This window comes from Tarenaya hassleriana, unplaced genomic scaffold (assembly GCF_000463585.1).
Source record: "Tarenaya hassleriana unplaced genomic scaffold, ASM46358v1 Cleome26, whole genome shotgun sequence".
Classification (NCBI taxonomy): Eukaryota; Viridiplantae; Streptophyta; class Magnoliopsida; order Brassicales; family Cleomaceae; genus Tarenaya; species Tarenaya hassleriana.
In genome coordinates, this window is record NW_010965869.1 from 1381312 (window position 1) to 1438207 (window position 56896).

Below are 56896 nucleotides of genomic sequence, written 5' to 3' on the forward strand. Positions count from 1 at the left end.
GAGCGGTTCCGTTCAGGTGGGCCCGGTGGACAGCACGCTAACACGACAGAGAGTGCAGTAAGAATCACTCACACCCCAACTGGAATAACCGCAACTTCTCAGAGTGAAAGGTCTTTTTCCTTGTCCCCTTTTCTTGGTTTTGTCTGCTAAACCACGTATGCTGAGTAAATGTATAGATGTGCGACTTACGTTCTCGGAATGAAATTCAATCTTATGTTGCTAACTTCGGATATGGTTAACTGTGTTCAGATGTGCATTGTGTAAATCTTTAGTGGTTTGAATGAATGATATGTATGCCATTTTGGACTTTTTCGTTGTAAACTGCAGGTCGCAGCACATGAACAAGGCTTCAGCAATGGCGGTGTTGCAATCTCGGCTGGATCAGCTGGAGATGTCTCGTCAGGCCGCTATGAATGCTGAACACACACAATCTCTAACCGAGATCAGCTGGGGAAATCAGATCAGAACCTATGTACTCCATGTACGGTACCAAACTGAAAATGATATACACAAGTTCTTAGTTTACTTTACCTAGTTTTGTCAAGTTGGGCTGAAATTTCTGGGTATTACAGAACTCGGCCTTGCTTGATTGCTCGCCGGATAATCCGTTTCTTGTTCTCCAACTTATCCGAACCAAACTGAGTTTCTTTGTTTTGCAGCCATACAGAATGGTGAAGGATCTCAGGACAAACTACGAGGTTTCTGATCCTGACTCAGTTCTTGAAGGAGACTTAGATGGCTTCATCTTGAGTTACTTATCTGCTTCTTTGGACGAAGACAACAACGAACAGTGAGACTTTGGATCAAAGTTTCCTTTTTGTTCAACCTGAGACACATCCGGAAACCGATTGTTTTGCCTGAGCACCAGTAAGACCAGATCGGGACACGGGCTTATGATCGTTCTGACCGTTCTGACAGATCTTGCGATGAGTACCTGAGGAATTTCGACGTAAATCTGGTCTGTGTTTTGGCCAATAATATCATAGAATAGGTTTGCAGGTTTTGTGATAACGTGTAGTTCGTTCACAGTTCATTTGACATTAATAAGATTAACAATGGGTTGTCCATGAAAATTTGTTCTTTATACTGTTACACAGTTTTCATTACAAAAGCTGCAAGTATTCTTCCTTTGTATCATTAATACATTTACAATTGTAAGACAGATCAAGCTTTGAGTTGGAACAAGTAAAGATTTAATAAAGCTGTAACAGCAAAGTACACAAGGAGTTCCCATTACAAAATCTGTAAATGTTCTTCCTTTGTTCATGTAACAACAGATACTTCTGATGAGCCTGTCACATGGATCAGACACCGATAAAAGTAAAACCATCATCCATGCGCACCTGAATGAGGCGATCTCCGAGATTCTTCGGTTATGCTCGGAGATTCGCTTTGCTTCTTCCTCGTTGTCGCTACTTCATCGGTACTTTCCGAGGAATTCGCCTCACTTATGCTTCTTTTCTTCGGCCTGGACTTCGAGCTATTATCTTTACCACTCTCCTTCTTCTCCATCTCTCTGTCTTTCCCTTTCTCTTTCTCCACCGGTTTTTCAGCACTTGCCGTAGAAAACAATGGAGGTTCTTGTCCGCTTAGACGACAAAATACCCGTTCTACCGTTTCGCTGATCTCTTTTCCTAAACCGTTGTTGTCGAGAATCAACTCCCAAACTGATTTTGACGCCTTCTCCAGCACCGGACCTCTGCCCAAAGAGCAAACGGAAACATGTTAAAAAAGATTTTGTGGAGATTTACCAGGCAGAGAATATTGAAAGTATGGAGGATTAACAATTTCCACATATATCGATGCATAAAAGTAGCTTTCACAAACCAATAGTACCGAAACTGCCCGACTCGTATCGCCTAATATCATTACATTAGCTCTTAAACAAAGCTCCATTTGCAAAGAAAGTGAAGCAAAACCCAACCGAAACCGATATCCATGTATACTCACGAATTGCTAAAAAGGCATTCGTCAAAAAGCTACAAAGCTTATAGAGGACAAAAGATATGCAACTATTTTCAGTTCAAGAAGGTGTTAATCTCAGATGGATTCTTCAAGCAGATCTTCCCGACCAAACCTGCCTTATCTGAAACTCCTAGCTCTTACATGAGTTCTAACAGTTGCCAACAACAATGAAACCGGCATAACCAGAAAATGCAGCGAGCCAAAAGAAGGATGAACGAATCTTACTCTAGCTCCTGTCGAAGTGCATCGAACAGTTCTCGTTTGGTCTGTTTCTCAGCGCCGGGCGTGTTAAGAACTTTGCTCTGCTCCGCCATCTTGATTGTTGTGTTCTTCAACTCCTCCTGGTTTAAAAAAAGCACGACCCTTTGAGTAACATAAAACGCACACAACACAATCTGATAATGTTTCTGAATAATATAATCCATCCAACCAAGGTTTCAATACACGCGTTCCCTACAAACTCTCCCAGGAATTTGCAGATTTTCCCAGTAATCTAAGGAGAAACCCAAAAATCCGATATAAATTTCTTGAACAATCCAAGTAACCACACTAAGAATCAACAAAGAAGACCAGTATTATCAGGGGATAATCGAGAAAATCGAATGAATTAGCTTCCTGGAGAATACGGGTTATGGCGAGAGAGAGAGAGAGAGAGAGAGAGTGATACATTGGCTTTGAGCTGGTTGATGATCTTCAATCGAAGGGCATCGATGGTTCCATCGTTCATCAGAGATTCGAGAACATCCTCCGGTGTAATCACTGAAGAAGACGACATTCCTCTTCTTCAACCACCGAAAACCCTAACAGCGTTTCATAAGAACCCAACGATTCCTTAAGCAAGGCAGAGGGTGAGAACCGGAAAGAAAGCTCGAAATCTGCCCTAGTACTGCTGCCTCTACAAACGAAATCGCACCGAGATCGATCGATAGAGAGAACACAGACCCGAGCTCGATTACGTGTTTGTTTGCCTGTCGGGAATCTAAAGTTCGGATCTTTAGCGACAAGTTCTATCACATAGAAACGACGCCGTACGAATGACCTTCTCTTTAATCCAGATTTATCGAGTATTACCGAAATTACCAATTAAATAACTGGTCATAATCTGTAACAAAAAAAATATGGAGTAAATAAATACCGGATAGGGCTGGACAAAAAATTCTAAAATTCGAATATGCGATCCGACCCGTGAGACAGTATCCGAATTTAAGGTATCCGAATATTATACGAGATAAGATCAGATAATATTTTAAAAATATCCGAAATTCGGCTTTCGGGTCTGGGTAATAATTTTTGAGTCTGGTAATTACGGCGGTATCCGGAATTAACAAAATTACAGTTTTACCCTTATTTAATTATATTAAAAATATAAGACAAACCCCAGATTCCCTTGGCTTATCTTCTTTCTTTCACAAGCGCCGTTGTCCAAGTCTTGCACGCAGCACGATGGAGGACTTCTTCCACAACTCACACCCGTCACCATTTCTCCGGTTCTCCTCCACCTCTTATTCGCGACACGAGTGAGAATTTCTTCCAAGATTGAGAGCGAACACTATTTAAAGCTCTCAAAGCTGGCTTTAGCACCAGAAAAGGTACAGCTAAGTTCATTCAAACTCATCTGTTGACCTCCTTTTAGTTGGTATCATTGTCACATATGAAACACAATCATGGAGTTGTTTGATGTTTCGCATGTCCTGATTGATTTTGTTTCACATGTTTCTCTCCTTTAGTCTGCAGAATCTGGAAGAAGTAGACATTGATTATACTATGACTATCGATGCCAAAACCACATATGAAATTAAAGATTTTCCGGTGTCAATTGAATTGGAATTATCTTCAAATATTTGGAAAAATAATAATATGTTTTTGTTTTGTATTTTTTTTTTTAATATTTGGACTGTTTTTACATGTAGAATTTCATTTGAATGTCCATATTTTTATTGAAATTTTGATTTTAAATTCGGGTTCGGGTACTATTCGAGTATTGTTTTGAGTTTTTTACCCAAATAACCTATTTGGTCGCATCTATTTCACCTGTACACCACCGAAAACATAACACATTTTTTTTCCTACGAAAAGACGAAATTACCCTTAATGAATTACGATATTTATCCGTTTAAAAACAACTTCGTTATTACGACTTCGTAATTAAATCTAAATATAGTTACAATTGATTCTAAAAAAAGTGGCAAAAAATCATCTATCTTATTTTTTGTTTTATTTTTAGTTGTATATCAGTTATATGTTAGTCGTAATAAAATCGCAAAAAATAAAACGAAAAGGGTATTTCAGACTTTTCCCACCGAAAAGTGGGTTAAAATTGAAAAAAAATATTATTTTTTTTGGGTGTACACTGAAATAGATGCACTGAAATAGATGCGAGACCAAGTGGTTATTTGGGTGATTTTCTCTATTGTTTTGGATATCCGATTAAATCGGTTTTGGGTTCGGATAATTTTTTAAAAAATAATCGGGTTCGGGTTTGAAGATTCTTTCCTTCTCCCTTGCCACACTCCAACGTATGATTTTATTATGCTTTGTCGCGATTTGGGTATTTAGGTTTTAGGGTCGCGAATCCAGGATTTTGATTTTGGAGAGACATACCACCATGGATATCCGGAGGAGAAGGGTCCAATTTCTGCTTTTTGCCATCGGAATCATCGCTCTCAGTATCACAGGTACTTGAATCTTCCCCGAAACTTTCGGTCTTTTCTTCGTAGTTCCTGTCTGTCCGGTGATAATTACTCGATCCTTACGTGGATCAATCATGGGTTTGTCGAAATGTGTCGTCTTTAGCGAAACTCGTTTCTGGGTAATGTTAATTTGTGTCTGGATCTTGGTTTAAGAGCTTTGTCTGTGTAGAATCATTTTTTTCCGTTAATGTTGGATTGTTTCCTTGTTTCGACTGAAATAATATGTTTTTCCCGATCTGGGTAGGAAAAGAGGAAGTAGATTTCTTTCTTTGATGATCAAATCAATTCGGAGCGTGTTTGCTGATTTGAGTATGTCTATGTCCATTTGTTCCCAGAATTGGTGCTCTTTTCCCTCCTTGGATTCGTTTTATCCAGTGCTTTGATTTCATCTGTATTCCTAGTTTGCTTTGCGCCTGCAACTGTAATTGTTTGCTTAATTGGGATACTAACATGGGATTAAGTGATGTTTTAGATTTGACAGATTCCACCAGTTCATCTCCTCAGCCTTAGAAAATTTCAAACATATAGCTGTAGTTACTGTATTCAGAAATATTATTTGAAGTCAGAATTTCAGTTCTGTACTTAAACTTGCTCATGATCTTTAATTCCTGTCTGATGTTGAAACTTATATTCTTGTTTCATAGAGATCACAACGTTCGCCAAATCTCTGTGTTTACCTTTAGTCATCCATATTCTGTTTTGTCGAACGAGCTGTTTAGGAGTCTGACCTTTTAGTGTTTATAACGCCGTCTTCGTAAACACTTGTCCCTTGTTTCAGTTGCTCATGTCAAATTGTTTAGCTCACAATGCCGGTTGCTCCTTGAACTTTCTACTTAAATTGTAGTGTTCTCTTTTCGGGATTGTCCATTGTTCATCACATTTGTACTGTTTCAAGCATTCATGTGTAATTAACTGCATAGCTGTTGCTAATTTATCAGCATGGAGGTGGTTGAAAATAGCTATACGAATGCACGAGAACAAGAAACAGCTCTGCATTTCTTTCTTACACATTTGTTGTCTGTTCAACAGCTGAAAAATGCCGGGAACTGGTTGGAGAGCAAGCTGCATCCAAGAGTGGGCAATTCACGTTCTTGAACTGCTTCGACATGAGTTCAGGGACTGTAGCCTGTGCGGTTAAGGAAGGCGTGAAACTATATTTCTATAACATAAGATCCATTCATGTTGAGAAGGCACGTAACGATGCAATCGAGAAAGCCTTGAACGAGGTGTTGGCCCGTGGCATTTCTGCACAAGAAGCTGCCAAAGAAGCTCAGAAAGCAGGTGCAAAGGCTGCAAAACTCGCTACCCGAAAGGCTAAACGGATCATAGGACCGATAGTCGCGTCCGGTTGGGATTTCTTTGAAGCGATGTACTTTGGGGGGACGATAACCGAGGGATTTCTGCGGGGCTCGGGCACGTTGGTTGGTGCATACGCAGGTGGGTTCGTGGGCGAACAGAGATTCGGGAGATTTGGATATCTTGTGGGCAGTCACGTGGGAAATTGGATCGGTGGTCGGGTTGGACTGATGGTTTATGATGTTGTGAATGGCTTACACTTCTTGCTCGAGGCTTTTCAAGCTGGAGAAACCACGGAATCCACCCTTTACGATAGATCAGAAGCTTCTGAAGAAATGGTTTACGACAACTCAGAAGCTTCCTCGGAATCCACCCCTTCCTATGAAACTCCGAGTGACGAGCTTTAGAAGCCTCGGGAACATTCTGTAATCGAGAAAAACCCTCGACTATCCTCGAGTTCTTCATCGAAACCCGTAAAAGATCTGGCAGATTTATGACAACTCAACTCAGAAGCCTCTCAAGGCCAATCTCTGAACTCAACTCAAAAGTTATTTAGCTTTAGAACGACGTTTCTAGAGAGGTGAGAGGTCATTGTTCTTGGTTTGTGGTTGTTAGGTTGTGGAGATGCTTTTGATTTAGCTGTATAGATTTATAGGATGAGCTTCTGACAAGACTCTTGTTTAAACTTGTATTGGATGCTCACAAAAGACCTAAATCTTGAAATTTGTTTTTTTTAAACCGGCCCAAATTTGACAAGGCTTAACCGATATGTACCAAACCGAATCTCGGTTTATATCTATCCTAAACCCTACAAGTTATTAAGATGGGCCCGTTTTCCGTGCTGGGCTTCTAATTATTTAAGAGTACCACTGCGTTTGTTCGGGGTACAAAAAAATAGTTACAAAACAGAGAATATTTCGTTCGATTTTTTTTTGCCATAAATAAGCAATATACTTGGACTCTACGCAAAGAATTTACATTAGGGGAAAGATATTTCGGTTTATTTGTATGCATACAAATCAAATGGAACCGAGTAATATATTAAAAGAATTTGATAATAATTTTTTTTATATAATATTTTAAAAATAAAATTGAATTGAATGTGTGCCGAAACACAAACCGACAATAAAATAATTGACAAAAAATCAAATGAAATCGCATTTTTTTTAACAAATGAACTGTTTTAATAAAAAAAATTAATTTAAATCCAATTGAGTAAAATCTAAATAAATTGAATGGTTATATTATTTAGAGAAGAAAAAATAAAATATAGAGAAGAGATAATCAAAACTCTAAACATGTGCCCTCAACTTTTAGTTTGTAAATATGCTTTTAGACAAAATTGGTACAAATAGAAGATAATATTACCGTAGATGGACGCTTAGCTTTATTACGAAATACCAAGTGGATATGAAAATCCATTTTCTTTACTTTTTATATTAAAAAATCGTTTAATTAATTTAAAACAACGTTAATTTAATCATTATGCTGCCCATCGAAGAATAAATGGATGGATATAAAATCAGACGAAAATGAAAACAAATATAAAAGATTTATCAGGCATTCGATTTAGATAATGAAGGTGACCACGTTGGATGAGCAAGAAGACTTCTGATTCGTCGATTTCTTAAATCAACATCCCAAGAAAATTCTAAAATTGTCACAAACTTTACTATTAAATTATGACATAACTGCTGCAAGAAAAACACAGAGATTATATATTGAATTTTTGAGTCGTCGTGTGTCTTCCACGCACTGTTTATAGCCACCTTTAGTTTCTTTTCTTTTTTATTTCTTAATTTCACAATTTTTGCGCGCAATTTGTAAACTTTTTCTTTTATCGTAGAATCCGAATATTTTTTTTTGTATCCGATTTTTCTTTTGTGAATAAATTTTTTTAAGTTATACATTTAAATGATTTTGAAATCAATAGGAAAATATAGCGGTTCGGTAAATAATACTTTAGTATTATTACACTAAAAAACAACTATTGACCCATATGAAAATATTTTTTTCATTTAAATTAAAAAAAATATATATATAACAATACGGTGTGTATATATATACCATATTATCATATATATATATATATATTAAAAAAGAGAAAGCCAATAGGAAGAAGAAGAAGAAGAAGAAAGAATGGAATTTCAACTATTGACCCATATGAAAATATTTTTTTATTTAAATTATAAAAAAATATATAACAATATGGTGTGTGTATATATATACCATATCGTTATATATATATATATATTAAAAAAGAGAAAGCCAATAGGAAGAAGAAGAAAGAATGGAATTTCAAATCAAGGTGGTTGGCATATGCGCAAAGAGTGTTCCACCCAAATTCGAACTCAACCTGGACAAATCACATATTATAAATAAATAAAAAAAGGAATGGAATTTCAACGTCGAGTAGTCGCGTGAGACCTCAGCTGGTTGCTAGTGAAAGTTGGCCAAATTGTCTAAGAACCTTTGCTTTCGTCACTTTCCGTATAAAGTTTTTTTTATATTTACTTTAATCCATATAAATTTGAAAAAACAAAGTAGATATAAATTAAATTGCGAGTGTTTGGGCAATAACCTTGAAAGACCTAGAGTGTGATAATACTAATATTTTTTATGATAATGATTCAGCATAAAAAAAACATTCAAGGAAAAACTTTGAAGATTAGGGGACCAAGTTTATAAAATATCTAGAATAATAATGATTAAAATGATTTTGGACATTACACACAACATTTACAAATGGCAAAGAATACGTCTAAAATATTTTTTAATTGTTAAAAAAAATGCAATGGATTTATAGTGACATGTTACTAAAAATAATCAATAACGTGAAACAAAAGAATATATAAATTTACGTGTACCAAAAGAAAACAGTATTGTGATCGCAAAAAAAGGAATATATATGTATGAAATCATTATTATACATACAGAATAAAGATTCGGAATATTTTCTCTAATTTAATTTTTTTTTCTTTTGTGTATTGAAAGAATGGTATTGAGTGGATATGCCTCAATCATTCCCACGAGAATGATGCCATTTGCAATATTCCCACAAAAGGGTTTTACCTTTTTAGAACTGTCGTGAATTATTTTTTAAAAAATATTATTGTTTTCTCTAGATATAGAAAACAGATTTTAAGGCTAATTAATGATGTTTACATCCGTGGTTTTATGTTATTGTTTAAAATAAAAAAATAAAAGAGTCATGCATATTTCATGCCATGCCGGAAAAAATATATGAAAATTCTACGACTGATGATACATGTTGGCCCAAATTCGTTGATTGGAAAATGTTGAGCCAAGATGCTACATGGAAACTTTTGTTTATTTTTTATAAATTATGAAACTAATATATATATATATATATATATATATATATATATATATATATATATATATATATGATATTTTATTAAAATTGCTTTATGCTTAGGCTTAGTTAGATACTCATATACATAATCAAATCCTTTTATCCTTTTTTTTTATATATAAAAACCCTTGATTCCTAGGTTTATTTTACAAGAATTTAGATTAGAAAATGAGATGTTCACTGTGTCTCTTCCTTTGTATTTCCAAAAATTGGACCGAGCATCGTGGAAAATAGCATATATATATATATATATATATATATATATATATATGCTATTTTCCACGATGCTCGGTCCAATTTTTGGAAATACAAAGGAAGAGACACAGTGAACATCTCATTTTCTAATCTAAATTCTTGTAAAATAAACCTAGGAATCAAGGGTTTTTATATATAAAAAAAAAGGATAAAAGGATTTGATTATGTATATGAGTATCTAACTAAGCCTAAGCATAAAGCAATTTTAATAATAGTAAAGGAATTTAATAATTTGAAGTGGAATCGAACATCTCCATTTCTCACCATTGAATGCAAAAAGACAGCAGCAATCCTTTTGGAATAGAAGGGTTGAATTCTTGATTTATTTTATTTAATAATTAATTTTTCAATAATTCAATCCGTGGGCACGCATATCTGTATGTGTATATATATGTTTTCACCATATATATATATATATATATCAAGTATAGTATTGGTAATATTATTGGTGCCCAACAAAACTCTCTCTCTCTCTCTCTATATATATATATAATTTTGCAAGTGCAATACATAGGTTGTAATCAATAATAGTGAAGTGAGATTTGAAATTATTGTAAAGAACAAGTATCAGGATATGCCCACATTGGATGTCATATTATTAATTTGGCCATCCGGTTATGCAAGAGACACTAATACACATATATTTTTTTTAATGCATGTAACATCATCATATAAATCTGACGTCCTCCATAGTCATTTAAATAGTTTCGAATAATTTTAGAAAAAAATGATTCTTTGATCACCGCGACCGAACAAAAAAAGACATATGATTCTATTTTTCTGTCATCTAATTTATTAGAAACCATATACATATATATACACGATTTCATATCTATATAATATGATTTACACATTCATTATCGATTGACAGAAATTTCGTATGAGCATATAATACATCATTGAAATATTTGAATCCAAAACATATTAGCTAATGGTGGAAGAAAGCATTTGCGAGTATGCTATCACTAAATATCTGAAATATTATTCTTTTCTTTCTTTATTAACTTTAAATATCTGAAATATCGACGTAATTCAAACTTGGGTAATTTAACCGGTGAAATGAAAATGCAAAGTGTCTATCCCGTCCCGAGTTCGAACCTTAAGTTTGGAGAGAGAACATATATTCCAAATCATCTGACTGGCTTCCGACTCGGGATTAGTCTGGATCTTGGTTCAGGATACCCGATTATCCAATATATATATATATATATATATATATATATATATGGACGTATATAAATTAAACAGAAAGTGTTTTCATATAATTAAGAAAACATATTATGGATGGCCAACTTTTTTCTCGTATGGTAATTGAGAAAAAAGTTCACTATATATGTTTTGTAACTTTAAACCCTAATTTTAAAAATACTTGTGAAGATAGTATAGTGCGGCCACACATTTCTACAGTCTCACTCTTACGACGAGTCCAAACGATATCTCTCTCTTTCAAAAGGGACAAAGTTCCATCTTGAATTAGTGAAATACGATGAAAACACTTCTGGATCGTACCAAGATTAGTATTTTAGTCTCTATAGGTATGTGTATATGTATGTGTATAAATATTTATATGCGAAAATAATAGTGGCGGACGTTACACATCTGCAAAAGGCTATACAGTCGCAATTATATATGAGGCGTTTACGTTCCAAAACATACGAATATTTTGTACAAATAAAGAAAAAAAAACATTATCATTTTTCTTTGGTTAAGAAACATTGCAACATGCCAAATGAAGACAAGAAGGCATATCAGACATCTATGATTTACCAATCATAGTTATCTACCGTATTTAAAACTTTCCAAATCATGTTTTTTAAATCATATTTAAATCATCAAATATAAAAATAATGAAATACAAAAATAAGTAACAAAATTAATTTAAAAATATATTTTATATAAAAATCGATTTCAAACACAGAAATAAAATATACAAAACCAAATTATTATAATTTTAAAAAATAAATCCAAAATAATTTAATTAAAACATAAATGAATCCTAAATGTGTACATCTACTCCCTAATAAACACTAACAAATAGGGTTATTATCTAACTAAGATATATCTTCTACTATTAACTATTATTAGGTGTGAAAACATGATAATAAATGGAATCTAATAAATTTATTTATTTAAACTGTACATGCACAGAATATATATATATATATATTACTTGTCTGTATCATGCCACAGATTATCCGCTTAATTTGCCACATATCTTTACACATATTACTTGAATTTTTTTTATTTGATTATGTAAAAAAACTGTATATATGTATATACACACACATGCCGGCTAAAATTTTTAAAATTCGTTCTCATTCGAATATTAGTATATTTGTCACCAACTTTTGATACCATTCGTACTCATGCACTGAAATTGTAATACATATATGTATATTCAAAATAAAACAAATGGACCAACATGTATGTTGACCAATTCCGTTTTTCAACGGATACCTAATGATGGTTTCATTTTTTTAATCTATATATATATATATATATAGTATGTTTCTTTTGGTGAAGGTATATATAGTAATATAGTATGTTGCACATATAGTTTTGCTGATTCATGAAAACTATTTTAAAAAATTTCCATATATATTCAAAGATACTCGACTATATATACTAAAATATTTTGCTTGTGTGTATTACCATGTACTAATACTATAACGTTTTAACGATTCTTATATACGTAATATGTACGTAATAATATTTTGTACATAATTTGTGTGTAAATAACTATAAACATTAACCTAATTAAATAAATGAAACGAACAAATAAGCTGTGATGTTTTTATGGTATACAAATTTTCATTTTTTTCAATCAATATTATCAACGTCAACAACTTTATAAAATATCTATAAAAATTTATTACCAGGATATTAAAATATAATATAAAAATTAAAAGATGTTAGTTTGATTGTATTAGAAACAAAATATATGTAACTGATATTAATTTTATTAGTTATAAATATATTTATATTAGTTTAAACAATAAATTATTTTTATTAAGAAAATAATAATAATAATAATAATAATAATAATAATAATAATAATAATAATAATCCCTATAATTCTAACCTAAATTTACCCATAATTTTCATAATCATTAATTATGTTTTTTTTTGGTTGCTAAAAGGTATGTATTCAATCCGATTTCCTTACAACTTCTTATTCTTTCCTAACATTACATTACAAAATCATGATCCAAAAAAGAAAGTGGATAAAAATGGTAAGAAGCTCTACAGAGAACATAAATCAATAATTATGATTATAAGTTTACTACGATGTTTTGATTTTTAATTTTTTTTAATGATTAAAATTTATTTAGTATTGTTATTTATTTTTGGAAAAGGATTAATATAGTTATTGGTTGACTTTGAGAAATTACAATTCTTGTATTTATGCGGTTATAAAATTAAATAATTGTTGAAATATTTGGGAACCCTTTAAACTTAGATGGGCCGTCGAGTGCGCATGAACAGAACACTGAACAGTGAGGATGGCAACATCCTGTTGTCGCGTATAGTCCCGAGTTGGATCATTCCCCATCATGATGGCCAACCAAAAGTATATATAAAATCATTATTATATAAAAAATATATATATACACATATAGGATCAATTATCCTTTTTACGACTCCCAAGAAAAGGAATAATAATGCACATATAATAATGATGATGATGATGATGTTGATGAAGCATATATATATATATATATATATATATATGATTGACCCTCTTTACGCCATCAAAGCTTTTCAATAAAAATTTTCAGAAAACAAATCAGAAAGGATGCTTTTTTTTATATAATATATGCTTTCTTGCCATTTGTTTATTTTTGAAAACCCTATTAGTTGGCCAAAACGGTCCACCTCTCAATCCTAGCGTAACGATTCACGTAATATAAAATTAAGTACACTCTCTTTCTTTCTCGTATGATATTATTACATGATAGATTCGATGTATGTAATTTTTATCTTACCTCTCCTAGTTCTGGGCAATCCTTTTTCGTAAGATTTCCATTTAATTAGTTCCGGGCTTAATTATTTTAGTCTTGTAAAAATATCATACACATTTTTTCCGTTTTGTTTTTTTTTTCGATTTAATTTAATTTCTTGTTTTTTGGTAGATATCATTTAATTTAAGATTATAGATATGTGCATCTTACAAACTACTACTACTACTATTATTATTATTATTATTATTATTATTATTATTATTGTTGTTGTTGTTGTTGTTATTATTATTATTTCTGTCTGTCAAATTTCCAGTTACTTACCACCCATAATATATATAAATACATAAAAAGAAAATTTCAAATAATATTAAACTGTCAAAGAGGAGTATGCAAATATTTATGCATTATGTTCATCTATACACCAATTCACGCATATGTACATGAGTATATGTATTTGTACAATATTTTAGGGGATGTGTATGGAATCTAAAAAAGCTAGGGCTTACTTGCTATAATGCTCACGTATCTTGAAACATAAGAAAAATTAACCGAAAAAATTATATATATTACAATGTCCTATATAATCCAACTCGTTACGTCACCTTTTACACACCCAAAATGTATCTAATTATCTATAATTAAATTATATAAAACAACTCTCTGTAATGGACCCCGTAATATTATTAGACTATTTTAATTTAGATCTGAAAAGGGAACTTGTATCTGTAGAATTAAGCAATGCAACAAAAAAAAAAAACAGTTTTTCCGCATTTTCTTGTCTCTACGATTTTTCTCTCATTTTCTCGGCTCCCAAACAGACATTTTTGGTTCCTAATTATCAGATATAATATATGTATGTGTGCATATATTATATCTGATAAAAATATATAAACTAGGACATCGATGTCTTGTATTTCAGACGATGTAGAACAGATAGATGGAATTAGGGTTTTCCAGTTATTTATATATAATTTTGTATTATCCAAAAATAAGAAATGATTGGTGAGAAAACACTATATAACCATTTTCCAAATATTTGGATCTCAACCATGTTCATGTGTTTTTTTCGTAATTATTTTATTCCGTTACGTAACTATGTAATAAAAATAGATATATGTTTCATGTATATAACGGAACTATGAGAAAAGAATCGAAAATACATTTTTTTCCCCGACGATGTGGACCCTACGAACGCCAATAAATGGCGACCCGTCGAACGAGTTCATGCCATGCCACCACAGACCACAAAAAAAAAATTCCAATCTCTCTTGCAAATAACCTCATAGTGTCGACATGGGTTGCCAAGATGATCGCTTGGTGAACAAAATCTGCGATCTCTACGACCGGATCTCGAAGCTCGAGAGCCTGAAACCCTCGGAAAATGTCGACACTTTGTTCAAGGAGCTCGTCTCCACATGCATACCACCAAACCCTAACGTCGACGTCACCAAGATGTGCGAAAAAGTCCAAGAAATCAGAGCAAATCTCATCAAGATTTGCGGTGAAGCCGAAGGGTATTTAGAAAACCATTTCTCTTCGATTTTAACGTCTTTTAACGACAACCCACTTCATCATTTGGATGTTTTTCCTTATTACACGAACTATCTGAAACTCAGCAAGCTCGAGTTCGACCTCCTTACACAACACTTGAACTGTTCTCTTCCAAAGACTGTCGCTTTCGTCGGTTCTGGCCCTCTTCCTCTCACTTCCATTGTTTTGGCGAGGTTTCACCTCAAAGACACAACCTTTCACAACTTCGATGTCGACCCATCTGCGAATTCTCTCGCCTCCCGTCTGGTTTCGTCTGATCCCGACCTCTCCCAGCGCATGTTCTTCCACACAACTGATATCATGGATGTTACAGAGAGATTGAAGGACTTCGATGTCGTGTTCTTGGCTGCTTTAGTTGGGATGGACAAAGCAGATAAAGTTAAAGTGATCGAGCATTTGCAGAAACACATGGCTCCTGGAGCTGTGCTCATGCTGAGGAGTGCTCATGGTCCGAGAGCGTTTCTGTATCCGATCGTCGAACCGCGTGATCTGAAGGGCTTTGAGGTTTTGTCGATTTACCATCCGACAGATGAAGTCATCAACTCAGTTGTTGTCTCCAGGAAGTTTGGTAGTGTTGCTGATTCAGGGAATGCTAACAACAATGACGTTCATCAGATCGAACAAGCTGGTCTCTCGTGCATGTTCATGCCCTGCAACTGTTCCAAGATCCACGCGATTATGAACAAGAAGAAGAACATGATCGAGGAGTTTAGCGCCATCGAGGAACAATTCTCCTAGAATAAGCGGGGTTTTTTCCCTGGTTGATTTCAGGCGTATATATACAACACATACGTATTATAAATGTATGCGTATGTATACGCTTTGTCTCGTTGTTTCCTGAGTTTTTATGACTCAGAATTGTGTTTCCTTTCTTTGTCTGTTCTTCTCCGATTTCCAAGGGTTCTTTTTCTTGTTATTGCAGCTTCATAAGCTGTTGTGTCTCTGGTCTGCGTCTGGTCAATACTCTACATTTGAAGTAAAAGGCATCAACTTAATGATTTTTCAGTCTATGTTTATTATGTGTGTTATCCTCTACATGTAATCGAAAACCCAGAATTCGATTTCACCGCTCTGTAAAAATCTTCAGACAACTGTTTGATTGAAAATTTTGAAACAGACAAAACCTGTTGGTTATGATGGGGGTAATATGTTCTGTTTTCTTCTCAATCTTCTCGATATCTCTCCTTTTGATCAGACATGGACAAGACCGGTGTTTTGTTCGATTCTCTACCCTGTCTTCATCTGCATTCTGCAGTCAACATATGCTTTTGATCTCTCTATCTTGTCCACTCGATTTTGCTTGTGGCTTTTCTCAGGTTAAGAGTCTCATCTACATGGGCAAAAATGGAAGAAAAAAACCCTGTAAAGCTATGGTTATTTGAATGGTTTAGGGATGATCTTGGGCATATCAATCAGATTTCATTTTCATGGGGGCGTATCTTTGTCTATGAAAGAAATAGAAAATGCCCCATGACACTGATTTGATCAAATTCCTGCTTCTGGTCATCTTGTGGTAACATATCATTGACTGACATGGAAATAAATATGATTATGACATTTTTTTTTCCAAGATGGTTATAAGATTTCCTTATCCACGAACGAAACGCAATCATCCATCCGTTACTTCTAATGGCAGAAGCAAAAGTGTAGGAGTTTATAAAGTTTCCAACTTTTTTTTTTTTATAAGTGAGTATCTTACACCGACAACCAAACTGATGTCAGAACTGAAAGCAAACCGGTGATTGGAATTACGGTCCCTTCCCTAACTTCAAATTCGAATTTGGGACGAAAGAGACGTTTTGTATTTCAATTTCACCGAATTACCAAGTTAAGGTATAAAGTTTCCAACTTGCATATATATACATCAAGAACTCTGTTTCATCGACACAAAACTTACAAGATTGACTTCATACGGGATCTTGTTAGTTCAGTTTTCTGCTGAACTGAAAAGGGCAATACTCCAGTCTGATCTTTTCGGTTACTAGTTCACACATGAACAAAACCAGAATCTCAGGAACTAAACCGGCTCTGGTTTTCAAAATTTTCCATATCAACGAAGAACATGAATTCACGGTATAAACAGAGATGATCAGAAGAAGGTTTCTTCGCTGAATCTGTCATGAACGCAGAAGAGTCATGCCATGAGTTTTTTCGAATCAATCCACAGAAGAATTTGATTGGTGTATGCCCAAATTGTTACTGTCTGAGGCGGTATCTCGATTTCAGTTTGTCAAGAACCTCTGCATACTCCATTGGCGTCGCTTCGTTGCAGAAAACTTCGTCCCATATCTTCAGAAGCTCTGTTCAGAACAAAAATAAGTAAAAGCTGTCCTATTGGGACATTTAGATCGTTTATGCATATCATGGTTCTAATAAAGGAAGCATCGTTGATGGATTTGACTAATGTCTTCCTCAGTAGATATCAGTGAATTCTATACTAAGTTTAGGGTTGATTGATAAACATGGGTCTGATAAAGCAAGCGTCATACACAGTAGACGGGCATTGATTCCACATTATGTCCAGATTTAAGATCGTTTATGCCAAACAGGAAACTGATAAAGGAAGAATCTACGATGAACGAGAGGTACCATTTTTCTCGGTTAAGGTGAGACACATGAGAAGCAAGTCGAATCTTGGAACCTTTGTTAGGTTCTCCAAGTATTTCACAGCCAAATCCATGTCTTCACTGAAACAGACAAGATCCCAAGGAGGAAAGTCAAGATTTATGCATCGTTTTTGGTAGACCCTGAATGAAATTGAGTAATTTGCTTACGTGAAAAATGAAGCCACGCATTTGATGATGTCCATCAGGACTGGAGCAGTCAAGAAGTTCTTGAAAATCTGTGGTATCAAACTCGGGTGAGTAACCTGCAGGGACATTTCAAAACCAGAGAAGATCAGTACAACTGATGTTTGGGAACTGAAAAAAATTTCTGGGCATCTCTCAAACCTTCAAGAGCTGGGCTTGCAGTGCACGATCACCGGAGAAACCCCTCCAAGAGTTTTCAAATTCGTAGGCGGAGTTTGGGGCTTTGATGTTCTTAGAAACTTCAGCCATTGCTCGAGAGGCAGCCCGAGCAGCAAGCTCTTGCACTGATGCCTTCAGCTGCTTCTTTCTAGGGATTTGGCTTCTCTATAAAAGCAGAAACCAGTGAAGTATTCCAGGATTAGAAAGTAATTCCACATCGAAAAAGGTTGTTTTCCCATCGTTCCCTTGGTTAACAGAAAACGGAACAGTAATACTCACCGATCCAGAAGTTTGAGTACTGTCTCTTTCAGAAACTTCAGCCTTGTTTCCATTGTTTTGGCTTTTATGTGTCACACTCTTGGATTCTATATTTTCTATGATACACGGTGTCTTCTTGAGAAATTCTTTATCTTTCTCCTGAAGATTTCAGATGTGTACAATAAGTTCTTGCGAACAACTAAATAGTTACACTAAAAGAAGGTTAAAGTAACAAAATGGGTCCTAAGCTACCAATCCTACACAAACATAGCGGACGTAAATATTTTCAAACTTGGCCAATGATCATTTGTTTATGCAGATAAAGGAAGGTGGACGAAGTAAAACGCTTCTGCCTGTACCTTAGATTGCACATTTTCAATGGCACTCTTACTCTTTCCAACGGTCTGTTTACCACTTGAAACAGGAGAAACAACATCCCCATTCGCTTTGGCCTCCGAGTTCTTCTTCGTCTCTAAATTGGCAGTTTTAAGCATTTCTTGTACAGAGCTTTGCATGGCTCCGGTTGCCTTTTGAAGAATCTCCTGAATAGAATAAATGATTCCAGTGTTGAGATAAGGTAAAACAAACAGCAAATACTCATTTGTTTAAAAAAAACACAAACAGAGAAAGAATGTATGAAAGACACACACTTTCTCGAGTAAACATTTGATGTCTGCAAACTGCTTCTTAAGTTCCTGATTCTGAGGCTCCAATCTTAAAGCAAACTGAGCATCTGCAATCAAACAACACCATCATATATAAAACAGATTAGGCGGACACAAAGCCTAAACATTATAAAGACAGCTGAATGAAGGTTTTCTACCGTCCATGGCTTCTTTAAGTTTGTCAAGTTCTTTTCTTGCAGTTGCCCGGCGTGAATATGCCTTAATGTACCGATCATCAAGATCCAAAGCTTCCGTGCAATCTTCCTCGGCCTCCCGGTATCTAACAGAAAGAATGAAATCAAATTCAGCGATCAGTGTTTCAGCTTACAAAAGCAACAATCATGAATAAAAAAAAGGGATTTGCCTTTTGATTTTAAGGTAGGCCATTGCCCGATTTGCATAAGCCACAGCCGTTGGTGATAAAGCAATGCTCCGGGAGTAACAATCAATCGCCTCATTAAACTTCTTCTGCTTGAAGTATTCATTTCCCTGCATCCCGAAACCAGACAAATGTCAAACACAACTTCACTTCACCAAGATATTAAGTTTCTGTTCTGTAGGTGAAACAATAAACAAGAACTGAAACTAAGTACTTGTTCTTTCTCTGAATTAGCATCTGGTGCACGCTCTTCCTCCATGAAATCACTTGACAACCCGTAGTTCTTCATAAAGTCATATTGTCCTGAACTACTCGATTTACTTGTCTGCAGAGGAGATGGCACAACTCACAATAATGCATATGATATATGCAAACAAGACAAGATGGAGAGGAGAACTCGAAAAAAAAAAAGCATTTAACAGCGGCACGAAAGCAGAAATCAAACACGAACCGAATTCGATGTATTAACAGATTGTTGTTTGAATTTCTTGTCTTTGTCCTTCATCGAAAGTTCCCAGTCCTGCAAGTCATTCAAAAATCCCTGGAAATCCTGGAAAAATCCGAACCCAAGGTTGAAAATACAGATGATTCGTACACAATCTAACAATAAATAGAATGCAGACACCAATTTAAGCTAATTATACGCAAAGCTTCAACAAGTGGCAAATTAAAAAAAAAAACAATGCATACTACAATTCTTCGTACTAAACCCCATGAAACGGAGATACCCAGATGGAAAACGACAAAAAGTGACGATTTTTTCCACAGAGCATGAAAAAATCTCGCGATGGAGGAACCAAAAGCGATCGAAGAAGCTTCCTTTTTTCTTCTGTACTTTTCTCAGTAACCAAACAGACCATAAAACTGGGAAAACAAAAAAACAAATTGCAAAGATTAACTACCAGAGCTTGATCGCGTCCGTGTTTGCTCGGCACCATTCCGAAATTTTCCGGCACTCAGCAACCTACGGGATTGAGAGACGATTCTGGAAGAAGAGTTATTGAGAAAAAATAAATGGGCTTTTTCCCTCTTTTAAGAATTGAAAACCGCTATATAGTGTATAGGGCTTGGGCTAATGATCTATGGGTCGGGTCGACACGGAAAGCAGAGGACCCGATCCGGTTCAATTTTGTTTCTTGAACAAAGGGAAATCGCTTGAGCTTTTTACAACGGAAACATCAGATCGTGGAAAATCTGCTCTTGGTTGCTTCGAGTTTTAGTCTCTGTGTGCGTCTGCAGTTGATCAATTACGTCGACACGATGACTGTAAGTGGAATCAAACCAAAAGGATTAGTCTTTTTTGTTGATTTAGGTTCTGATTTTTCTGGGTTTTGATTTTCTGACGCTGGTTTCTGTAAATTGTTTTGGTGGGCAGTTCACGATTCCGACGCAGAATGGGAATGCGGCGGCAAGCCCTGATGCTGATACGCAAAGAACCCTGTAAGTTCTCTGTCTCTCTTTGTTCCAAGTAGCGTTCCTGATTCCGCGAAATTCGGATACGGTTTGATTTTTAGGGGCTACATTGAACTTTTTCGTCAGGTACCCATATGTTACCGGGACCTCGGTGATCGCAATCAAGTACAAAGATGGGATTTTAATGGCTGCTGATATGGGAGGTACGATCTCTTCCTTGTTTGAGCTCTTAGTAATTGTTGCAGTTTACTGTATTTCGGATCATTTGCACTTGAAATTGCTTAAGCAATTGAAGCTAAGGCCTCTTTGTATTCTTATCATGCTCGTCACTCATATTTCTTCATATACAGTGAAGAAATGCAACCAGGAATTTGGATTTCCAGTGCTATGAGCTTGATTGCTCGTAATAGTAGTCCGGCTTGTTAGCGTCTGTTCTCTCTTTAGTCTTTACAGTTAGTTGGAGTTCTTTTGGATATCTGGTGCTTCTCCTTATGTTGTTGAGGGAATACAGAAACCATTGTGAAACCTAAATCGTGGTTTTCGGTCAACGTGTGGTTTCTGGCTTTGTAAGTTTGACATGAGTGCATAGGTGAATGAAGTCAAAACGCTGTAATTGAAGATAGTTTTTTTTTACAGAATGCAGAGAATATATGTTTCTGGCTATGTATCATAATGTTTGAGAATTCTTGTTGTTATGGGCTTGATTTATTTTTGTTAACGGGTTCATTTTCACGTTGCATCAAAGTGTATTCTTTAGTTTAATATGGATATGATTCCGATGTTAGTGATATTTCTTTTCCAGTAAATGATGATGATGATGCTTTAATCCAATCCCGAATGTTTCCTGAACTTACAGGTTCCTATGGTTCCACCTTACGCTACAAGAGCATTGAGCGAATGAAGTCCATTGGTAAGCATTCACTTCTTGGTGCCAGTGGCGAAATCAGCGATTTTCAGGAGATTCTGCGTTACCTTGATGAGCTCATGTACGAATCATTTTTTCGTTTTTCCATTAACCCTTTTCATGTTCTCTGTTGTTAGTCATGATTGTAAACTGCTGATGTTGTTTTCAGCTTGTATGATAATATGTGGGATGATGGTAACTCTCTGGGTCCGAAAGAGGTTCACAACTATCTGACCCGAGTCATGTATAACCGGCGAAACAAGTTCAACCCATTGTGGAACACACTTGTGCTTGGAGGAGTAAAAAACGGGGAAAAGTACCTTGGAATGGTATGCTTAAAACATTTCTATTGACAATTGATCTTGTATTTTGTGATAATTGATGATTTCAGTTCTGCAATTCCCTCTGTCTAGGTTTCCATGATTGGTGTTAGTTTTGAGGACAATCATGTTGCCACTGGGTTTGGGAACCACCTTGCAAGGCCGATTCTTCGTGATGAGTGGCATGAGGACCTCAGCTTTGAAGATGGTGTCAAGCTACTTGAGAAATGTATGCGAGTTCTTCTCTACCGTGACAGATCAGCTATCAACAAGCTTCAGGTTTGTTCTCGTTATACGTTAGATATTTTTGTGCGGCCATGAACACACATTTTCATTTCACAGCTAAGTAACCTATCTATTCCACATCATAAAATCAAACACAAAGAACTAAAGTTATGCGCAAAACTTTTTTGCAATTACTGGCTACTGAGCTTTGCTGCCGGAAAAGTTTGCTCTTTTTCATCGTCGTCTTTGAAGTATCTATGGTTTCTCTGATTAATTACTCAAAAACGCGTGCGAATCTGAATCTCTGCAGATCGCTAAGATCACGGAGGAAGGAGTCACGGTCTCGCAGCCATACTCGTTGAAGACATTCTGGGAATTCTCGTCGTTTCACAACCCTACTGTAGGAGCTGAAGGCTCCTGGTAAGAACCAAGCCACCAACTCGGACATGGTGTCCGGACATGTCATGAAAACTCAGGAAAGGCTGCTTCCACAGTTTGCACTCCCCAACCAAGTTATACGGAAGTAGTAGTAGTGATGTTGATTAGACAATACACAGATTTGATGGGTTTTTTTCTCTTTCTGAATTCTTGTTTTTAATCGGTGTAATCTGTTTCTGGATATTATTTCCCGTGTTTTGTTGGTTTATGCAGCTTCAGAAGTGACACAGTTGAAGCAAAACGAAGGGTTAACGTCCAAAATGTAAGAATCCGTGCGATACAAGTACAGTGACTCGAAATTGAATCTTTGCATTGTCCATTATCATAAATAAAAAGCATCCACTTGTAGAAAATTTTGTTAGGAAGAGGTTAGAATGAGAGTGGAAATCTGTGTATGCATGGAAATTGTTACGTTACACGTAAAAAAAAAATGAAATAATAAGAAATGGAATTAAAGGGTAATTAAGCATTTTGGTACAATTCCACAATCCACATTACTTCTCCTATATATTTTGTGATAAGAGTTCAATTTAGACGTACATATATATAACAAGAAGTATTTAATTTATCAAATACATGCTTCTTCATCCTCTATTTGGGCTCCCCTTCCGGCCGAATGAAATGCAAAATGACAAATCAAGAAGATTTATTGAATGCAACATATGTGGTGGAAGAAACAAAAAATAAAATAAAAATAAAGGGGTTTCGAAGAATGGACGGTCAAGATCGTTCTTGGCAGTTCAACATTTGGGAAGATCGGACGGTGGAGGAAGCAGCTTCTGGTCGGGAAGGTCGTCACCATCAAGGACCCCAACTCAAGTGAACGTCAAAGTGGCAATGCATAAACCACACTCCTGCATCGTATATTATTGCGTATATATCGTTAGGTTTTCTCATTCTCTCAAACTTTAGATACAGTTATTAACTTATTATATATTTATATAAAACTCAGATTTTCATATAAAAAGAAAAATATTGAACTTTGCCTGGATTGTCAGCGAAGAACCGAATAGCGACCCAACCTCCTGATGGGATACCAACAGTGTTCCTCTCGACAGGATCGATGATATTGAACTTGTTTCGATCGTTGTCCGGATCTGTAACAACCCAGTTTTTCAAAAAAAAAAAAAAAACTCGGACCGTCCGTTCCAGGTAGCACAGAACAGACGGACCGTACAAACCGGAACGTCCGTTCCAGACTCTCGGAACGGACGGACCAGACTGTCGGCAGCGACCAAGCGGCAGTTTTCGTCCGGACCGACCTGAAAACGACGTGTGCGCACTAATTTCGACCAGAAAACCCAATTTTTTTTTACCTTAAACGTGATTTGGTCCATCCTGGGCCTTAATTTAATCCCTTCTTTCCCCCTCACTTGTTCTTCACCTGCAAACCCGAAATTCTCTCTCAAGTCCGAAGGATTCACGCGCGAATTCGTTTCTACAGACACAGAGGAGCATCACCGAGCTTCCAATCCCTCACCCAACGCGTGAATTTAACCCGAGGTGAGTAAATTCGAGTTTAACTCGGAAGTCAGTTGACATGAGGTTTTGGGTATTGAGTGATTTCGTGCAAAATTGATCCTTGATTCGTGTTCTACCTGCAATTTTATGAGTTTTAGTGTAGTACCCAGAGTGAATCATGCATGTTTGAGTGATTTTGATGAACTCCGAGCACTAGAACGCCTGGTCTGAGGTCAGACCGTCCGTTCTGGGTCCACAGAAGAAAACGCGAAGTCCAGAGGTTGAAGACGAGTCCAGACCGTCCGTTCTAGACAGGCCGGAACGTCCGTTCCGCACTTGCCAGACCATCCGGTCTGGACGAGACGAAACGTCCGTTCTGAACCGACTGGACCGATCGGTCTACTGACTAGACCGATCGGTTTGAAAAAAAAAAGAGTAACGAAACCGTAAAAATTCACCATGTGGAAAATTGAAAAACTTAATAAGACGGACCTAATATTGCCCCGGCTCAAATTGTGAAAAAGTGAAAAATGTAAAATATACCGGAATTACGGGTCAGACCGGACCCCACGTAGTGTGGACCCAAAATGAATACAAGGTAAGGTTAAAAACCACGGAATGAACCGAACTGGTTTTTTCGGACGGACCGGGACCAGATAGGTCGTACCGGAGGTATAATATGGTAGTATGAATGAAGAGACTCAAAGAAAATATAAAAATAAATATAAAAGACTACGCAAGCAGAAATGCATGTATAGTAAATAAACTATATAAATGCATGTAATTGGGGTAGCTGGTATGGCACTAGCGTTAATTCGGAAGGGTTCGAATTAACGTTTAGCGCGTGATTGTAGAAACGAGCGTTTGTGAATGATTGCACGATGATTGCGAGATTGCGTCCCATCCATGGGCCATCCAATTCGGGTTGGGTGTCACCCATATGGGATATGATTGTGAATGTGGCGATGATATAGTCGCGCCAACGTCCGAACGATAGGACGGTTATGGGTACCCCGATGACTTCGTGGATAGCCGATTGTAGTCGGTATTATTGCGTGACGAATAACACACGGTTCTTGGAACCGCGCCAATAATTCTGTTAGCGACGAAGCGGACCTCGGGATATGAGTATCCCGAGGATGAGGGCATCACACATACCTGAGATTCGGGTAGATTGGGGTCTCACGAGGAGGTGGTACGGACTTACTCTGCCAGGTTCGGGCCCGAACCTGACAAGTATTTCTGCGGCGGATGGTCGGCGAGGGAGAGTTGCAGTGATGGGCTCTCTCGTTATAGTCGATGGCGTCGGTTGTAGCCGACATCTGGTGAACTCCGGTATTGAGAGGTGACATCAATGCCGGAATCGGGTGACACGCCTAGTATCGAGAGGTGACATCGATACTAGGGTGGGGTGATGTGTTCGGGCGGAGAAAATAAAAAGATACTTATGCCAGATTCCGAGTGGTTGCGGAGTAGATGGATTCCGAGGAGAGAGGTGGTTGTGCTATGCACATGGGGAGTACATTACCTACGCATGGTGCGCATAGAGACGATTTGACGGACTCTGTCCTGCGACTTGTCGTACGGACTTGATTGTGATTGCTGCATGCTTACAGTGATTTCCTGTTTTCAATTCCTGTTTATTAGAATACTAGTATATATATGTATATGTATGTGTTTTCCCTGGCACCATGAGAATGGAACTCCGGGTTACGCCCGAGTTCACTCTCTAAGCAATTAGTTTAGGACGTTGTTACGCAACGTTTCAGGTCGCGAGCAGCCGTAGCCGAGGAGCGGACATCGGAGACCTGGGCAGCTTATCGTTTGATCATGTATAATTATTTTCTATGGTACATTTACGCTTTTGGGAAACGGTTTTGTGTTATATCGGTGGTAGACTTTTACGGTTTGTAATAATTTCATCACTACCACTGTTTATGTATAATTATAACTGGAATAATGTACCTTATATGTATGTATGAGTGTTTTTCTTCCGCTAAACTCTGAAAAGAAAAGTTTTAAATTCCCGCGGATTTTTGGAAATGTTATTTTATTTTACTTGTCCATGTGACGCAACTCGTATTGCGGGATGCGGGTTTCGGGTGTCACACGATCGAAGTTACCAAACCTTTTTCCAACTATGTAGAAGTTGTATCCATGGAGATGCAACTGATGGCTCTCAGCTCCTAAAATGCTTGTGTCCTGCATCACAACCTCGATACTTGCGTTGTAAGGTACCACCAAAGCTCTAGTCCCGTTTACGACATTCGTGTTGTTCGGAGGATTTCCGGTGTAATTGAATGGTTTTAGAGGGGATTCCGGGAAATCGGTTGTGTATACTCCGTTGGAGTTGCCAAAGAAATATGACTGAAGAATGGAGATTGAGGGGACAACGAAGGAGACATTATTGATCGAGGCGGCGAATTTCTTCCCGTTTGGACCCTGACAAGTCATGTTTTTCGGACAGGGACGTGACCCGAGCCCAACAGTGAAGAAGAATCACATCTGGACAATTCTTGGAACCGTTGCGGGGAACTCGGAGTTGGCTAGACTGTGCAGCTTGTTGCTGAAGTTAGCGGCGTAAGAAGTGTCGTTTATCGGTGGAAGGATTGATTTTGCAATCAGAGGAAGGCGAGAACCATGTTTCGGGTGTTGAGAATTCTCGTATAGGAGAAGCCATGCGGTTGTGGTGTTGTCAATAGCGCCTTGGCCTGTGAAGTAAGGCCTTGTGGACATGAGGAAAGCAGCGTTCGGTGATCGGCGTTTTGTCTTGAGAATCACGTTTGTGGTCTGCCCGAGCGATATGTAGAGGACTTCGGTATCAAAAGGCTTCACGTAGCATGCATCGGCCTCAACCACCATCAATGTATGATTCGCTATGCTGAAGAAAAGATTGTTGTTCATGTCTGCATGGATTTTAAATCGAAGACTTCAACTTAGTAGTTTATAGTGATTCATTATGAACTAACACGAAGTTAAGCTAATATAAGTACAGTAGCATCTATTTTTAGAAACAGATATATATACTTGATGGAGAAGTGAATCGTGTATAAAATCTCTTTGCTTGGGTTTGAAGGAACGTGCAGAAAATAGCCGATGCTGAAAAATCTCTTTGCTTGGGTTTGAAGGAACGTGCAGAAAATAGCCGACGCTGAACCGGTGTCTCGTAAGATCGATAACCAAAATCGGGTTATTAATATTGGTGAATACTTGTACCGGAACAGTTGTAGAGAGGACCAGGGAAGTCATTGATAGTGAATGCATCAGAGACATTCGGAGCAACTCCTGTCTGAAGAGCTTGGTTGATCACTGCTTGCGTGTCTGAATTCCACCACTCTCCTAATACAATTAATAACCGAAATCGAACAATATACTCGTAGAAAAGGCGAAAATCTCGTACAATATACTCCTTTTTTAAAGTTTTGGGATGTCGGGTTGGAATTAGTATCCAATTCTCTCAACGGTGAAAGAAAATGGAGAGAGTTTTGGGGTTTATTACCGAGCATGAGCATGACCTCCTTGTAGGGTTTGGTTAAAGGGTAAGGAACATTATGCTTAGGGAGGATAATGACGGGTCCATGAATTGTAGATCTGAGCCATGAGAAATGAGCATGCCACCACAATGTCCCTCTCTGTCCAACAGTTGTGAAATTGTACACATAACTATGATCCTTCTGAATCGGACATTGTGTTATATAGACGGTCCATCTGATCCGACCATCCGCTCTTCAGTTGCCTCACCCCATGCCTGTTTTCAAACCATTGTTTCATCACATAAACATGAAAACCAGTTAATCTTTTAATGGATCCACATTATTCATCATCATACAAATTGGATTCAAACAATTATGAAAATTCCATCATTTGTTTTCCCTTTTTATGTTTTTAGGTTTATGAGTTATGGTAATATAGGTATGAAAATTTTATAAATTGGTGACTAACCGATGAGTTCCAATAAAAAACTCGGTTGATTTTGGACATAACATTTTGGTTATTTCAAATTTGAGTTTTCTTGTTTGTGTGTTAAGAAATATAGTTTTTCTTTCCTTCATCCTTAATTGAATATTTTCAAAAAATAAAAAGTCATGATAAAAAAAAATATAGAAGTACAAATGATAACAAGGCCCATAAAAGTTTGTATACATGAAAGGCCCATATAAGATTTGGGCACACGAAAGGCTCATTAAGAAATATTGCTGAATAAGACAAAGATTAAAAGGTGGGACCCATAGAGAATCTAAAGGTGAAGTGACGTGTAAGAAGAGAAAGATGTCATGTCTGAGTGAAGTGACGGAGGAGGTCGAAGTTCAGTTTCAAAATCTATCATCAATGTCATGATGACGTGTCAGACACATCGGATGGCTGATAGCGACTCCTCGTGACATATCCCGTTTATTGCGCGGGGTGCTTCTCTCCTTTTATTGCCTTTTTAATTTTCCATTTATATTTCATTTTCATATATAATATTGTCATAAAAAACTTTAAAATTTTCTTCGTAATCATCATATCTTATGTTTTTGCCATTCTAATATCTACTTTATATGGACCGATTAAATTTCATAGCGAAGGAGTATGTGATACTTCCTAATATCATATAAATTTTATTCCTAATATTCTATATAATTTCATGCCCTTGTCATAAAATCGCATCATCAAATTGAATTGTGACTGATTTTCTTAATATAATCATACCATGTTATTTCACTGTTGATTTCGAATTTAATTTATTTGAACATCAAAATTTTTTAACTAGTCGTGAACTTGTGATAAGTGCCTATTAAAAATATTGTTGCAAACATACATATAATTTATAAGTATAATAAAATCCATATACAACATGAAACCCTCTCACACGTAAGATTGGGGATCTGCTTACTCTTTTCAGTTATATATTTCATTTATACAATTATAATAAATATACACATTATTCTAATCTTCTTACTCATTCATGTGCATATCTCCGGGACCGCCTAACGTCAGGACAACGCCTTCAAGGTCGCTTCTTCTCGGGTTTGCCGCCGGCGATGATGATGAATTCAACGGCTTCGCCGCCGCCTGAGCCACCACGATTGGGCTCGTGAACGGCAATTGAGGACCAATCCCAGATCCCTAATAAATATAAAAATGTTAGACAAAATTATTCATCCGCTATGGATCACTTATGTTTTGATTTTTCTTTATTTTATAAGGGTCATCATATTTATTATAAATTAAAATATTATTCATGAGAATAACAATTATCTTACAATTAGACTACGTTCTATTTTTATGCATTGAACCAATGATCTTTGGAAATTGAATAGGAATAGCTAGAATCAGGGATTATGGTTTTGCTAAAATAAGGATCACAAGCTGGTCGTTTACAGCAAAAAGAAATTTAAATGAAATTCTTGGGTTTGCAAAGGTCAAAGGATAGTATACATTACCGGCGAGAACAGAATTCCTCGGAAAATCTTTCCGTCCACGACGGCCGTCATAAGTAAACCGGAGTCGAAGGTTCCATCGACTTTTCCGACAACATTGGCTCCAATCTAATGGCAATTTAAAAGAAAAAAAACGGAACACACCAACGATTTACATTGCAACAATCTATATGATGAATGACCGTAGAATGTGCTTATTAGTTATTACACTAATACATAATTATACAATTTATATATTATAGTATTAGCATGTTTTTTATTTGGTTTGAATTTCCGATCCAAAGCGTTTATCACCGAGTCATTTATCCCCAAAAAGATTAAGGAAACGTTACCAAATCCTTTGAAGTCTTTGAATCCGAAGCTTTACAGAACGTTGGAATGTGCTGAACGTTTTGCATCGGGCAATGCTCTTGGCTTTGACGTAATGACGTGAGATTGTTGTTGTGACTTCGGCGGAATTGCTTCCAGATATTGAAACTCGGAACCCGAACGGAGGTTTCTTGATGCCTTTGGATCGGAATGTAGTCGCGCTCACACCGCAAAGGCGCTGAATGTTTAGACAAGAGCGAAAGAGAACGACCCTCTTGATCTGATTCGATGTTGCAGACCTTTGAATTAGACATCCTCCTCCTCTTTTTATGATGCATATCTGCAAAAAAAAATGCATATACATTAAAAAAACACAATTTGTGATACATTTCAATGCACATGTAAGGATCAAAACCTGAGTTAAACCCAAAGGACTGCAGTTCTCTAATATCTTCGCCTCGGTCTCGGAGGTATCTTCTATGATCTTTGCTCCAATGGTTGGTATTGAACAGCTTACGTGTAGAGATGTTATGGGGATCGTTATGTTCATCTTTCTCGAGCTTCAGCACCAACAATTCGTTTAGAGGACGCTCGTCCTCCCCGCATCTGGTCATCGAACAAAGAAAGATTCATTATTAGAAGAATTCTTTCATAGAACTCGTGGATTAATCGAAAGAAGAAGAGATGAGTGTCATGATGTAATATAGGGTTTTAAGCATGATGTCATTACCCGCCGTAGATTGTAATGTCTGAACCGGTGGTTGAGACTGCTGCGTGAGAAAACCGGCCTTGCGGTTTCTGGCCTCCAACGTTGAGACAGGTCCAAGAACAATTCCCGGACATGTCTAGAACCCAGACATCGTTGTAGTAATGCTTGTCCCCAACACCTCCAATAATATAAACCTAACAAAAACACGTTTATTTTGGTCTTGTGATATATTTACTCGTATATCCACCGATAAATACACCTTAAAATACTTGCCTTTGATCCGATGGTTAGAGAAGCATGACCAGCTCGAGCACCCGGAGAACTTCCATCAACCAAAAGCTGAAACCAAAACCCCGATTTTCAAATCCGATCATAACTTGTGGTGCAAGAAAACTTATACACGAAAAAACCCTAAAAGTATAGAACCTTCTTTATACGTACCCTCGACCATGTGAGTGTATCCATGTCGAAAACGTCGACATCTCCATGGTACCGATCACCCGAGTCCCCTCCATAAACGATGAGCTTCTTCGCTACCGCGACAGAGCTGTGACTGTCCCTCGGGACAGGCCAATCACCTCTCACACCCTCGGGACAAGTCCATGTCATCGTCCCAAGATCAAGAACATGCAAATCGTTGAGGTAATTCCCTTCGCCTTCGCCGCTGCCACCGAAAATGACCATTTTGTCCTCCCCCACCACCGTGGCCGTGTGGCTTTCCCTCGGCGAAGGAGGGGTACCGAGGTAATTTGGCGTCGACCACTCTCTTGAGACCAAATCAAGAACGTGAAGGTCGTTCACTTTGTGCGAACCGTTCGTGCCTCCGAAGACGATCATTTTGTTTCTCACAAGAACCGCGGTATGGCTGTCGCGCGGTCCCGGACGGCGTCCTGTGGTCGCAAACGCGGTCCACGTCATTGTACGGAGGTTCAGCGTTATGACCTCGCTAAAATGTAAACCGCCGCAACATCCCTGGATCACAATTTACCAAAAAAAAAATTACCCAAAAGAGTGAAAACAAATTTTAATTAGATCTTTTAGTGAAAATTTTATTTAGGTTTAATTTGCAACTTAGTTTTCTTAAAAAAATAAAGGATATAGACTATGGGCATACGTTAATATCTTTAGACACCCAAACACATACACAACACATACAGAAATACAAATTTACAGTGTGTTTTTTTTTTATAATACGGAAGTGTTGAATCTGTATATAAATGCTCTTCGACATGAAACTATATAATATATGACGGAGGATGAAAAAAGGACCAAAATTTCACATATTAAATTACTTGAAATGATATAAATGGCAAGTCGTAAAGATCGAAGCTAGAAAGTCCTCTCTTCACTTCTCCAAAAATAACAACACCAATGATTGATTCGTAACCAAAAAAGAATTAAAAAATAAATATAAGAAACTATATAACATGCGTAACGAAAGATCAATACATCATTCAAAACAGAAAAATTAGGAACATACCCCGAAGATGTAAAGCAGGCCGTTAGAATAGCAAGCAGAATGACCCCATCTCTCTCGAGGGTTATGCCCTAAAACTTTAGGGTATACCCACGTCGCCTTCTTCTTCGTCGTCGTTTCATCTCCAAAAGAACCCATCAAATTTAATAATTGTTTTTATTCGAAATCTCTCTTCAAAATTTATATGAAAATAACCCTAGTTTGGTGTTCTTCTGTCTTTCTATGAGATGTGTCTGAATACGTTGCACAACACAAAGGAGTATTCTGCGTCAGAGAGAGAGAGGGGAGAGAGAGAGAGAGAGAGAGAGAAGGTGAAGATGGAAGCTTTAAATTCGAATCTAAATTCTCTCGCCAGACTGTGTAATCACACAAAATTTATATTATTTTTAAAATTTTTGTAATTGAATTTTTATGACATACTACTGTAAGCAAATGGTTGTCAAGGTGGACATGAAAAGACTTGAAAATTACGGATGAACAATACAATAACTATTTGATGTAGCAAATTAGTCAGATTTGTGTTAATTGATTTTTTGTTTCCTATTTATTGAATTTACATTAATTAATTCACTGCTATAATTCTACCGCCATATATAAATCGTTTTGCTTAGAGATAGCGTAATAAAAATAAATAGACAAAAAAACTGCGGTTTTTCTATGGGGTTTTTTAAACTGCATAGATTATAAAATGTAAAGAATTTATGTATCATCATTCATTGATAACGCTATTATATTTTTAATTATTATAAATTTATATTTTATAAATACTTTCATTTGATTACCTTTAATAAAATATAACAACCAGATCCAATAATATTTTTTTTTAGCTATCATCATTCATTGATAACGCTCGTCACCAATTAGAAAATTTAATATTTAATTTTATTGGTATTTTAAAATAATTATAATTCAAATAAAAAATATTTATGCACTTAAATTATTTAATAATTAACAAACTAAAATCAATCCCGATTATATATTTTTTTTCAAAATATATATTTTCAAGAGAGTTATATTTATGACAAAATCTCCTGTCATCAATCGGCGTTACCCTAACTGATACTACTGCTTACCTGCTATAAAATATTGTTTTTCGATAAATAATCATTTTATATTTATTCCAAATCCTATAAAATCATTTTTATAATCTATTACGAAAGATTTTCTGTCGACTCGTCGTGGTTTTTATCAACTGCGGTTAATAAAAGGATATAATAATTTTGAAACAAATGTATTTTTTGTAAATAGAACAAATGTATTTTAACTAAATTTTTATTTGTTAATTTTCGAGCATGAATATGAACGGTGGGATTAAGTAATCATTAATTTATCACATATATTACAAATTTACACCACAAACAAATGTAACATCAGCCCGATGTGATCTCTTCTGACCGTTGATTGAGAGAGAGAGAGAGAGTTGCTTTTTCATGTTTCTCCTACTACTTCGAGTCTTCGACATCCATCTTATCACATCTACGTAGTACGTACGTGTGTGTATATGTATATATAAAGTTATACACAAATATTGAATATATACATGTATGTATAGAAAGTTAAAGGGACATGTTTTTCACTTTATAAACAAATTTGATATTTATTTATTCTCTAAAATATTAATATGCTAACATCATGGAATCTAATTTTATATCATTTACGATTTTTTTCATCTTTAATCCCTGATTGTTGCCATTTCCTCAACCTAGGTAATTTCATGTGTAAATAAAGTTTGGTTGATTAAATTAATATGAATTACAAAAGAAGTTTACAGGCAATCACAGTCAATGAATGTTTGTTTAATCTTATCCAAACTAATAACGATGTGTTTTAAAGATATACTATAACGCCATACAAACGTTACAACATTGAAATTAGTTTATGTTCAATGGTTTGTATTTACTCGCACATTTTTTTTTTAAATAATTATCAGAAAGCCATCCAATTTGAATCTGCCAATGAAATCATTGAAAGCCAAGTCAAATCCAATTGACACATGATCTCAATTTATAAATCTAAATTACATATAAAATAACTAGACGGATCATGCTAAATATACTTTTTTTTTTGTAAATGAAACAAATGTGTTTTAACTAATACGGCGGTTCATATAATGCAAAACACTAAAAAAGATGCAAATTCCATTTAAAAATAATGATACAAAAATTGAAGGGATAAGGGAAAGAAGGGGAAACACAACTCCCAAAGTGCATCGAGAAGATACAAATTCTTGATCTTTGCATTCATCACTAACCTTGAAACTTGTTGTATCCAAAACTATCACTTTGAGTGGTCATTATATAAAAAAAATATTTTTACTTTACTTTAATTTTTCAACACATGCCTTTTCATCTGTGATAGATACAACATGATCATTTGATTTTATTATTATAATATTAAATTTATAGTATTTACACTAAGTAATCATATTTTGATTTTATTGATTATAATATTAAATTTATAGTATTTACATTAATTTATAACTTTTATTCCTTAATTATATATCTTACTAATCATTTAATTAAAATATGTTAGAAATAAAAATAATAAAATAAATATATTTTTGATAATGCTCTCTTGACAATTTTAATCATAAATCATCATCCACTCGGGAGCTTCCAAGAACCCAAGAAAAAAATATGCCACCCACCAACCTCCTAAAAATTATCAATAATTTTTTAAATTTAGAATGATTGGATAAGGGGCTTCTTTTTCGTTGTAAAAAGATTTTTTAATTTATGTGATTTGCGGTCATGCAAAAATTGTGGTTGTATTTTAAACCTAAATTCCAAATAAATATAAATTTGTTTAAACCTTATCAATAAATATATGAATTTGTAACTCATAAAAATACATGAATTTACAATTTGATGTATTGTTTTATAGATTAAAAAAATTATGTTTTTATTGATAAGATTTAAACAAATTCATGTATTTATTTGGATTTTTTCCTAAATTCAATTGACAAAAAGAAAAAAGTGGAACTGAAGTACCAAATTTGTTGAGCTAAATCCAAAAAATGAGCATAGGTCGTTTTCCATTTTTTTTATTTGATCGAATTTAATTTAAATTTCGTCTGCGATTTTTTAAATAGAAGTAGGAACGTTTGAACTAAGGCGAAATCACGACTATGAAATAACATATATAAATTTGGAAATGCTTTAGTATTATAACTTACAAATAAATATTTATTAACAAAATAGAATAGAAATGTAAATTTTATTAAAAATTTGAATTATTGATTTTGAAATTTTATATGAGCTAAAATTAAAATATAATAAATTTTATTAAAAATTTGAATTATTGATTTTGAAATTTTATATGAGCTAAAATTTTCAATTAATGCATTTGAATTTGATATACTGTAATCTATACAATTAGTATGTACTGAAATTTTATCAAAGTTTTAGAGAATTTCATCAAAATTATGTAATTCTTCCGCACACATCATTTTCACGTATTTGATTGGATTTCATAAAATCTAACAATAAAATTTCCAATTCATGCTTAATTCAGGACGTTTTTAGCAAAAACAATTAACGGAATTAGAACTCACTCTATTCGTTTGTTCCAAAGAAATTGTACGTAATAAAATAATAAAATCAGTAAATAATTTATCGAACTAAATTTATATAAATATTTTTTTGAAAGTCATCATTTCAAGATGTCATTTGTTTTAACCGTATGTCGAATGTATCCTGCTGTTTGAAATTTTTTGTTAATCACAATATCAATAATGTAATGTATTATACCAAAACAAAAATATTATTTTAATGTTGCAAAAATTATATACATAAATTAATATTGAGTTTTAGTAATTATTGATATATACGAGTATGAGTATGTGTAATATGCAAGCAGCTATGGTAAAGATTGGAATCCATGATGTCCGTAGCTTTCACTTCCATCAATCCCTAAATCAATTATAAAGAAGTAAAAGTTCAGAAAAACCATGTGGAGGGAGCTGACTCCCCCTCTCTTTGTACAGTTTTTGCAGTATTTTCCAGGAACTCATAAAAAATATAAAATAATATATATATATATATATATATATATATATTAAAGCCCTGAATGCCCACGCCATCTCCATCATTTTCATGGAGACAGGTTTCGAGAAAAAGCCACAAGAAAACAAATTTCCAAACGTTTGGTCGTCTGCCCTTGCACTGCCCTTAATCATGTGAAATTTATAAGTGAAATTTTTAAAACTAGATAACAAATTAGTTTATGACCAATGCATTTTTTATGTCTATTATTCAATAAATGTTATAAATGTCTCTTTTTTTTTTCTACAGAACTCAAAGTAGATATATATATATATATATATATATGTTGTACATATTTATACATCAGTAAATTATATGAAAAAAAATTAAATAAAAAAACTATGATATATTATGACATTTTCAATAAAAAATATATTATGAAAATTCTCGTTATTAAATGATTTGATTAGGGAAAACATAAAGGTCCCATGAGAATTGTACTATGTCTCCACTGTCATATCATAATATCATATGGAATAAAATTCCTAATTAATACAAAAACACTTTTACGAAAAGAACATTAATTAGTAGGTTTCATTTCCAACTATGCATGGTATGACCGGTGGATGAATAAATAGGCTAGGTGAAAAAATCAATCAATTTCTCTCTCTATATATATATGTGTGTGTGTATATACCCTAGAACGTATTTATTTGAATTTATTATAGTCATTTCAATTGATTGTACGTAAGATAAGAGTGAGAAATGATATGAAAGTTGGTGCTTGTTATTTTTTTTTCTTCCTTTTTCCTTTTCACTGGAGTGAGCTTGAGGGCAGTGCTGCCTGTGTCTTGTCATGTAACCACATCATATATATATATATTAACAAAAAAATATTCATTCGGAAAAGATTCTTATTTGTTAGAATTCCCAACCTCTATTATTATTATTATTTTTTATAAACTATTATTATTATAATTATTATAAAAGAATGTTTTGTATTCACAATTTTTGTCATCAAATGATTAATTGAATATTTAATAAAAAATATACCCAAATGCTTAAAAAATTAATAGACCTTATCTTTTGTTAACTAGTTTTTCAACCGATAAAACATGATGTAAAACATGTCTCTGATTTTAAACCTTAAATTTGGTAAAAAAAATATACATAATTCAAATTATATAGTTAATTTGACTGCGTAATTAATTTGGATTTCGATAAAGGATATCCGGTTACTCTAAATGATATTATTTGATTATTAACAAAGAAATTCAAGTGTTTTACTATGCATAAAAACACTTAATTCGTTGCTTATTAAAATATGATTTTCTTACGCTGCGTATAGGTGTGGGTAACGCGACAAACGCGGGAGGGATCCTTCTGACGCGGAGAAAAAGCTTTTGACTTGTCTTGTTGGTACCAAATAGTGGTATGGAAATCAAAGAAAATAAATAAGCCATATTAAATAAAAAAATATTACAGCTAGCCATAATATAATTCATTACAAAATGGTGGCCAGTTCATATGTAACAAAAATAAATCATAAAATTATCTCATTTTTTTTATATTTGGTCGCTATTTTTCAGATCTCTATTTGATTTAAAAACATTTGATTTATAAAAAAAATAAAAATATTTTTATTTTTATTTAAACATATAATTTTTTATTTTTATTGAATTATAATAAAGATATCTAATATTTATTGCAATTCTAAAAAAATTGTCAACTAATTTTTTTAGAAAAATACAATATAATTTTAAATTTTATTAACTGAGATATTCAATAATATTCTAAAATCATGTGACCCGTACTCACTGTTAGGTTTGAGTATTGTTTTCATCGTCCTCTGAAGACAGAGAACTATGTTGCGGTAAGACAAAACAGTTGAGAACACACTGAGCAGGAATTCTCTTTCCTTTTCTTTGGTTTTTTCTCCTCGAAAGATTTTGTTTTTCTTTTATAAAATATTGCAATAAATGCCCCCTTTTTTTACTTTCAGTAGGAAATTCATAATGCAATTAAATGGAGAAGAATGCAGTTTTTAATGACTAATAATTCTCATTGAATTGACAAATAAAATGAGATCACTCACCAGGTGAACAAGTAACATATCCGAAGAGCAATAAGACCCATTTGTTAAGCCCATTCTACGTGTCTACTCGTTAATACCCAAAGCCCAACACTATTACTGAATCATATGATGATGATGATGATGATGATGATGATGAGAGAAATGGAGAGAGGAAGGTTGTCCCACCAATCATAGTAATCGATAAATGTTCTAGAGTTTTTTTATGATGCGGAAGTTCACCGGACTTTCGTATGGCTTTATCTTTCAGAAAACCGGCAAAATCCATATAAATAGTCCTTGCAAATGAGGATTCGAACCTGAACTGGAAATGAGTTTTGTTCTTTTCTTTACGGATTGAACCACTCAATCTTGTATATAAATGTTTTAGAGTTAATAACTAACAGAATAATATATTAGTATTCACTCTATATGTGTGCATACAAGTGCAAAAGCTTTGGTGTTTTTCTTCTAGGGTTAATCAATTTTGATAATTATGCAGCTCTCGGATATATAAAAATGTGTTGCTAAAAAAATCTATATAAAAAAATGCTACAGAGATTTTCTATCTTTTGCATGATTTATGTGATTAGTTTTTCGAATGTTTTGGATGTATGCGGTAGATTACACTTTATTCGAGAGAGAATCGACAAATATGAGATGAATTCTTCGATTTCTATGTTAGAGAAAAAAAATTGAAATATGGAGAATCACAATGGGCGCATTTCAACTTTGATACAAGCCTCGCCATACACTTTTGCCCTGGGTTTTTTTACTCAAATGACCCAATTGGGTCGCAGCTATTTCACGCGTACACCACAAAAAACATAACACATTAATTTTTTTTAAAAAGATGAAATTACCCTTAATGAATACACGATATTTATCCGTTCGAAAACAACTTCGTTATTACGACTTCGTAATTAATTCTAAATATAGTTACAATTGATTCTAAAAAAGGTGGCAAAAAAATCATCTGTCTTTTTTTAGTTATATATCAGTTATATGTTAGTCATAATAAGATCGTAAAAAATAAAAGGAAAAGGGTATTTCGGACTTTTTCAACCGAAAAATAGGTTAAAATTGAAAAAAAAATTATTTTTTTCGGTGGTGTACGCTGAAACAGGTGCGACCCAAGTGGGTCATTTGAGTAAAAAACCCTTTTGCCTTGGCATAATCCTTCCTTGTTTATAAACTTTTTTGAATAGAGGGTACAACGACAAACCAAAAAAAAAATCGATACAATATTGAAGAATAAAAGTTGAAAAGAGCATCGGAAAATCTTCCAAAATCTAGCCTTGAAACGAAAAGGAGAAAACCGAACCCCCATTGCATGGTTGATAGACCGATGATGATGATGTCTAGTACATGGGGAGCTTGGCGGAGACAGGAAGTTGCTCCATCCAATTATCGGCGTCAATGAAAGTTTTAGGGCTTTTAAGGAAATTGATTTCATCAGGAGGAAGAGTCTTCTCCCATTTGACTCTCCCCTTCTTATTTGCTCCCGGTCCCTCACAGTTCACCTCTGCATAGGTGATCGTTTGCCTGAAATATATACAACATATATATTCCAGTCATATATACATATATATACAGATTAACATCGTAATATAATATGTTTATTAAATCATAGAGACAGACTCATCTATCCGCAACCGAGCAAAAACCAGACGAAACCCTAATATATAGATATATGTATGCGTGTGTGTGAGGGGGGACTTACTCTTGGCCAGCGTAATTCCAAGCATCCCATCCTTGGGGGACAACGATGTCGGACATTATGGTACGAGAGAAGAGAACCCGAGAGTACCGTCGGTAAGCTCTTCCGCACATTATGAACACAAACCCACTTGTGTCTTGTTCGCTCTCTCTCCCTTGTGCTGTGATGAATCCTGGTGTTCCTCCCATTAATCGCCCTGCCACGTTTATTCGGCATCTCTGCAAAAAATTTTCAATACAAATGTATATATGAATTCATCGTTTCACTAAATCTCATTAATTATGGATGCAACGTTTGTGCTTTTTGAGGCTGTCAAACCCTAATTTTGAAACGATCATTATGATGGAGTGGATGCAGTGTGATGCAAGTTACCATGTATACGGATTGGCCTCTTCCCCAAATGAAGTCGACAGCTCCTTCGATGTCGCAGCTGAAGAAATAATGGCGGCCTATTCCGTCGCACAATGTGTCCTGAACGCTTATGAAACCGCAGCTGTAGAACATCACCTTGTCCCCGTTGACTACCGCCGCCGGTGCCACCGATACCTTCTTCGCATCATTGCTCGGTAATGGCAAGTTGTATGTGTTCTACCAAAACAAAAGACACGTCTCTTTCATTATCCTGTCGAAAACGTGTTCCAAATGAAACGCATGCATATATATGTGTGTGTGTGTGTGTGTGTGTGTTATATTGGTCCCAACCCTAAACGTTAAGTTTATGCCGACGAAATTATCTGCAAACAATCTGAAAGTAGCACTGTCGATGGCGTTTCCAGCGTCGTTAAACTGAATAACGGTCGTCGATTGATGTTCTCCCTCCATAACTATCCTCTGTTTATCTTTTGTAATTTGGACCTTTTCACTGCAACAATCATACACACACATATCAATTACACCATGATGCATATACACACACACACACACATATATATATATATATATATGAATTCATCGTTTCATTAATGGGAGGAACACCAGGATTTATAATCAAATTCATACCATACCATATATATATATATATATATGGTATGAATTTGATTATAAATATAAACAAAAAACTTACTTGTAAATGCCCCTTTTTATATAAATCTTTATCCATTCATTGTTGCCCGATGGGATCGAATCGACGGCTTGTTGTACGGTTCTAAAGTCGCCATGACCCCATTGATCCACCACGATAGTCTTTACTACATTGACGTTAGGGTTGAGAGCGAAGGAACTAGGGTACACGCTCGACGGTGAAACCCTTGACCATAGAATAGAAATGAAAGAGAAGGCTAATACGCATGGTAGAGATTTCATGTTCATGTTATATAACTAAGAGAGAAGAATTATTTTTTTTATATATCTGTAATTTATAGATTTATATATCAGAGTAAAAAGATTTGATGGCTCATTGATACGGAAACTATTTATAGAGAGATGATGATTTTTTTTTTCCTTTATGGGAATCATTGTAATTGAAATCTTTGATACCAATTAATCAACGGCATTAACTAGGGATCTCATCGCGTTAATTCGGAGATGATTAAAAAAAAGAATATTAAAATAGAAGATTTAGTGCATTTTGTTAGTGAAAATGGTATAGTTGAGCTTAAAATGAAATTAATTTTTTTAACAAACAAATTGAAATTAATTTAAAAAATTTATAAAGTTTGGTTAGTAATAGTTTAAAATGGAATAGTTGAGTTTTTTTTACCAATATTTATTTGTAAAATAAAAAAGGTAAAAAAACTATACAAAGTTTTATAAAAGGTAAAATATCTCTTATACCTTAATTAATTTTTTTTAACAAACAAATTGAAAGTAATTTAAAAAATTTATAAAGTTTGGTTAGTAAGAGTTTAAAATGGTATAGTTGATTTTTTTTTACCAAACTTTATTTGCAAAATAAAAAGGTAAAAAGTTATACAAAGTTTTAAGAAAGGTAAAAATATCTCTTATAACGGAAATTATTTTTTTTAACAAACAAATTAAAAGTAATTTAAAAAAAATTATAAAGTGTGGTTAGTAAGAGTTTAAAATGATATAGTTAAGTTTTTTTTTTACCAATATTCATTTGCAAAATTAAAAGGTAAAAAGTTTTATAAATTTTTATACAAAGGTAAAATCTCTTATAGCGGGAATAAATATTTTAACAGACAAATTGAAAATAATTTTAAAAAATTATAAAGTTTGGTTAGTAAGAGGTTAAAATGATATAGTTGAGTTTTTTTTTTACCAATATTCATTTGCAAAATAAAAAGATAAAAAGTTGAAAAAAAGTTTTATAAAAAGTAAAATATCTTTTATAGTGGAAATAATTTTTTTAACAAACAAATTGAAAGTAATTTTAAAAAAATTATAAAGTATGGTTAGTAAGAATTTAATATGGTATAGTTGATTTTTTTTAGCAATATTCATTTGAAAAATAAAAAGATAAAAAGTTGTACAAAATTTTATAAAAATTAAAATATCTCTTATAACAGAAATAATTTTCTTAACAAACAAATTAAAAGTAATTTAAAAAATTTATAAAGGATGGTTAATAAGAGATTAAAATGGTATAGTTGAGTTTTTTTTATCAATATTTATTTACAAAATTAAAAGATAAAAAGTTGTAGAAAGTTTGATAAAAGGTAAAATTTCTCTCATACCATAATTAATTTTTTTTAACAAACAAATTTAAAGTAATTTAAAAAATTTATAAATTGTGATTAGTAAAAGGTTAAAATGGTATAATTGAACTTTTTTTTATCAATTAAAGATAGAGAGGTGATTTTAATGTATTTCTTATTCTGTATTGTGATAATAAGCAACGTATAATTATATAGTCTGTACATTTATATAGTCTATACAAAGAAATCAAAGAGTCCTAATAGAAAATACTATTAAATGTCGTATTTAATTGCTATTAATAGAAGCCAGTAAGAAAGAATCAAAGCAACGACTAATTTATAACGGTAGACACAATTGATGGTAAAGGTTAATTGTCTTTGGAAAGATAGTTCGTTGAATTCAATACCAATATTTAGGGATAGGCATTCGGTTCAGATATTTCAGTTATTAACCGAATCGACCGATATATATCTGAATCGAACCGAACCAAACGAACCGAATAAAATTAAATAACCATTTGGTTATGTTTTTTTAAAACATGAAATAACCGTAAACCGAATAAAACAAACCCGAATTAACCGTACCAAATAAATCGAATATAACTGTTTATGCATATATGTATCACTAATTGATATACAATATATGTTAAATCTAATTAGAAAAAATAGTATAATGATATTGTTTTATAAATATGGTATATAACAAATTGAGATATATAATTTTTTTAATTTAATTATTGTTTTATTATTTTCAATTTATTTCATTCTTATTTTTTTATTTTTAAATTTTGTGCTATATGGACATTTGAAAATGAGAAAATTTATTTAAAATTTTTTATTTTTTTGTTTTTAAGTCAAAACAAATTATGATATAAATTTATATTTTATTGTTTCATATGTTAAAATGTTCACGATGGTATTTTATATTATATCATGTTTGAATATTATTTTTCTATTATAAACGTTTCAATTTTTTTAATAATAGAACCGAAACAAACTGAATCTTTATTTGGTTATAATTTTAAATATATAAAACCGAATTGAACCAATCAAAACCCAACCAAACCAAACCGAATAAAATTAAATAACTGTTTTGTTATGAATTTTTAAAATCCAAAATACCCGAATCTAAATTAACGTGACCAATTAACCCGAATCGAATTGTTGCCCACTCGTACCAATAATCATTTGCAAAATTCTATCATAAAATTTTTTTAGCATAACTTTTTTTAAGTTATGTTAGACTGTGTAGATATATCTTGTTGATATAAATAGCTCAATTAATTCCTTTAAGTTATCTTAGACTATGTAGTCTCATACCTACACAGCCCTCGGATCCCTTTTATTCCGATGCGTTCGATTCATCCCTGTACACCCTACCCAGAAGCTCGTCAGGAGCCGCTCCTTGTCCGTGCCTCTTGCACCGGTGATCACTCTCCACCCTCTTACAATATCCTGAGCTATTACAGGCCCACCATCTTTCACCTGATTCGTCCTCGAACCACACCGTACTGGGAGAATATCGGCTCTGACACCATTCGTAACGACTTTTGGCCGCCACGGAATGATAGAGTTGTCCCCACTAGGGCTGGGCACTTTTATCCGACACCCGCGGGTTTCCGCGTACCCTATCTCACGAGTACCCGGGATTCAACACTCGTGAGATAATGAGATAGAGATCGAGTTCCCTGAGACGAAAAACCCAAGTCTCGGGTTCGGGTTCGAGTTCAAAAAATTTGTGACGGGTCGGCAAAAAAATAAAATTACAAAAATACCCTTAATATTTAATATATTTACAACATTACCCCTAACTCTAATTTACCCTAACCCTAATTCATGAAATTTTCTCGCAGACTCTCTCTCTCTTCAGAACTACTCTCTCGCCTCTCGGTCTCGCTATCTCTCTGTCTCCGGCGGATTGGCCATTGTTTCTTCTTCTCCGTCATTCGGCTTCTCCTCCGTCTTCGTCTCCATCGTTCGACTCTCTGTCTCTCCGTCTCCGGCGGATTAGCCTTTTGATGCGACGTGTTTCTCTGGTCGAAAAGTTTGCCCCGCTGCTAGCCCGTATTTCTCTGGTAGATTTCTCGTGTTTTGGATCTGACATGAGGACTATTCTGTCGCGTTTGAGCCATTACCGATCATCTCTTCCCCGAATACAGTGAGCTTTCTACTCTGTTTCCTGTCCGAATTTCTAATTGCTCATGTTCCCATCGTTTTCTGCATATTCATTTACTTTGGGTTTTAAGATTTTGGGATTATTCTAGGAATCAAGAAGTTTATGCGTCTAAATACATTGAGGGGTGAGATGGTACATAAATGTGATATTTTTGGGATTTTCCTTAGATGCTTCGGAATTACATGATTTAGGGTTTTTTCCCCAAACTTGGTGAGATTTTGGTTCCATTGGTGGTGACGTGGTGTTATCCATCCTTATATCTGATTCAAATCTCATCATTGAATTTATTTTCTTTTTTTTGGTGGGTTCAAGAATTATGATGCCGTTGAACTTATGATGCATTTTGGATAAATTTTGATGTTGATTTTTATGCCATTGATGTATTAATTTTGCAGATTTGTCTGCTCAATTTTTTTTTAAATTTTACACGAGTTCGGGTTCGGGTATCGCGGATACCCGAACTCGTGTCTCGGGTATCCGAATTTCGGGTACCCGGACTTCGCGAGATAGAGATCGAGACATTTCAATCAAAAATCCGACGAGACCGAGATCGAGATAAAGATACCCTAAAAAGTCCGAGTACCTGCCCAGACCTAGTCCCCACACACCAACACGGGACCTTTTAGCGTGTTTTGTCCTCACTCGCACACATCGTGGAAAGTACTTCCCGTGAGATCACCCATCGTATTGTTGGTATTTTTAGAGTAAATGAATGAGATTTATTAATAATCTCTCAAGAGATTCATAGTTATATGTATTACGGATATGGTGGAGGAGTTAAATATTCGTAAATGATATAATATGGATCGGTGAAACACATATGTGTTTGGCAGTAAAGTTGTTCGGTTTGTGAGTGAGGTATACCTCAACTTGGGTGAAGTAGAACTCAGTCTTCATGACGAAAACGAAATTTTCTTTACACAAATGTAACTCGGACCGTGTTACTTTTCTGAGAAAAAATTCGTGTTGCACAGAAATTTGACACTGCCCGTATCACGTGGAACTCGATCTGAGTCAAAAGTCTATGAGAAGTACTTCGTGTTGTGTCAAGTGTAACTCGGAACATGACAATTAAATACGAACTGATGCGATTCTTCGCGTGAAAACTGCAGATTTTGCAACTTTTGGTGATGTTCTTTGGTGTTTATATATAAAGACGTCAGAATAAGTTGGGTATGAGATCAATTCGATTTTTGAGAGATTTTGAGAGCACTTTCAGAAGTTTCTTGCAAAAACTCTTCGAAAGCTTTCGTTCATCTTCTTCTTCACGTTTTCTTGTCTGTGCGTTCTTGAACGAGCAATTCTAGAACGTATTTCTCTTCATTGTATCTCAGAATCGTATTCCGGTAGTCCTTGCTCATAACGGATGGAATAACGGTTTTAGGAAAGTGTCTACACACCTTGAAGAGATATCCGGTCCCTCGGTTTCGATTTCATTCTCGTTTTTTCGTTGTATTTCCTTCAGATTTCTAACAATCTAAAACCGTTATCCACTCAAGGATGACATCTTCTGTAAGGGATTTGGCTATAAACATTCACAAACTCGACAAGTTCGAGGGCGTGGGCTTCAGGCGGTGGCAGAAGAAGATGCACTTCTTGTTGACAACGCTGAAAGTCATCTACGTCATCAGCACACCCAGACCGGAAGAGACCGAAGAAGAAACCTTGGCGCAGGCACGTATACGGAACAAATGGGACAACGATAACTATGTTTGTTGCGGTCACATTCTCAACGGTATGTCAGACGAACTCTTTGATGTATATCAACACATAGACACGACGAAAGCCCTGCGGGAATCGTTGGCGGCTAAATACGTCTCGGACGATGCCTCCAGCAAGAAATTTCTTGTAAGTAGTTTTAACTCTTATAAGATGGTTGACTCGAGATCGGTTATGGAGCAATTCCATGAACTACAGAGGATCCTAAGTCAATTTACACAACACAAACTACAGATGGATGAAGCCATAAAGGTTTCCTCCATTGTTGACAAACTTCCACCAAACTGGAAGGATGTCAAACGTTCTCTAAAGCATCGAAAAGAGGACATGGCCCTTGAGCAATTGGGAACACATCTTTGCATAGAGGAGGATCTCCGAATGCAAGATGGTAAGGGTGTTTCTCCTCCATCCACGTTAATGTGGTAGAAGAAGAGAAACGCGGGGCCAAAAGGCAAAACAAGAAACCCTCCAAAGGTAATCCCAAGAAGGAGACAAAATCAGATGCGACTTGTTGGTTTTGTAACAAACCGGGTCACTTCAAGCGGGATTGCTACTCATGGAAGAAGAGTGCAGATGGTCAAGGGAAAGACCTCGACCAACCCACTCAAGGTAAGAACGATTGTTTCTTGGCAAATTGTATTATGAGTTTTGTGGTTATGATTTATGAATTAAATCATGTTCAGGAGGGTGACCAATCTTGGTGGATCGATTCGGGTGCAACTCGACACATATGTAAGGATCGTGGACTCTTCAAGGCTTTCAAAGTTGTTGAAGACGGAAGCATTCTTTACATGGGAAACGACTCTACAACAAAAGTCCAAGGCATTGGACAAGTAGAGTTGTTACTTACATCCGGGAAGTCTCTAACACTTAGGGATGTATTGTATGTTCCGGATGTTCGAAGGAACTTAGTGTCGGGTTGTGTACTCAATCGGTTCGGGTATAAGATGGTATTTGAGGCTGAAAAGTTTATCCTTTCAAAAGGAGGAGTGTTTGTGGGGCAAGGCTACCTATGTAATGATATGTTCAAGTTCAGTATTAATAAAGTTATTACTTCTTCTTCGTTTGTTGTTGATGATTTTGATGTGTCTATGTTGTGACATGCTAGACTAGGACATGTTCATTACAAACGTGTTAACTTTATGTCGAAAATGGATTTAATTCCACCATGCACGTTGAATGATGAAAAATGTACTCCATGCATGAAAACAAAAATAACTCTTCATTCTTTTTCTAGCATAGAACGAAGTTCGGATTTTTTAGAAGTAGTACATAGTGATCTATGTGACTTGCACAGTTCACCGTCTTTAGGAAATAAGAAGTACGTAGTAACATTCATAGAAGATTCTACTCGGTTTTGCTATGTGTTCTTGTTGCATTCAAAGGATGAAGCTCTTGATAGGTTTAGAGCGTATAAATCCGAGGTTGAGTTACAACTCGGGGTTAAGCTAAAGAAGCTTAGGACCGATAGGGGAGGGGAATACTATGATCCTACGTATTTTGAATCCGTAGGAGTGATTCATGAGACTACCGCACCTTGCACACCGCAACAAAATGGTGCAGCGGAAAGGAAAAATAGGGTCTTGAAAGAAATGGTTAATTCCATGCTTTCATACTCGGGTTTAAGTGAGGGTTTTTGGGGTGAAGCCATGTTGACGGCTTGCTATATTCTGACCGAGTTCCATCTAAAAGGAACAAGGTAACCCCATATGAACTGTGGTACAAGCAGAAACCGAATCTGAATTATTTTCGGGTTTGGGGATGTCGGGCGATAGTGAAGGTCCCGGAACCAAAGCGAAAAACTCTGGGAGATAGAGGAATTGAATGTATCTTCATAGGTTATGCTTTACATAGCAAAGCCTATAGATTCCATGTCATAGAACCAAATGACTATATAGCCATGCACACGGTCATTGAGTCAAGAGATGCATTGTTCGACGAAAGTCGATTTTCTTCGGTGGATAAACCACCTAGTTCTGTACCTAGTTTGAGTGATCGCATAATCGATCAAGAGGATGGACCAAGTGAACCTCGTAGAGGTAAACGTATTAGGAAAGCAAAATCCTATGGTTCGGACTTTCAGATGTACCTGGTGGAAGGTACTAATGAGTCAATCGTAACTCAGCTGGCTTATACATATAATATCGAGGGAGATCCTAGGACGTATGATGAGGCGATGAGATCGCAAGATGTCGCGTTCTGGAAAGAAGGAATAAATGATGAGATGGATTCCATCATGAGCAACAACACTTCGGTCTTAGTAGATCTTCCTCCAGGTTGTAAACCGATTGGTTGCAAGTGGATCTTCAAGAAGAAGATGAGAGTCGATGGAACTATTGATAAGTTCAAGGCTCGGCTAGTAGCTCACATATGCACCGGTAGCTAGAATAGCTACGATAAGATTATTGATCGCTCTTGCTTCGATCAAAAATCTTGTAATTCACCAAATGGATGTCAAGACGACATTCCTAAATGGTGATCTTGAAGAGGAGGTGTATATGAAGCAACCAGAAGGTTTCGTTTTATCGGGTCAAGCACACAAAGTGTGCAAGTTAGTCAAATCATTGTACGGGTTAAAGCAAGCACCCAAACAATGACATCAAAAGTTTGATGAGGTGATATTGACTAACGGGTTTCGTCTAAATCAATCAAACAAATGCGTATATAGCAAGTTTGACGAGAATGGTCATGGGGTTATTATTTGCTTATATGTGGATGACATGCTCATATTCGGTACGGAATTAGAGCAAGTCAAGAAAACAAAAGATTTCTTGTCATCAAAGTTTTCGATGAAAGATCTAGGAGAAGCAGAATGGCTAAGGAATCTGGTATTCGAGATACCATTATGGCCTAAACTGGTATCGCCTATCACAATACATTGTGATAGCGCAACGACTTTGGCTAAGGCATATAGCCATGTGTATAACGGGAAGTCTAGACATATTGGTTTACGACATAGCTATGTGAATGATCTTATAAAAGACGGGGCCATAGTGGTGGATTTTGTACGTACAAAACAAAATTTGGTTGTTGCTCTTACCAAGAGTTTGTCGAGGGACATGTTGCACAAAATGACTATAGGGATGTGTCTTGGGCCTATTGATTAAATCACAATTAGAGGAATCTCAACTCAACGTCTAATACAACGTTAGATCTTGAGTTCAATGAGTTAAATCCTCTAATATGTGGTTGTAGATGCTTAGAAGTAAATTATCCCGAGGTAAGCATCTTGGTATGCAACGTAAATAGGTTGTTTTATACTTAATGAATTCTTTGACAAAGTGCTTAGTTGCAGAGCACGATTTGAAAGAATTCACCTATGCGAACATAAAGTGTGGTCGCTTCAAGATGTTGATGGCTCGACATCTATGTCCTTGTGAAGGGGATATGGACACATGGCCGATATAGTGTCAAGATATACAAGGAAATCTATTGATTCTGTGTGTGTGTATACATGGTAGCTCAACTAGGATTACGTAGGTTCAATCGTATCGACACCTACGGAATTCGAGTCTATTGTTGTATATTACACTAAGTGAAAGTTCAATCGTAAAGACACTTTCATTTATGCGCAGAATTGTGAAGATGAATGATTAATTGCTTGATTGTCCATTGCTTATTTTACTCTAAAAATGGTGGAGGATTGTTGGTATTTTTAGAGTAAATGAATGAGATTTATTAATAATCTCTCAAGAGATTCATAGTTATATGTATTACGGATATGGTGGAAGAGTTAAATATTCATAAATGATATAATATGGATCGGTGAAACACATATGTGTTTGGCAGTAAAGTTGTTCGATTTGTGAGTGAGGTATACCTCAATTCGGGTCAAGTAGAACTCAGTCTTCATGACGAAAACGAAGTTTTCTTTACAGAAATGTAACTCGAACCGTGTTACTTTTCTGAGAAAAAAATTCGTGTTGCACAGAAATTTGACACTGCCCGTGTTAGATGGAACTCGATCTGAGTCAAAAGTCTGTGAGAAGTACTTCGTATTGTGTCAAGTGTAACTCGGAACATGACAATTAAATACGAATGATGCGATTCTTCGCGTGAAAACTGCAGATTTTGCAACTTTTGGTGATGTTCTTTGGTGTTTATATACTAAAGACGTCAGAATAAGTTGGGTATGAGATCAATTCGATTTTTGAGAGATTTTGAGAGCACTTTCAGAAGTTTCTTGCAAAAACTCTCCGAAAGCTTTCGTTCATCTTCTTCTTCACGTTTCCTTGTCTGTGCGTTCTTGATCGAGCAATTCTAGAACGTATTTCTCTTCATTGTATCTCAGAATCGTATTCCGGTAGTCCTTGCTCATAACGGATGGAATAACAGTTTTAGGAAAGTGTCTACACGCCTTGAAGAGATATCCGGTCCCTCGGTTTCGATTTCATTCTCGTTTTTCCGTTGTATTTCCTCCAGATTTCTAACACGTAAGACTACTCCAAGACCAGCATGCTTAACCTTAGAGTTCTCTCGAGTTGGGTAACTGAAAAGGTAGATGCATCTTGTTGCTATGAGTAGCTCAATTAATTCCTTTAAGTTATCTTAGACTATGTAGTCCCATACCTACACAGCCCTCGGATCCCTCTCATTCCGGTGCGTTCCATTCATCCATGTACCCCTACCCAGAAGCTCGTCAGGAGTTGTTCCTTGTCCGTGCCTCTCGCACCGGCGATCACTCCCCGTCCTCCTACGGTATCCTGGGTTATCACATTAAGCCTCCTAACCGTTGCGGTTCGATTCATACCCCTAGAATAAATTCTTCTTGGTGCGTTCGATTCATACCCCTATCTTCCCTTCCATCTATCACCTAAACCGAGTGCTCTCGGGTGCTCTGTTTTAGTCCGATTTATGTGTTGATTTCGAAGGACTCCGAGTGTCCTTTGGCCTAGATATACTCTTGAAATCTAACCATATGAATACCTTAGTGAGTCTCCAATTCAAGTATATTTCATATATGTTGTATATTATCTTATTAAGTTTGTGTGAATTATGTAATATTGTATCTAGTTCTGGTGAATTTTCATAAAGTTATCGAAAATCATCAGAATAATATTTACATATTACTCTCACATATAATGTGATACATGATACATCCAAACCGAATACATACATACGATGTACGATAGCTAAGTTTCAAATATATCCCCAATGGTTGAAGATTGAAATAAAAATTCACTAAAATTTTATTCTTATTTAATAAAACATTCTTCACAACCATCATCTGTATGGTTTGTATTTGTTACGTATCGCTTATCCAAAAATTTCCATTTAATCCAACCTCAAAATATAGTAGATTCATTGCCAAGTTTATAAAACCAAAAATTTGAATTTATATACGAATTAAGAAAACCCATTCGTGGAAGTCTGATTTTTTTTTTGTTGTATTTTTGGGATTGTGTAAATATACTCACAGAAACAAGAGTTCGTCGACCATTCTTTCGTTTCTGCTTCCTCTGGCGTTCTCGAACTCGTTCCTTTGTTCTTCGATTTTCCTCCACAAAATACATTATCTGTCTCTTGCATTCAGGTAACTAATAGTCTAATATCCTTGATTCGGTCTGGTTTTTTTTTTCCCAAGATTGAGTTCTATTTTGGAATTTCTTTGTAGAGATCTATCTTGTTGTGCCCGCCTTCTTCCATGAGCAATCATATCGATGGCGATGTATATTGGGAAAGACATCATCGGGTTGTAGTTTCTACCAAACGATAAAGATCTCATCAATCATATTCGATGGAAAGTTAACGGAGGAGTCGACAGTTTCATAATGGAGTTGGATGTGAACGGAGTAGAACCCTGGCTTCTTCCGCACGTAACCAACCCTTCGTTTGAAGAGAGGGAATGGTACTACTTTGTAAGAAAGATGAGAGACGTCAGCAGAGAGAAACATAGCCGTATGGTCAAAGGGAAAGAAATCGACTGATACATGGAAGACCACGACCAGAGAAGAAGAAATCAGAGATGGTGGTGTCATCATCGGACATGCTCATAATTTCAAGTTCGAGAAGAAAGAGAAGGGTTGGAAAGAGAAGACGAAGACAGAATGGTTGATGAGAGAGTATCGCCTCTCATCCAATGAATCTGAAGAATGGGTCATCTGCAGAATCCAACAGAAAAAGAATCTTCCAATCACTTATCTGATTGCTCAAAATACCGACCTTCAGACTTGTTAACCATTTACGGATCTGGTGTGTAATGACATCTTAATTTCTATTTTTTTCATCTTTGATTTTATCTTTTGTTAACTGGCAATTAAGTTTCAATAAAATTTATAATCATTAATTGAGATTTTATTCTAATTTAAGCGCACCTATTTTTTTTTTTCCAATTTTTCCGAAGATTTTAGGACACACTTATATTTGAAATCAAACTCGAATAAGTAATAGTTACGCTATCCGAACGGGATGGAGTTTCATGACAAAGAAAATGATAGTTTTATATTTTGAAACAACAACAACAACGAGAGTTTCTTAATTTTCACAAATATTTACAGTATTTTTGTAATTTCGTGGAATATCTGGACCATGTAACTTGGATACTTATTCTGTGTATTGGATCTCCAGTAGTTTAGCTTTGGCGGACCACCAATTTACATAGTTCAAAAACACAAAGTTTTATTTTAAATATTTGGTGATACATGTATGTTTGTAGCCAAAATAGACACACATATAATATTAAAGAATGCGAAAATACAAAGGAAAAAAAAGCAGATAAGATTATTGGTCCAATTTCTTTGTCAAAGTTTTGAAATAACTGACTTGTAATGTAGCTAAATTAATAAAAAAAAATACTATTAAATTGTGTTTACACATTTATGTATTGTGATAATTAGAGTTGAGATTATCAATGACTCTGTGCATCAAATACTTATTCCTAGGGATGAGTATTTTGGATTTTTGTTGTTTGGTTCAGTTTATTAGGTTATAAAAAATTATGTCATTTGATTATTATATTAGGTCCGATTCAATTCGGTTCCGATCTTGTTTCGATTCGATTTCTCTGTTCGTTTCAGAGAAAATAATTATTTTTTTAAAAAAAATCGGGTTTTCGATTTTTTTAATATTTGGTTCCTATATATGATCGGTTTCTAAAAACATAACTATTCATGTTTTTTTTTTTCTAATCGAATATCTTTAACCAATGTTCAAACTGATCTTGGATTCGAAATATACGTCCTCTCTATAAATTTGATGTTCGAATTCAGAATCTCACAAAGATTTCACACAACCAGATTTTTTTTTCAAGCATCAAAGCTATCGATCGATCCTGAAATAATAAGATTTATTCTCATAATAAAATAAAAATATGTTCAATGTTTTTTTGGCTACGTTACAATACTTCGCGCCTTATAGAGAGACAATATTGACCGAATATTTTATGTATCGTAAACAGCACAAGTCAATAGGCACTCGATTTCAATATTTTTGTGATTAATGACAATACAAGTAGCAAAATCTGAAGGAAATATGGAGAAAATGAAGAAGAAATAAATGAATTGTCAGGAGTGGTTGGCTCAACTGGTAAGTGGATATGCACAAAGAGTGGCTCCACCTAGGTTCGAACCCTGGCAAATCACATATTATAAAAAAAAAAAAAATGAATGGATTTTGATAGAATCGGATTAGGGTTTGATAGAGAGAAGGATAAGTAGAAGATGATGGTGAATACACATTCGCATATTCATATTCTCATAACTGAATTGTAATCTAGACATACATAATTATACACGTAACGTATACATATACACGCACATAACTATATACATGTATATATCCACACATATAAATATATACATACATATACATATGTTTGCAAACATATACACATATATGCATATGTGTATGTATGCATATATGCGAGTGTGTATATGTATTTGTATTTATATTTTGTTATTTTTATTTATTTTTTATGATGTGGTAAAGATGTGATCTGACATTTTTTTATGGGATATTAAGAAAATGTTTATATTTTGTTGTGTAAATAAAAGTTTATATATTCATTTGTCATAATTTTTTAGGGTTTTCCTAATTATAAAGGCTAGAGTTAAATATTTTGGTGAAAGATTAAGAAGAAGCATATGCCAATGTTAAATATTTTATAGAGTATAAATATGCCAACAACAGAGGGCCCTAGTCTATTTCTCTATCGTTCCTCTTCCCGGTGACGCTTCTCCTCCCCTGCACTCTTTCTGTCGTCGCCGGTACACCGGCGCTGGAGGTTCTTTCCGGCGATTCGTGGTCATTCCTCGGCGGTGGGTTCGTCTTACTTTCCTCCGTCTGATTCAGTTTTCCATCGGTCCTCGCTTTCTCCATCAATCTCTCGTACGTTGCTCTCGAGATTAGATACGAACCCGACTTCTGCGTTTTCGCGTCGGAATGAGAGATTATTCGCGAGAATGTGTGAAAAGTGGCGCGGGATTGCTCACCGTGTTGGATTGGTTACGTTCTAGGGTTTTTAGTTGGCGACAATCTAGTGGTGGATTGGGAATTGCTGTGCTTTTGTCTTGTTATCATTAGTTCCTTTTATGTCCATTCGTTCGTTAATAATGCTGGAAAGCGTGAATAGATTAGAATTTTGCGTTGGATCGGATTTATGCAAAATAGGGCTCTCTTTCTGGGGAACGTGCAGCTGTTTTGGATTGATATAGTTACCAATCCGGCATTTGGATGTTTTCCTTGAGGTTTATGTTCAAAGAGCGAATCTTTGATTCAAATGATTGAGAAGGTTTTTTTTGTCTTTGTTTGAGAATTTTTGTCGGGTGAGCTGATTTAGTGTCTTGATTAGAGTTGATCTCGTTTTTTTCTTGTTGTTTCAATGTAGTCATGTGTCCATATATGTTGATTCTCTTTGCTTGTGAATGTGAAATAGGTTCATGCTACGTCTGGAACTATTAGTTGTTTTTAGTGTCCATGCTTGGAATCTTGCCTGTGTTTCAAACCCTTTCTGTCATGTTTTTTGGTACTCTGAGTTTCAATTTTTAGGGTATTCCAGTCGGTTTTTAATGGCTGTTTGAATTTAACATTGTCAAACAGCCTTTAGCAAATTGATGAACAAAGAACTATGAATGGCCTTCACGGAGACGATGCCCAAATGCACATTGGGGAAGCACAAGATCCGATGCATGTACAATATGAGCATCATGGTTTGCACCACATCAACAATGGAAACCGTATGGTTGAGATGCATGCTGATGGTGGCACCACTGGTCGGGTGAATGGAGGAGTGGAAACAGACATTCCTTCTCACACTGGAAATTTTTCAGACAATCGTGGTGAAGTGGTTGACCGTGGTAGTGAAAATGGAGATCAGCTGACATTGTCTTTTCAAGGCCAAGTTTATGTCTTTGACAGCGTCTCGGCTGAGAAGGTGATTTCAGTTGGTGATGTGTTAGTGTCCTTAATGGTCTGATTTTTATTATATGATATGATACTCTTCAACATCTTTGGGTGATTCACGCTTTGCCTTCATGGATTCAAGTGCACGAGAATGGCCCTTCATTTTCTTTTCAATGAACTGCAGGTCCAAGCTGTGCTTCTACTGTTAGGAGGCCGTGAATTACCGCAGGCTGTTTCTCCAGCTGTAGGGCCGACAACTCCTCAGAACAATAGGGTATTTGAAAATAAAAAAGTTTGATAAGTTTCCTCCTGCTATGCGTGGCTGACTGATTAAATGAATCAGGGTTTTTCTGGTATTCCTCAAAGGTTTAGTGTCCCCCAACGGTTGGCCTCCTTAGTCAGATTCCGAGAGAAACGAAAGGGGAGGAATTTCGATAAGAAAATCCGGTACACAGTTCGTAAAGAAGTTGCCTTGAGGTACATTTATTGTTGAAATCCAGACCTAATTTTGTGAATATCTTTTGGGATGTGCCATCTTTTTTGGTAACTAGGTTTTTTCTATTTCTTCTGTGTCCTCAGGATGCAACGTAATAAAGGTCAGTTCACATCTGCCAAATCAAACAATGACGATTCTGCATCAGCAGGATCAAACTGGGAGTCAAACCCCACCTGGGGCATTGAAGGGACCGAATCTCAGGCTCAAGAGATTTCGTAAGTTAAAAAAATATGCTTTATTTTTATTCACCAAGCGTAGTATTGATCTGAACCAACTTTAAAATCTAGGGAAAGTTGTCTCCCGCTTCCAAAACGTGTAATTTTTTTTCGGAACCTCTTCATTCAACATAGAGACGTTTCTCGTCTTGACACCTAAAACCACTCATGATGTGTCTAACAGAAGCTCTGATATGTGCCTATTGATCTTCAAAGTTATTAACAGTAAGAAGAGTAGGTACTGTCATTAATATCGTAGGACCAATGCAGATAATACCCTGTTAAATGTAAATAAACATGGTGAGGGAGAAGAAGTGCAAAGTTAGAAGTTGTAAAATATTGAAAAGAAATGTGAATTATGAGATGTTCCCTTAATGAATAAGAGACGAAGACTATATATGATGTGTGATTTCTTTTTAATATGGCCAAGGAAATCTTCTAGTAGGAAACCATGGAAGTTTTCCTAAATGTGGAAGTGTCTTGTTTCTTGAAGGGTCGTATTGATGTTGGAACTGACTGACCACATTAGAAGTTT

At 35.3% G+C, this 56896-nt stretch overlaps 9 protein-coding genes and 1 pseudogene across 13 annotated transcripts in view; 5 read left to right on the forward strand and 5 right to left on the reverse strand.

Annotated features, from left to right (window-relative positions):
• Window positions 1–1092, forward strand: part of LOC104816887 (peptide chain release factor PrfB2, chloroplastic) — a 3989-nt gene extending 2897 nt beyond the window's left edge. Inside the window, exons 6-8 of the mRNA XM_010545898.1 lie at window positions 1–110; window positions 328–481; window positions 660–1092. Of these exons, the coding sequence (XP_010544200.1) occupies window positions 1–110; window positions 328–481; window positions 660–794 (399 nt within the window). The 3' untranslated portion in view covers window positions 795–1092. The remainder of the gene's footprint in view (window positions 111–327; window positions 482–659) is intronic.
• A 78-nt stretch (window positions 1093–1170) lies between these two features.
• LOC104816888 lies at window positions 1171–2955 on the reverse strand. Its single transcript, XM_010545899.2, has 3 exons — window positions 2633–2955; window positions 2191–2306; window positions 1171–1699 (listed from the first exon to the last, which is right to left on the reverse strand). Exons 1-3 carry the CDS (start codon window positions 2738–2740, stop codon window positions 1330–1332), a joined length of 594 nt encoding a protein of 197 aa, XP_010544201.1. The 5' UTR covers window positions 2741–2955; the 3' UTR covers window positions 1171–1329.
• A 406-nt stretch (window positions 2956–3361) lies between these two features.
• On the forward strand, window positions 3362–6690 carry LOC104816889. Of its 2 annotated transcripts, none has more exons than XM_010545901.1 (3): window positions 3362–3554; window positions 4543–4640; window positions 5685–6690. In XM_010545901.1, exons 2-3 carry the CDS (start codon window positions 4571–4573, stop codon window positions 6356–6358), a joined length of 744 nt encoding a protein of 247 aa, XP_010544203.1. In that variant the 5' UTR covers window positions 3362–3554; window positions 4543–4570; the 3' UTR covers window positions 6359–6690. The 2 variants fall into 2 exon arrangements, with proteins under 2 accessions (XP_010544203.1, XP_010544202.1); XM_010545900.2 differs by having other exon boundaries at window positions 3363–3554; window positions 4522–4640.
• An 8070-nt stretch (window positions 6691–14760) lies between these two features.
• LOC104816890 (nicotianamine synthase 3) lies at window positions 14761–16123 on the forward strand. Its single transcript, XM_010545902.1, has one exon. The coding sequence runs from the start codon at window positions 14838–14840 to the stop codon at window positions 15831–15833; it is 996 nt and encodes a 331-aa protein (XP_010544204.1). The 5' UTR covers window positions 14761–14837; the 3' UTR covers window positions 15834–16123.
• An 808-nt stretch (window positions 16124–16931) lies between these two features.
• On the reverse strand, window positions 16932–20380 carry LOC104816892 (RNA polymerase II-associated protein 3). 2 transcript variants are annotated; one of them, XM_010545903.1, is made up of 12 exons: window positions 20269–20380; window positions 19818–19916; window positions 19581–19691; window positions 19352–19476; window positions 19146–19267; window positions 18973–19055; window positions 18682–18864; window positions 18344–18481; window positions 18047–18229; window positions 17870–17964; window positions 17685–17782; window positions 16932–17395 (listed from the first exon to the last, which is right to left on the reverse strand). In XM_010545903.1, exons 1-12 carry the CDS (start codon window positions 20302–20304, stop codon window positions 17292–17294), a joined length of 1377 nt encoding a protein of 458 aa, XP_010544205.1. In that variant the 5' UTR covers window positions 20305–20380; the 3' UTR covers window positions 16932–17291. The 2 variants fall into 2 exon arrangements, with proteins under 2 accessions (XP_010544205.1, XP_010544206.1); XM_010545904.1 differs by having other exon boundaries at window positions 19818–19886; window positions 20269–20377.
• A 140-nt stretch (window positions 20381–20520) lies between these two features.
• On the forward strand, window positions 20521–22972 carry LOC104816893 (proteasome subunit beta type-4-like). The gene is made up of 7 exons (XM_010545905.1): window positions 20521–20632; window positions 20742–20806; window positions 20906–20982; window positions 21636–21765; window positions 21853–22012; window positions 22097–22282; window positions 22539–22972. The coding sequence occupies exons 1-7, from the start codon at window positions 20627–20629 to the stop codon at window positions 22650–22652; spliced, it is 738 nt and encodes a 245-aa protein (XP_010544207.1). The 5' UTR covers window positions 20521–20626; the 3' UTR covers window positions 22653–22972.
• A 434-nt stretch (window positions 22973–23406) lies between these two features.
• Window positions 23407–27873, reverse strand: LOC104817075 (annotated as a pseudogene).
• A 1087-nt stretch (window positions 27874–28960) lies between these two features.
• On the reverse strand, window positions 28961–32376 carry LOC104816894 (acyl-CoA-binding domain-containing protein 4-like). The gene is made up of 8 exons (XM_010545906.1): window positions 32049–32376; window positions 31010–31540; window positions 30842–30907; window positions 30590–30762; window positions 30275–30465; window positions 29883–30199; window positions 29554–29658; window positions 28961–29236 (listed from the first exon to the last, which is right to left on the reverse strand). The coding sequence occupies exons 1-8, from the start codon at window positions 32181–32183 to the stop codon at window positions 29066–29068; spliced, it is 1689 nt and encodes a 562-aa protein (XP_010544208.1). The 5' UTR covers window positions 32184–32376; the 3' UTR covers window positions 28961–29065.
• Window positions 32377–39460: 7084 nt separating this feature from the next.
• LOC104817076 (probable pectinesterase 29) lies at window positions 39461–40641 on the reverse strand. Its single transcript, XM_010546154.1, has 4 exons — window positions 40522–40641; window positions 40192–40407; window positions 39823–40037; window positions 39461–39644 (listed from the first exon to the last, which is right to left on the reverse strand). Exons 1-4 carry the CDS (start codon window positions 40639–40641, stop codon window positions 39461–39463), a joined length of 735 nt encoding a protein of 244 aa, XP_010544456.1.
• Window positions 40642–54448: 13807 nt separating this feature from the next.
• Window positions 54449–56382, forward strand: LOC104816895 (GATA transcription factor 28-like). 3 transcript variants are annotated; one of them, XM_010545908.2, is made up of 5 exons: window positions 54449–54636; window positions 55348–55681; window positions 55835–55924; window positions 55994–56127; window positions 56230–56382. In XM_010545908.2, the coding sequence occupies exons 2-5, from the start codon at window positions 55376–55378 to the stop codon at window positions 56363–56365; spliced, it is 666 nt and encodes a 221-aa protein (XP_010544210.1). In that variant the 5' UTR covers window positions 54449–54636; window positions 55348–55375; the 3' UTR covers window positions 56366–56382. The 3 variants fall into 3 exon arrangements, with proteins under 3 accessions (XP_010544210.1, XP_010544211.1, XP_010544209.1); XM_010545909.2 differs by having other exon boundaries at window positions 54449–54570; XM_010545907.2 differs by having other exon boundaries at window positions 54450–54566.
• Window positions 56383–56896: the final 514 nt, after the last annotated feature.

Excerpts from the sequence above, each read along its gene's own strand:
- LOC104816892 (XM_010545903.1), bottom strand. The coding sequence starts at position 20,304 with ATGGTGCCGAGCAAACACGGACGCGATCAAGCTCTG. Across the intron at positions 19,692-19,817 it reads CTGTTAATACATCGAATTCG|ACAAGTAAATCGAGTAGTTC; the intron begins GTTCGTGTTTGA and ends TCTCCTCTGCAG. Across the intron at positions 19,477-19,580 it reads CTAATTCAGAGAAAGAACAA|GGAAATGAATACTTCAAGCA; the intron begins GTACTTAGTTTC and ends TTCGGGATGCAG.
- LOC104816893 (XM_010545905.1), top strand. Across the intron at positions 20,807-20,905 it reads GCTGATACGCAAAGAACCCT|GTACCCATATGTTACCGGGA; the intron begins GTAAGTTCTCTG and ends CTTTTTCGTCAG. Across the intron at positions 22,283-22,538 it reads CAGCTATCAACAAGCTTCAG|ATCGCTAAGATCACGGAGGA; the intron begins GTTTGTTCTCGT and ends GAATCTCTGCAG.
- LOC104816895 (XM_010545908.2), top strand. The coding sequence starts at position 55,376 with ATGAATGGCCTTCACGGAGACGATGCCCAAATGCACATTGGGGAAGCA. Across the intron at positions 55,682-55,834 it reads ACAGCGTCTCGGCTGAGAAG|GTCCAAGCTGTGCTTCTACT; the intron begins GTGATTTCAGTT and ends AATGAACTGCAG. Across the intron at positions 55,925-55,993 it reads CAACTCCTCAGAACAATAGG|GGTTTTTCTGGTATTCCTCA; the intron begins GTATTTGAAAAT and ends TAAATGAATCAG.
- LOC104816889 (XM_010545901.1), top strand. The coding sequence starts at position 4,571 with ATGGATATCCGGAGGAGAAGGGTCCAATTTCTGCTTTTTGCCATCGGA. Across the intron at positions 4,641-5,684 it reads CATCGCTCTCAGTATCACAG|CTGAAAAATGCCGGGAACTG; the intron begins GTACTTGAATCT and ends TCTGTTCAACAG.
- LOC104816890 (XM_010545902.1), top strand. The coding sequence starts at position 14,838 with ATGGGTTGCCAAGATGATCGCTTGGTGAACAAAATCTGCGATCTCTAC.
- LOC104816888 (XM_010545899.2), bottom strand. The coding sequence starts at position 2,740 with ATGTCGTCTTCTTCAGTGATTACACCGGAGGATGTTCTCGAATCTCTG. Across the intron at positions 2,307-2,632 it reads TCAACCAGCTCAAAGCCAAT|GAGGAGTTGAAGAACACAAC; the intron begins GTATCACTCTCT and ends TTTTTAAACCAG. Across the intron at positions 1,700-2,190 it reads GCACTTCGACAGGAGCTAGA|AGGTCCGGTGCTGGAGAAGG; the intron begins GTAAGATTCGTT and ends CTCTTTGGGCAG.
- LOC104816894 (XM_010545906.1), bottom strand. The coding sequence starts at position 32,183 with ATGGGTTCTTTTGGAGATGAAACGACGACGAAGAAGAAGGCGACGTGG. Across the intron at positions 31,541-32,048 it reads GCCTGCTTTACATCTTCGGG|GGATGTTGCGGCGGTTTACA; the intron begins GTATGTTCCTAA and ends ATTGTGATCCAG. Across the intron at positions 30,200-30,274 it reads GTCCTTTGGGTTTAACTCAG|ATATGCATCATAAAAAGAGG; the intron begins GTTTTGATCCTT and ends TTTTTTTTGCAG.
- LOC104817076 (XM_010546154.1), bottom strand. The coding sequence starts at position 40,641 with ATGGAGGGAGAACATCAATCGACGACCGTTATTCAGTTTAACGACGCT. Across the intron at positions 40,408-40,521 it reads GCATAAACTTAACGTTTAGG|AACACATACAACTTGCCATT; the intron begins GTTGGGACCAAT and ends TTGTTTTGGTAG. Across the intron at positions 39,645-39,822 it reads TGGAATTACGCTGGCCAAGA|GCAAACGATCACCTATGCAG; the intron begins GTAAGTCCCCCC and ends TATATATTTCAG.